This window comes from Manacus candei, unplaced genomic scaffold (genome assembly GCF_025592945.1).
Source record: "Manacus candei isolate 608988 ecotype Guabito, Panama unplaced genomic scaffold, ASM2559294v1 h1tg000046l, whole genome shotgun sequence".
Lineage (NCBI taxonomy): Eukaryota > Metazoa > Chordata > Aves > Passeriformes > Pipridae > Manacus > Manacus candei.
The window spans coordinates 11,269,903-11,341,991 of record NW_026138094.1 but is presented as its reverse complement, the minus strand read 5'-3'; the positions used below and the strand labels follow the sequence as shown (position 1 = coordinate 11,341,991).

Genomic DNA, 72,089 nt, shown 5'->3' with positions numbered 1-72,089 from the left:
TAGTTTGGACTTTTTGTTACATATATCAAAATGGACAAGGCTCCAGGCACAGGCTGTTGAGGGTGGCTAATTGGAAGATTTATCTAATAAATATCCTCACTTCAAGTTTTGTTAAGATGCAGGAAAGTTCTTAAGAATTGTAAATTCAGATCAGGATGCAGTCCAGAGTGGATACTTGCTAATAATGCTGGATAATAGAGATGCTGGAAGAATCTGAAAATAGCACAAGAAAAAAATTTAAAACTAGCTGGAAATTTTGCAGGCAAATTGGTGTTTTCAGATAGTGTCTTTATAAGAAATGCCAGTGGTGCATTTTCCAAACTTCCCAAAAGAAAGATTGAATTATGCAGATCAGCAATATAATGCCTAACACAGTTTTATTAATAATTCAATTAAATTTCATGTGTAAAAAAATCAAAGGATGAGAACAACCAAACCGCAGTTTTTCTGTCAAAGTCCTTCCCTTTTATTTCTGAGCCTATTCTGACTTTTACTAAGAGCCAGACTAAGGCTCATTCCTATTTTATCTAAAGTACCTTGACTGCAAAGTATTGGTAATATTTGTGCCCACAATAGAACTGGACATTCAGAGCTACTTAGAACTGAAAATCTAGGGGCAGCTGGTATGTAAAGGTTAGTCCCCAGCCCTCTGAAAATGTCTGCAAGGGCTCAATTCCCTCTACATTCATCCTGTACAAGGATTTGGAGTCAGGAGAAATACCTTCTATTTTTTTTTATCTTTCAACCAACTCACTTAGGTTTAATTTATACAGAAGTAGGTACAGCCTCCTTCAGCACCAGAGTGTTAGGGTGTTTTTAATGAATAACTTACAAGAAACAGTCACCTGCTAACAGGTCAGCCTCCCTTTTGTGTTTCATTCCAGTTTCATTAGTAAAGAAAAAAAACTCCTTTGATTGGATTAATGGAAATAGAACCACAGGGACTAAATTATAAAGTATCCAGTGGTTATTTCTAGTAGCTCCTACTTTCAACTGGGACCATGATTTTTATCATCTCAGGCTTAAAGCTTTGGTGTTTAAGTATGACTGTCTTGGACTGCAACCATGGAAAGGTTTTGCTTTAGCAGAAATCACATTTCATCTTTCTCTCTTCAGTGATGCAGCTAAACAGCCTCTAGTTTTAAGGGTATCACCCCTACTTGATCCCTGAGCCGCTGGGGTTTCTCTCAGCAGAAACTTCTGAGCAGACTCCCTTCGGTTTTTCACTTTTTTCTCCCCCACACATTTCTCCTCCTCATATCCCTGCACCACCACCTTCCACCGAGGGGCTATTTTTATTTATGTATTTATTTCTTTTCATTGAAACTGCAATATCTGGAGGTGTCTACAGGCAGGACGCAGAGCCATATGCTCAGCCTAACTTATATAAACAGCGTCCTGGGTGACAGCCTTTCCTAGCCCATCTGCAGCTGCCAGGGAATCCATTATTTTTCTGGTCCCTGGGGAGAAAAAGTTCTTGAGCATCATTACTCCTAGGCAAATGTAACTGACTCTACCATGCACCCTAATTTGCTTGCCATAATTATAGGTCGCTCACCCCCCTTTGCTATTTATAAACCCTTTTTATTTATTTTTTGTACTTATCAATAATGAATGGAGGCTAGTGAATCATGGGGCTGTAATATTTGAATATTATGAAAATGCTAATAACAAGGTATCATAGGCAGCAGCACCCAGGTCTTATCAGCTGGTCAGATGCTCTATTAAGCAGCCAGTGAGGAGTTCAAGCAAATTGGTTATGTTAATGTCCTGTAGTACTTGGGGAAGAGGAGGACTTAGCAATTAATTTTTTTTCCTTCTTCTTCCCAGGCTGCAAGTCGACAAGGCAGATTTATATTCCTTCTATTCTATGGGACCCCAGCTCAGAAGGGGGGCAAGGTGAAAATGCAAGAGGCTACCAAGAGCTTTCTGAGATCTAATTGAACGCTGGAACTGAAAAAAACGGTTGGAGGGCAAGGGGTTGAGCAAGGAATAAATAAATAAATATATAAATAAGCAAGCAAGCCCCAAAACAATGGGAATGCAGCATTCTTCCCCATTCATTCAGCTGACAGTGCTTTTGCAACTTAAACCTGTTTTATTAATTATGTTTGACATTTCCTTAATTAGTTTCATTTACATCCCATCAGCCCCTACCAGACGATTGCCCCATACATCATTTCACCAGAGGACTGAGATGCCTACAGAATTACAAAAACACCCCCCCACACTGCAATCCTCGGTAACTCATCACTGTATATTTCACAGATTTTGAGAATTAATCTTTTTACCTCCTATTTTTCTTTTAAAATATACAGACACTTCATCATTTTTAAAAAATTATTAAGAAATTTTCAAAGGAATGTGACGCAGGACTAAATTTTTAGTTTGCTTCCATGCATAAATTTTGCTTTGTTTTACAGTTCCTGTGCATCCTGACACTGACAAAATATGGACTTTACTGAAGGATCTCATTCCATGCACTCTGTCCTGGCTCCACGGAGCCCGGCTAGTCACCCCAGTGCTTTCCCCAGAGAGCTCTAGAAACTCACGATAGTTTTCTTTAATTTATAGACAGATTCCTGTTTCCCCCACAGTTGTTACACAGTTTTCCATCTATTGATTAATTTCTACAGAAGCCATGACAGACTTTTTACAACTCTAGTAAGAATGAAAGGATTTTTTTGTTGTTTTGTGCCATTGCTCAGAGTTCTCTCTGGCGTGTTTGTCCTACCTCTCCCTCCATCTCCTCCACGGTCTGTGCGCTGTCACTTTGCACATTGAGCAGCCAGAGACAGGGCATTTCAAAAGTACAGAATATTTTAGAATCAGCTCAGTGCATTGTTCACTGCTGTAAAGAACAGTGAAAACAGGAGAGACAGAGCCTTGTGCCTTGCAGCGGGGCTGCTCAGAGATCTCCAGGCTAAAGCAGGTCATGGTTTAGCACAAGGAGGATGGAGTGCTTTCAGTCTGGAGGCTGCACAGCCGAAATCACACTGTGCTGCCTCGCAAAATCGAGTCTCCTGTTGAAGCAGCGAGCCCTGCACGCCCGACCTGAGAGCCACCTGGCAGGAGGCTGGACCTGCTGCCCACTTGGGCTGTCAGATGTCTGGTGCAGAACCCGGCTCTTCTGTCCAGCACTCAGCACAGAGCGACTGACTGTTCCTAACTGGGGTAAAGTGACAACCTGTTTTTGCTAATCCCAGAACGTGCTACCAGGAGCTGTCATTTCAGAGTCATCACACTCTCTGTTGATATCAGTGAAGTTAATCATGCAGAAGGAAAAAGCTTGTATTAAAGCAGATAATTATTCCCCAGTTCCTTAATAACACATGCAAAGGAAAGTGATTCTTATTGTCTTGGAAAACTATGATATTTCAGCACATTTTCTGCTTAATATTGGCGCTCAGGCATCCTTTACACTTCCTAGATCAGGGTTGTTGCAATGTGCAGTGTCCAAGAGAGGTTTCTTTACTGTGGGCTGCTATACTTCATACTCAGCCCATACTCATTTTGTAATATTAAAAAATGGCACTGTCAGAGCTAACTGACAATAAGTAACCTGGTTATCTTGATTGATTTGAGAAGTTTATCCAATTAAAAAGACAGCTGAGGAGACGTTGTCTCTATCCAGCCACATACCCATCCTCGTAAGGGCTGTCCAGATCTCTGTGCAGCAGCACAATGTAGGGATCTGCCAGCTCAAGCCCTCACAATCCAAGTACCAGATGGACTTACAAGTCCCAATAAAAGAAATATTAATGTAACATATGGAAATACATTCACTAAAAGAAACAGACTCGAAGAAATATTGATGTCTTGCTTTCTCAGTGGGACTCATTTGCTGGGGCAAAGCCTGCTTCAGTCTCTTAACCACATTTCTCATCCCTTTTGGCTCTGGGAGCAGGTCATGTAAAGCCAGGCAGATATTTCTGAGCCTACAACAGGATCCAGATGTCACAGATGCTCCTGGTCCTCTGTCCTCTCCAACCTTCACTCAGCTGGATCTAGCCCAGGTTATAACCTACTGTCTCCTCAAATTAAGTTCGCCCAAAACTTTAAGCCTTCACTTTAATAACATTCTCCCAGCCCTCAGCCCTTGGAGGAGAGGCACAGGGGAGAAGATGGGGGAATAACGCTCTCATTTCACCTCAGAGGTTATTACATCTGCGCTTTGGGAACCAGCAGACATCGGGACTAGAGTTCCACAGTTGGACCAGACATAGAGAAAAAAGTCTTGCAATTTGTTCTGAAACTAGAGAGATTTCATCCTGTTTTGGAAGTCTTCCAGGTAAAAGCCATGTCTGGGACCCTCTCCAGATTTTCTGCAAAGCAATGGCTGTTTCATTTCCAGATCATTTCAATTCTCAAGATCAAAGGGACCCTGATTTTAAAAGCAGGAATTAAGTACTGGTGAAGAAGAAGGCAGTTTTAACTTTGCAGTAATCATGCACAGGGTTCACAGAGGAGTTCCATCAAAAAGTTTGGGGGGTGGTGGTTTTGTTTTGTTGTTTATTTCTTGCTTCATTCCTTTCCTTGTTCTCTCTTATCTTTGATCCAAGCATTTCCCCAAGACACTGCAAGAGCACGGGTGTGAGAGGAATACAAAGTAGATTGCAGGGAAAAGGTTGATAAGACCCATTCAATAGTTGCTGGTGTTTTTATTTCTCAAGCATGCAGCTCAGAAGCAGTTCAGAGGAAATTTGGAGAGATGAAGACAGGGGATGAAATACATATCCCTGCAGGACCGAAAACAGCCCTGGGTGTTGTTCTTTGGGCTGTTGCTTCACGCAGTGGTTCTTTTTGAGCGAGGTTGGCTGTTTTTTAATAATGTCCTCTTCTGTCGTTGATGCTCTTTCATGGCATGTTAACCTCAAAGGGTTTAGGTCATTTCCCAGCTTTCCTGTTTGGATTCCACTACAAACACATGAACACAAACCCCAAACCCTCCGGTTCAATTATACATAGTTAAAAACCTCTACTAAAATAGTTTGGTAGATTTATAAGCTGCTGCTGGGGCTTCAGATTTATCTGAAACAGCATCAAATGGCCAAAAAAAAAAAAAAATTTTTCTGTCACATGCTGTCATACATTGTCAGGGAACCTTGTGCTGTAGCTGCAGTGAAGTTGAATCTGATTAAAAGATCAGCAAACAAGGCAGGTTGAGGGGAATTTGATCTCATCATTGCTATGCCTGGAAATACCTGTCATCTTCTAGGTTGTCCTGCACCGTGACACTCTTTCTTATCCAGTTTGCCAATGGACATTCATGGTGACATTCTGTGCAAGCAAAAAAGGGGAAAATAAAAAAGAAAAAGAGGAATCTGAACCATTCCAATTTTATTTTCAAGTCCTGTATTTTTATTCCTCTGAGATCAAGTCTAAACATAAATACCAATTATCAGAGCTACAGACAAATGAATAATTTGGTGTAAAACAATCCTGCTTTATTCAAATGAGAGTAGAGGTGAAATTAGAGCTACGCAGGATATTATGTTAAAAAGCACACACACACAAAAAGAAAACAAAATGTCTAATTTTAACATAGTGTTGTTATCTGTGATTAATGATTTCCGTGGGTGTATAACTCTTATGCAAAAATGCCATGTAATCATGTACATATTTGATTAAATAGCTTAATTTGTGTTCATTTTAAAAAAATAAAATAAAGCCAAATAAGCTAGATAATGAGTGGGCGTGTTGTAGGAAAAGCAGATGGGATTTGAGGCACTAGCTGTGTTCAAAGGAAGCCACCAATTTCACTTCAAGAATATTTGCGTATGAAAGCTGATATTTTCTAGAAACATTCATGAGTAGAACACAGAGGGAAATTTTGCCAAATTCTGCTGTTTTTAATGAAGGCACGCAGGAAAAAAAAAGTTCAGCTGAGCCCAGTTAAATCCCACTCCATGGGAAGAGCATCTTTATTTATTTATTTTTCTATATTTACTGGGAATGTTTTTTTTCTCTGAGTCAATTATACCTAAAGCATCCTTTTGTTTACTTCTGAGCCTCTGACAACAACCTCCCCTTTCTTCGCCTTCACCTGTGGAATTAAATACTTATTTTTCATCACACAGTAAAAAAGACACCTCTCCAGACTGGAAATAATGGGATTCTTTTGTGGTAAAGCTGTGTAAATCACAGTGTCAAATGAATGGACAAAGCTTTAATGGGGCTAATAAACACGTCCCTCTGTATTGAGCAAGGGGACTTTTTATGAAAATGATCAAATAAAGTAATAAAAAAGAAGGGGCTTCCCCTCTGGGTTTATGAGCTCTCTTGTTACACATCATGTATGACACACTGACTGGCAGAATATATGATGGACTGTCATACATTGCAGAATGACTTCAATTAGGATGATAAGATGACAAGTTCCCATAGTTCATATCTGGGTTGGCTGTGGGTTTTTTTTTTCAACGGGGCTCTTACTTTGACCTCTTTCTTTCTAATGTTTGATATGAAATTTAAAGGGCTGGCTGAGGTCGTAGGAGACAAAATATGACTTATGTCAGGGGAGGGAGAGGAAGGCCGCTTGTTTCTTTGTTTGCCTTATATCCATGGGTAGGATCCTGTAATTCAGCATCTGACTCACTATTAAAAATAATTAATGCCAACAGTTCAACCCACACACACAACTCCAGAATAATAAACCAACAAGTACAGCCTGCTGCTCAAAACTGACTGCAAAAATCACACAACCTACAAGCAAATCCGGAGGCACATCAGACAAGGTGATGCATGATCCAGGATCCACGGGTGTCATTCATTCGCTTTATACCATCCAATCCTGCACGTGGGATCACATGGACAGACATACCTTTATTTCCACGGGAAAACAACTGAATTCAGGCCTGCAAAGACACGGTGGAAGAAGTAGACGGTCGACACAATTTGCACCTCTTGGACTGTCAAGCTAAAAACTCGGTTTGTCTCTCTCTGTTTGGTTGAGACAGGTAGGAAACTCTACCTAGAAGGAGGAGTTGTGTCCAAGATGGATGGTGAGGCAGTGCTGTCAGCACTTTAAACCTTAGAGAAAAAAAAAAGGCACAAATTAGGAAATACTTACAATTTACTCATGGTTTTGAGAGTCTGAAAAACTTCATGTGTAAAAAATAGACCCCAAACCCCCTGTGTTCAAGCCCTTCTTTTAGGGCTATTTTAGAGTTCTTTAAAGTTCCAGTGGTCACCAAGAGCAAATATTGCTCTTGCAAGACCTACATATAATACTACTGGGTCAGGATCAATCTCAGACTGTTTCTTCTGTGGCAGCTATAAAATAGACAGAATGAAGATGGAAAGCTATTCATCCTCTGCAGGGCTAAGCAGGCTCTGTGATATTGCTGATCCTGGAGAGCATCATCTGTCTGACCCCAGGAATGCTCTCTGGCTGGACAGCGTTGCCTCATCCACTCAGAACCCGACCCAGGCATTTTACATTGTCGCATGATTCGAAACAGTCCACCAACCTGGAAAAGGGGAAATGTTTTCCAATGGAAGATCAAATATTTTCCAGGTGGCCTATTCTGCAGATTCAGCGTTATTGCAAAGGATTTGCCTTCAAGTCAAAAAATTGCTTGTGTATGAGCCTCAAAGGCAAATCAGTAAGTGGAAGGAGCAGGATAATGGAGGCACTTATCGCTGAACAAAGTCACAAGTTTGATTTGCATAGATCCCGGCAGGAGTGACTCTGACTTTGAAGAATGGCACATGTCATGGTTTAGCCACAGAAAAGAATGTAACTCAAACACGATGAAAAAGAAAAGCCTCACTGGGTAGAAGCTGAATAGCAAAACTCACTTCATTTCTCCTTAACTCTGGTAAGCCACAAATATCAGTAGCTACCAGGAAGAATTTCCTGGGCATCTACTCCTTGGGATAAATTGAGGTCTGAATCTACACTAATGTGCCCCGAAGCTCCTGTTGGAGGAAAAAGAGAAAGAAGAAAAAGAGGAATAAAGGTGAAAAATTCAGCTGAGTTTAATCTGAACAGTGTATCCATCACCAAAAATGATACAAATCAGCTATTACTGGATCATGCAAAGGCAACTCCACTACCTGTGATCCTTCCTTCGCTTTCTAAACCTCTTTTCAGCCCAGCCTAATGAATTGTCAGAACTGTCAGACAGCTCCAAGGAATGACAAATGTCTATGATTTGCTGCTGCTACTTTGCTGAAAACACCTGATGTATATAGTCTTGAAATCCACTGTTTTGTATTAAAGGTAAGGGTAAGCTGAAGGAATTGGTGTACATGTAGAGTTATTTTCTTTCATTTTACATATATGTAGTTTAACAAGAAAAATATGATAAAAGAAAGTTCAGGTTGAATATTAAAGCACTCCTAAATCAGGAAATGTCAAAAAATGAAGCAGAAAATGCATCCTCAACTATGGCCCATTTTGACCATTTTACAATCCCATATTCAGTTATATTATTTCATATTACATATAATAACTGTATACGATCTGACATAAAACTTGCAATGAAATATCTCCATACTTACATGATGTTTTCTTAATCAGAATTATAGATAATAAAACACAAAGCATTCTAACTCCACAAAGAAATTGTTTGACAGACAATAAGATCAATCAAATAATTAATCTGACAAATATCAGAGTTTGAGTTATACAGGCTCCAAACATTTATTAACTTGCAGCCAGATTCTGTGAACATTTGTCATTGACTTAAATGGGTCTAAGATTTCACTTCTTGACGAGTGACAGGCCCTGATGGGTATTTAGTCATTTCTGCTATACCAGATTGGCACTGTACTTAATACATTTGCTAATTCTGTCATAGAACTTACTCTCTATAACATTCCCCTGCATCTTCCCTAAAGAAACTCTTGTGAAGCTGTCCCTTCAATAACACATACAGAAAAAACATAGTTTTGAAAAACAGACAGTACAAGTCTTGCCTAATTACTCACTTGTCCAGCACTGTAATGCACTTAGAAAAGGCTCCAATTGACTGGGAGGATAATTTTTGCTGCTTCATTGCTAGTTGGATGATATTTTCACAACAATCACATTGTTTGTATGACTTTATAGGAAAAAGAGAGAGACAAAACAATGGTACTACCCTTGAAGGTAATGGGCAGTGGGAGGCTGATCTGAGTAAGGTTGGGAGCATCAAAAATTGGGTTTCTCAGCTGAAAGACTGGATACAAAACACTGAGGTCATGGAAAGCTGAGCCAACTGTGTAGGAACTAAGCAGAGCTGATGATTCCTCTTACTGACACAGGGTGAAGTTTACTGTCATAGTGAGCTGCCTGGAGACTCAGTCCGGATTCAAAACACTGCTAAAAGTAGGAACCTTAATGAGAACCATGAGAACATTTTGTCATATTTATTGTAGGTCAACTTGTTTCCACATTGGGAAATATAAATGATACTATTTGTAGATCAAAAGACACTGCCAACTGTTCCTGTCCAAGTATGCAGTGATCTCCACGAATGGTAGAGCCAATGGTGACGCTTCAAAGATGGGAGATGAGGCTCATCTAGGTTTCAATATTTTATCAACTTCATTAATGGTTCAGACTGTCTGCAAGACAAGAGCATCCTCAAGTCTTATTTCCCAATGGATCAGGTCTACTCCAAAAAGAAAGTATTTGTCCAGACCTCGTGAGTCTAATTAAAGGGGGGTTGGGAGAAACAACAACAAAAAAGTTTATAAAATTTAGATTGATTAATAGACTCCCATGAAAGACTCCAAAATGGAAGGCCCCTGTTCTGTGTGTCTTACAATAAAACTCCACTGGCACACACTACCACAGTTGATACATCGGTGTGGCATATCTGCAGGTAATAAGACATTATCATCTCTCTGGATGTCATCACAATGGACACATTTGTCCTCAAACCGCTCCTGTGAGCCTTCCCGTTTTACAGACAGGGAATTGAGGCACAGAGAATGCAGCTCAGGACCTCCAAGCCATCAGTTTGCTGGCACTTATTGAAATCCAGAGCAATCAAACCTTTAAACAGGGGTCAAACACTGCAGAATTTAATCTAAAAGGCTTTGCTCTCAGTAGTCAGTTAGAATAAACCAGGGGGTGGAAAACAGGTCCCCACATACTAAGTGACTGGTTAAGTACTGGGATCCTGCATCCTCTCCCTTATGAGCAGATGTGGGTTTGCCTGAGTGAAGATACTGGGGTGCCATGCCCCGTGATGTCACGTTAAAGCACGTTGATGGGATTGTCTGAGGATCTCACAGGGCACCAGTGCTGGTGGATAACAAAGGGGGCCTGGTGTTCTCTCAGCAACCAGAGCTGGGCTCCCACAAGCAGCCTCAGCAAAGGGCAGGAGGAAGCTCTGAAATACTGCTGGTCCCACGGATGCACTGCAAATGAAGATGTGTGTATGCAGACAGGAGGAATAATGAGAAATATATGCCAAAGAGATTACTGGGTTCCTCCGTTAGATTAACTCTAGTTTGACAGTGGTTGGGCTTGAGAAATCCTCTATGATTTAAGAATAAGAATTCTGCTCTAAGTGGGCTAAAACTCGCTGCTATATCATCACTTGCTGTTGTCAAATAAATAATCATGCGAAATCAGCTGCAGAGAAAAGTCTCCTGTAGAAGAGAGTTCATGCATGACATATGATATATCTTTTCAAAGGGACAGATACATCTTTCTTACAGCCAGCATGCAGCTTCCTTCACTGCACCTTCCCTCCCATCCAAATCACCTCAAATAAATGTGAGTTCTGCTATGTTCACAGTAATTCCTTCATTTTTAAACACATAATGGAAATGTATAACTAGTCCTCATAAAAATTTATATCTCAATTCGTCCCTTTAATTTATAACAGGCCCTCCAGGCAGTTATTATTCAAACATTAATAAAATGCCTATGGATCACCAAAAGCATCAATTTTCACATTCACCTCCCCTCCTATTTGTACATATATAAAGCCAGATTAGAGTTAATGCCACTTCTGTGTCTAACAACAATTACGCCTTTAATAAGATAGGAACAAATGATATATTATCTTAATCATGTTAGGAATTTGAGTTCTTTCCATGAAACAAAGTTGAATTTTTTATGCCCTTTGTGACAATTGTTACTTAACAGCCTATATGTTTGGATATTGCAGTTTATGCAAATGTTCATGTTCTATAAATTTTAGATTTATCTTCATTTATCATTCCACATGTTCTAATATACAGACATTATGGTTTAGCGTCTGACTCTGCACACAATCTAAATATGATTAGGATACCTTTCATTTATTTATACTATAGAGAAAAAGGGTGGGGGTTGGGGGGAATAGATGTTGTGAAGGCAAGATCCTCAACTTCCATAAAACCATGTACTGTGCAGAGCTACAAAAGCCATCTAAGAATTTTTCTTTCACTCACTAACAGTTGAATTTCAAAGGATTTAAATTTATAGGGGAACTGTTCATTCTGTGCTCTAAAAGCAGTCACCAGTTCATTGTATATCACACTTTAACAACTCTTACTCAGGAGAGTGATTATGGCTAATATGAGATCTCCCATTGAGAGACAAGGAGACAACGTGCATGCACAACTGTTTTTGGATTGAAGCTCATTTAAGAGGAGCAATGATCATTAGGACCATAAAGATTTGTAGGAAAGAAAGCCTTGGGATCTTTCATTTTTCTGCTGGGAAATGTAAAGTGTCTTGAATTTGGAGAAGCGAGTAAGAAAAGTAGATGCTAGGTCATAGTTTGATTCTGCATAAATCACTACAGTTGTACTGACATCAAAGAAACAACAGCAAATTATGTAATTTGAGAAGAGGGACCTTTGCATGGGCATGAAAAAAATCCCCAAGAAAAACAACATTAAAAAAAAAAAGGCATCAACCCCCCCCCACAATGACAAAAAAACCACTCAAATCAGCTGAGTTCTAAAGGAGGTTAGATTTGCTTTTAGACATCACTCATAGGAAGTAGCAGTGATGTTTCAAATGGGTGCTGAGCTAAGGGGAAATTACCAGGAATGGAGATGTTGTTATGGTTTCTTTGCACAGGTAATCACAGTGAATGGGCAGGAATTCAGCTCCAGCACCTTGCCTTCATGATGGAAACTGTGTTGCAACCAGGCAGTAGCTGTCCAGGAAACGTGTCTCCTTCAGAGAGCTTGCAGCATTGATCTGGAGGATTTTATTACAGTGTCTTCCACCTCTGCCAGCGGGAGGTTCCCGTTCATTCACTGAGCTGTCCCTCCATTTCCCGTGCAATGAAGAAAACGCTGATGAAGGCTCAGGGAGGGACCAAAACTAAAGTGAACCCCATTAAGACAGGAGTTGCCTTCCTGTGTGTTTCATTATTAATACTGAGTTCAATTACTCTGATTTCTTCTGTTGATGAATTAGTAGCACCAGAATCAAGTCCCTGGCTGATACCCATTTGTCTTTGCTTATAAGTGCTAATGTGATCCTGTTCCTTTAAAATCAAACTCCTGCTTCAGTCACTTTACATCTTTGCAACGCTAACTGTCTTTTCACTAATTGGTTCTGTGTAAATGAAACAAGCTGAAAAACACTGTGGCACCAATAAATATTAATAAGTTATTGTTTGTTTTCTTTACCTTGCTTATGAATTCATACAAAGACAGTGCTAAGACATTAACTCCAGTCTATTAATTGCCACCTGATAATTGCCACCTGATACTTTTCTCCTGGATAATTAGGTACCCATTAGTTCTAATCAAGTAGTTACTTAATTATTGCAGTAATTAGTCTAATGGACTAGCAAATTGAAGCTTTATCACTTTTGGATACTTAATGTTCCTGACAGAGTACTTCACAAGTGTCAGGGTTCCTGATTCAGCAACCTGCCATCGATGAACCCCCTGCTGCCATCTCCACCCCACTCACGCTGCTCCCCAGCCACACACAACACAACTTGGATGTGTGAAGCCAGAGGAAACATAAATTTGAGCCCCTGTTCCTTCCCTTTCCCACCCCTGCCTATGCCTCCCCTCCTGTGCTCTTACTGCTCAGCTCGTTCCACGCCAAAAGAACTTTGTTGGGAAATTAAATAACGTCTTGGCATGGAGATCACATGCATTAGGCTGTACAGCAGCGTGAGTCAAAGAAAAGAGCTAATGTTGGCAGGTGTGGGAAGAAAAAAGCAACTGTGAGGGGAGAAATAATAAAGAGCGTTCATGAATACTCATATACAGCCCCACTTGGAAAGGAAAAGGGAGAGGAGCAAAGCAGACTGGTGGTAAATGAAGACATGGCTCCAAGGTCTGGGATTGCTAATAGGTCTCTCTTTCATCTCCAAACTGGAGGTGCAAATATAACAGCGATTTTTAGTGAATAAAAAATATGGGATGTCACTTTTTTTCTGCCCATGGTCTCAGTATCACAGAGTTGGTGGACAAGAGGCCATTTTCCTGCCCCATAGTTTTATAATTAATATTGTTCTTAATTCTGTCAGCCTCTCAATCCCACAGTTCTACAATATGCAACTGAAAAAGGCGTGTGCCCATCCTCACCCCTTGTACTCTGTCCATGTCCTAGACCAAATGCTGTCTTTGTGCACTGTGCTTGCTTTTGGATACTAATGTGTTTGAGGTGGATATAACACACATAGACATTTAGAAGCATTAAATGTGGATTTATCTCTCCCGTTGATCATCTGATGCATATTCTCTCCTGCTTCTTCATGTCAGATTTGTATCAGAAGTGATCATCAAGCCCTTTGGCAAGTGTCATCTGCCCCAGACGTTGCAATGTGTAACATGTAAGCTCACACTGTACTGGGAAGGGGAAAAAAAAATTGATCCTGACCAGAAATAAAGAGGCTAATTCCATTCAATAATGCTTGACAACTTGCTAATGATTAAACTACTTCACATATGTGGTAAGATTATGTATTCTGAAATAGATGTATTTATCTTACTTGATCAAATAATTCATCTTTCCATTGCTGCTTCCACTGGAGCACAGTTTCCAGTATCAGCCAGAGACACAGGCTGAATGTGCCTTGAGTGGGTCCTGCTGGAGGCTGCCAGGTTCCCAAACAGCCAGGTACCCGAGTTCACTTTTTATGGATGGCAAGGTACAGGCTGGTGGCACTGAGGAGAAATGACTGGTGCTCACCTGGGTTTTGACCTACTATGGAACTGGAACAAGGGCAAGTTGTAGGTCAGATGTCTCTTACGTGTCAAAAGCTGTATAATTTATAATTTAGGTTACCACACAGAGACCAAAGTCCCCTGGTCTACCATTTAATGCATACTCATAGACCAAATTAAGCCACACAACCCAGTATCCCTAAAAATCATGGAATTTAATTTTGTTGACCTATCCTCAGTATGTTCATATTATCAGAGCTGAGAAGGCAACAGTTTTCAGGGGAAAGAAGTAAATTAGTAACTTAATTCCTCCTAATTCTTCTTACTGCATGAAAAGCAGTGTCCTTTTTCAGGTACTTTGCATTCTTACCCAAAATATGACAGACTGTGACAAAGAGGTCACTGGCTTCTGAGTTTTCTGCCACAGCTCCACATGCATCCATCACAAACTGCTGTGGATGTCATTTCCTCTGAAGTTACTCTTGAGGTATCAGTCAATAAAGCCTTATGCTGCTACTGAAAAATCATACCAGAAAACTGCTTAAACACCTGTGTGGGGCCACTGAGCAATAACAATCCCATGCATTGAAAGTAAAATTAGGCAAAGCGTATTTGGACCATTAAGAAAACACATTGCTTGAAATTACAGTGCCCTAGGATGCCTAGATCTTGCTCCCGGTGCTGGCTCTGGAGGAAAGGGCTCCCAGCCCTGTTCAGTGTGGTAACTGTATTGACCAGAATTCAAGTTTCTCAGACCACTGTCTCTGTTGAAGAAATCTGGCAAAGTATTTGATGGTGAGAAACCGTAAAATTCTTGTCCATTAATAGCCAGAAATTGTAACTGATGCTAAAAAATAAGCAAAGCCACCCAAGGAAGGCAGAAAACCTCGGAAAATCGGTGGCTGCAGGATCCATCTGGGCTCCTGAGTTGTTTACCTACTGCAGACACACAAGACCATACATGTGTCCCTCAGCATGCAGCCAAGAGCAGGGAAACACCAACATCCTCATTCCCCCAAACCACTTGGACATTGTCCCACTGGAAACAAATTTAGTGCAGAGTTGCTTCTCCATGAGTGCGCCCCACATGCATGAGCTGGCACTTGGGGGACTGGGTAGGTTGGGGGACCCATCACAAGGGTCTCACCCATACTGTGGCTGCTCTGAGGCTAAAAAGAGACCATCTGTCTCCAGTACTATTGATCCAGCACAAGTACTAAATTCATTTTAAGGATGCTGAGAAACAGCGAGTAAACTACACGTGACAGATGTTACTCACATTGCTTAATGTACTACTTGAAGGTGTTCAGATGCTCTGGTGATGGGGGTGCAAATAAAACTAAGGCAGAATAGAGTGAAACAGGTTAAGAGAGGATTTTTAGTTTTAAAAAGCTTAAAAGGCTTTTTCAGCTTGTGGAGGAGTAAATATCATAGTATCCACAACATCGATTTTCCCTCTGGATCTGACTTTGAAGCACTTTCACAATTCTTCAGAAATGACACTGTAACAAGCAAATTAGGAGACAAACTGAGAATATCTTTCATGTTGAAAATACCAGGAAAAGCTGTCAATGATTACTGAGAGAGATGCAGAACTCATTAGGGCAAAATTGCTTGGAAAGCCTACGATGGTGTTTCATGCAAAAGAAAAGAGGAAGAACCCCAAAATAATAAAGAAGCTAAATCCTTTGCACCCTTTCCCCACTTCTCTCTATGCTCTTTGTAGCACTTCAGTTCACAGGCTCAGTTGCAATCAATTTTAGCTTGTAACAATTCAGCAGTTTAAGATCTCCATAACAGTTTAGACCACCGCTGTTCAATGGGCTGCACAGCTTTTGGAAAAGCCTGCAAGTCGTGCTGGGGAGGGGTGTTAGTGCAAAGGGAAGGAAGAATCAGGCAGGCAAGCTGCTTCCAATTTGTCTATCCAAAATCTAAGATCTTTTTTATGGGGTGTGGGTTATTATTGGTAAGATCTTAGTCTTTACCTCTCTGAATAGCTCTCTGAATGCTTATTTTATGCATTTTGTCATTTTCTTGCACACCTGGAATGAATGCCAGCCCACGGGATACAGAGGATAAGACAAGATCAAAGACAATCTTTCAGCTTTCTGCCACTGAATACAAGCAGGGTTGTTTCCCTGTATGGGAAAGTCAGTAGCAAAATATCTACAGGGCTACCACTATGTGGTTCCTCATGAGAACTCCTGGTGAACATCAAGTGCAAGACACCTTGCAGAAAGGTAATAGGAATTTTGCTAAATGAGCAAATGTCAGTGAGAGGTGGCTAAGCCACAGTCAGTCTGGATGTTGCTCCCATCTCCTGACAGCCATGAGCAGCCACATCCCGGGAAGAGTTTGTCACCCACAGAATTCAGTGGCAAAATGGCCCTCAAAAGGCAGTGGCTAGCAAGCAGAATCTGAGGAAAGAAGAGTGATAATTACCTTGGAAAGACACCCCAAGCCATGATTTCATCCTGCTGGCCATAACCAGACAAAAAGCTGGGAGCAGCAGCATGAGCAGCTACAGCATGAGCACAGCCACCCCAGTCTGAACCAGCCCCCCAGCCTGGGGGGTTGGCTGGCCACTCCTATGTCCTCTTAGAGCAGCAAATAACCTGCCTTCCTGCTGTCTGCTTTCCTTTTTGCATTTAGACCATCCTAGAGTAGTGTTGAGATGATCTGAGGGTACAAGTAGAGACAGAGAAATACAGATCACTCTGAAATTTGCATGTATGGATGGCTGAACCCCTGGATTTGGGGATCTTTGCTTTTTTGTTGTGCTTTGGGTTGGTTTTTTTTACAGGTTGTTCTCAGTTGCCAGTCAGGCGGGGCCATGGTGAAACCCAGCATCTTGCAGAGACATAAAATGGAAAACAGGCAACTCATCAGAAAAGTAGCAGCTGTTTTACACCATCACGAAACAAAATCATCATACACTAAAAACTAGATTTAGCAGTTTAAAAGAGCAACTAACGCAAAATTAGCTGGAGACAACAGCGTGGTTTTGTAACTGACAGTGCTTCTCTCAAACGCCCTAATTCATGTAAAAACAACTTAGGAAACATTAAACCGCTGATGCTTTCGGAAAGGGGAAGAGCATCCACTTTCAATGGCTGCTTAGGAAGAACATGCAGATTTATTACATCATCTTTTTTCCTTTTACAAATTTTAAATAAGCATTGTGTCAAAACTGCCACCTCTTAAATAACAATGATGCTATAGTCCTCCTGACAGAGGGAGATACCAGCTTTTATTGGCAAGCCATTTGTATTTATTGCAGGCTGCAAGCCAGTAAAAAGGTTGTACAAAACTTTAACAGTGAATGAGATGGAATAAGAAGGCCTTGAGCACTTTGGATCATCAAATACTTCAATAACTGGATATGGCTGTTCATACAACCATAAATTCATACACATAGGGAGGATATAAAGACACAATTGCCATACGAATGGACTTTCTGGTGCCTTCTGGAGACTCCCATGTATGTGCGATCTGTGCTAGATACAGGTGCAACACAAGCTTCCCTTTGGTCCAGCTGTATTTCCCACTGAGGATGAAAATTTCCCAGTGCTGTAGCTACATCTGCCCATAACCAACACAACTCCTGAGAGTCAGAAATTTGCCTGGTAAGAGATTCAGCTCATCATTTCACTACCAAAGGATATGTGGCTTGGCCGGAGGTCTGTCATCTTGTAACAGTGAAGGGGTGACTCCTGATTGCTTGGGACTAGATTTAATTTGTCCATACAATTACTAAGATAAGAACTTGGTTTATTTTTTCCATGAAGTAGCTGCCCTGCTCTGGCTGAGGTGCTTCCCTATCTCCCGTATTGTCAAGTCCCTTCATCTGTGTGATCTGACACTGCCTGTCTTAAGGGATTCTCCCACTAAGTTCCATCAAACTCCTGCCTGAGAAAGGAATTCAGGGCCAGATATAGAGTAAAAGAGGAATAAAGTTTAAGCTGAGGTCTGGCTATTTTTTCTGTGCAGGCAAGTTGTGGCCCTGAAGAAGTCTTTTGTTTCCTAAAAAATTATGAGGGTGGGAGCATAAAATATACCCTGTACTTCAAGGGTATTTTTATTTAGATCCTACTTTTCAAAAGACTATATATTTCAGTACGAGTCTAGTTGCAATCCAAAGTTTGAAAAGTTGCAGACTCTTACAGACAGTCTGATGGATCTAAATTTTTCAGCTAAACAACATCTATGCTCTTGACCTGAGACCTAGATTTCACATTTCAGGAATTAAATGAGCATCATTTTCTAAAAGACATTAGACCAAGGCTGGGCTATCCAAAGGATGGCTTCACAATTTAGATGAAGATGTTGTCATGTCAAGGAGACTTAAAACCTTTTCTCTGTTGAAAAGCCCAGCCTAGTTTGTTATACCACATTGTGGCTTGTTATGTGCAGGAGTGAAAGGAAAAGTGGAGGTTTTTCTCTTAGAGGATTATCTGCAGTAACAGGGCATAAGGCACAGTGACCCAGATGATCTGGCCTTGTCTTATATTAGTCTGTTCCCAATTTATCCTAAGACTGTGCCAAAAACCTGCCAAAATATAAGGGAAATATTTGTGACCCCTGCCAAACTGTGAAGCTTCTGTGACTGAGATACCTCAGATGCTTTGATTAGACAAAGGGAGTTGAGCCTGAAGAAAGGAGAGCGTGCAAGGAAAGGAAAGCTATTCCCTACCTGCAGCTGCAAATCTGGGGTGTGTATCTGAGTGCTCATCCTCCTTCCATGCAGGAATTTTGTTTTTCTCAGGAAGGTGTTCAGATTGCTTTAAAAAAAGATTTTTAAAACCAGAAAATTGTGATGGGGACAAGGAGATGAGATCCTTCTCCCTTAAAAGGCTGTATTCAACCTCAAGGAATTGGAGCCCTCAGCTTTCTTTTGCTGCAAACACAGAAATTCAGGTTGTAGCTAACAGGTGTGTCCCAAAGTGGGATCTTTTAGGATCTGGGCAGCCCCCTGCAGCCACCCAGATAGGCCACTGCTGCAGCCCTGGGGGGATGGAGAGAGAACCTCCCAGCAATCAAGGCACAGAGCCAGAGGAGAGATTGACTGATCTCGTTTCAGATCAGATGGATGGCTCTAAGTGACCTGCAAAGACGCTCCCTGAGCCCTGAGCCACAACATTCAGATCCAAGACACCACTAGCACTTCTGAAGTAGTTATTAGTGACTGAAGTAGCACTTGTCAACTGCGACTTCAGTTTCAAGTAATAGTTTAACAGCATCAGCTTGAAGAAAGGTTATACCTCAGTGTGTCTGGTGTGCTGCTGACACTTAAAGGAAATAATTGGTAGACTTAGAGCAGGGGCAGATGCCAGTGGTAGAACAGGAGAGGAGGTTGGATACTCGAAACAAAACTTCAACAATATCATGTGATACAAGAGCCAGGAATCCATCCTAAGCCCTGGCATAAGAAGGATGAGGAAGCTGTAACCTGACCCGTGGAAAGAGCTCTGTTCTCCCTACCGTGAACTGAGCTGCTGTGACTTCTAAAGACTTATCTACAGCTCAGTTTGCAGCCCTGTCCTAACAAGAGGACAAAAACATGTTGCCCCTTGCAATTGTTGGCCAGCTTTTTGGAAAGCACATGTAAAGCAATCTACAGCTGATTTTTGGCTTCGGGATAGCAAAACCCAAGAGAAAGTGTATGTGTGTGTATATGTGGAGAAGGCAGGAAATTGTCTGGAATGCAGTGCACAGTCTCCTTTTACCTGTACTTTGGCTGTGTGATGCTAAAATAGAGGAATTAGCATGCAAATCCAGCCATCCCCTGGCTGTCATCACCTTCCAATTAGCTGCATTTGATTTTGGTGGGCGCTGATGGATTGTGTCAGCAGGTGAGGTGGGATGTCTGAAAGGTGCTCTGGCTGCCACGGGCAGGTCAGGGCTGCGTGTGTGCATGTTTTTCCCCTGTGCTGGTTGCTGGAATGATGCTGGCCTGCCAAAATAAAAGCATTGCTGTCACTCACTGGCCAGAGGAAGTGATTCTGGTCTTGGTGACCCTACATTTCTGCAAACATTGGTGTAACAGCCATAGAATCATAGAATATCCTGAGCTGGAAGGGACTCACAAGCATCATCAACACCTATCTGATCCACCACAAAGCATGAGTGACTCAAAAGCATGGTTTGGAGCAGTTTTTCTGGTTATTGTCCTCTTCTGCTCCCCTACTGCCATTTCATAACCCTTTCCTAATTTATATTATTTATTACCAGCATGGCATGAGGCATCTCACAGTCCACATCATTGAGGTGGGGTACCTGCTGTGCTTGGTGCTGTAAAAATATAAAATCTTTTTCTTCTCCCAGGAAATGCACAAGTAAGACCAAGGGAAGAGGAACTGCCAAAAGAGCAGAAGAAATAGCATGAGAACATGCACCAGCATAAAACTCAGCTTCATCCAGGGAAGAAGAGTTTTGCAAACTTACCTCTTACTGTCATAAGGAGTCAGTGTGTCTGTTCTAGCCTGGCAGCCCAGGATGGTGGACAGGGCTCTGGCTCCTTGGCTGCCCCTATGACCTTCTCCTGACTGGGACCAGCAGCATTGCAGCAGACCAAGCTGAAGTAGTACAGTGTGTGAATGGGCAGAAGAGTGTCTTCAAAGTAAAGAACAGCTTGTATTTGTTGAAACAGAAGAACTCCCATGGACAAAGATCTTCCTTTCACTAAGGAAGCCAAGACAGCAACAACTTAGTAACACGAATAAGCCAGAGAAATTACATTTACTGAGCAATTCTGAAAAACAGGTGATCTAATTTGTGCAGGAAAAAAAAGGATGTTTCCACAGATAAAATGCAAATAATTCTAAGCCACTCTAAGAGTTTCAGTTGTGTGGAGGACCAGAAAAGTGAGCATCTTTTCTGTTTGTTATGAATAAAACCCAGAAAGACATAGACACATTCTGTATGTAATAAATTAAAGGGAGGTGAGCCAGTTGAAGAAATTACTTACATTAAAAAGTCTTAGTAACAAGATGGGCTCCAGGTCATGATAGAAAAAAAGAGAGAGACAAAGTGGCAAGATTTTATGGGGAGGAAATTTGGAATTCGTGATCAGCTTAAGATGACAGCTCACTGTGAGTGAGTAAATGTCAAAGGCCAAGCATGAAATTTTAGTTTTGGACCAAAAGAAACAAGTCCAGAGTAGACTTGTGAGTCATTGTCATGGCAGTGATGCTTGAGTTTGAATATGCAGACAAGGTTGCACAGAGAAAGGTATGGGAGCAGAAGTGGAAGAGATTAAGGATTTATAGTTGTGAAGCCAACAGAAAATTGAAGGGTGGGGAAATAATGAACAGCTTTCAGTCAACCAGAGCAGCATCTATAGAGGACTGAGATACAGGTGCTCAGAACAGGTTTCAAAAGGTAAGCAATAATGCCAAAAGTTGCTGATGGGTCAAGAGGCTGGGGCTGGCAAACTGCTGTCAAGTTTTGTCTGAGAAATACAGAAAGGTTTTGTTGAGAGCTATTTTAGAGAAGGTGGAGAAAGCATATTGAACAATCCTAGATAAGAAAGAGAGCGGGGTTTCCAGAGAAGCAAAGAAAGACAGAGTAAAAGGCTTTCAAATAGAATAGAGCACTGTAATTATGAGAGCTGGAAAACACAGAAAGGTTCAGTAGCATGAGAAAGAAAATGAGAGGGGAAACTAAAGATGAAGAGATGAAATTAAACTTCTGGGTTCTAAGGGTAAGAAAAGAATAAAAAATGTTTGTGGCTGTGATGGGAAAGGGGGAAAGAAAGGAAAAACAACCTGATTCAATTTTCTCTTCAGAAAAATCAACAAGAGCCTGTACAGTACTGTAAACAAAAAGGGGAAAGTTGAGGAAGAAGTAAAAAATGCATTTGGAAGAAGATGTAAGAGATGAGGACCAAGGGTTGGAAGAGAAGAGAGGGCATCACGAGCAGAGACAAGGTAAATGACTCAGGTGTGGAGGAGAAAGGGAAGCTGGAGTAGACCTGCTAACTGTACCAGTGGAGGGCCAGGATAGGAAAAACCCAGGGAGGGAGCAGAATTGATTCCAGATCCATCTTGATCTGCCAAAAGATAATTGAATTTATTCTAGAAGCGGGGAATAATGAGTGAAAAATTTAAGCTACTGTTAAAAACAATTTAACCATAACAAGAATATCAATGGTACTCCGAGCTGTACATCATCTGTTTCTGCTGGGTTTAAATATCTTAAAAGAGAAGCTTAAAGGAGTCCTGCCACCTTTGGCACCTACCCTAAATCAGGCCTGCAAATCCACCCTATGTCTTGCTCAGACTTAGAACTTCTGTACTTGAAATGTTAAACTCCTTATCTGGTAGGTGTGGACAGTCTTGTGCATCGCAGAGCCAGGAAGAAATTTGACATGAGTATTTCATAGGGAGGGGGAAAAACCCAACTCCTAAGAAATGTTGAGAGTGCGTGTATTTGTGGCAGAGGATACCAGCCAGACATGTCAGCTGAAGACTGAAAATGAAGTGCAGTACAGCAAACAGAGATTTCACAACTGAAAGAGGCACACTGACATTTATATTAGCTCTCTTTGACACGACTTGATGAGCTGGGCTTGGCTGGAGCGGAGCATCCACCATCCACCCACTTCTGCTCCAGCCCACCAGTCCCTCTGCCCTGTGCCTTTCTCACCATCCCAGGAAGAAAGAAAATCAAATCCATCCTGATGCTCTTTGCTGCAGGAAGGTCAGTTCCTGGGCCAAATGCACAGCTAATGAGTGGAGGCAGTGTTTTTACCTTGTTCTGATTGTGAGGGCACCTTGTGACAGACCACGGCCACCAATGCAAGTCAAGAGGGTTTGACAAGCTCCATCTAGAGAAGAAACATGGAAGGGTCAGGAGAAGTTCCCCTCCTCCAGGCTATTCTGCACTTCTGCACTGACCACAGTGACTTCTTTGACCTTGGTGGAGTTACCCTGATTTACCTGAAGGAAGTAGCAGAATCCAGCCCAATAAATTCCATCTGTTTTATGGCTTTGCGTATGAGAGAAAGGGAAGTTCAGACCCTCAGTCCCCAGGGCTACTTTGGGGGCTGACTGTCAAGGTGTGTTTTTTATTGTGTGTACTGCTTGTCTGATGATAGGAACTAAATTGAGAAGAGGCTCATTTCTCACAGGCCACTGAGCAACCAGAATGTGCTAACTGTCATACGTAGGAAGCACTCAGGTGTCGGGATTGTCAAGAGAGAAAGTGCAGTGCTTTTTATTAACTGCAAGAGCAATCAGCTCTGTCTGGGTCTGCTCAGTCTTGTGGAAACACATAGTTCACACTGGGCAATGCTCAGAGGCTTAACACAGGTATCAACACTGTGCCTTCGGTAATAACTTCACATCAGAGCTGTTGCATTACGGACTGTTGCATAGTCACAACTGTACTCGTGGTGCTTGGCAGTCTGATCCCTTGAAGGCATTTGCTAAGCCTGAACAGGCTGAAAATTGCACGGCTCCATTGCATATTTAAAATGGATTCTGTCTTGCCCTCCGAGGTCTTGCAAGGTTTATGCAAGGGCTGTGTGCACCCCTTTGCCTGGCATGGTGCCCTGCTCAGAGGCTGCCTGTGCTGCTTCAGCCTCAGGTCTGAGCAAACGCAGCTGCTCCAGAGTTTTGGAACAGAGCAATATAGCCAGGCAGCATGATACATGGCAGAGGGACCCTAAAAAGAAAGAGGGTGATAAAGATTCAAGGTCAGACCAGATGGGGCTATGAGAAATCAGGTGTAGTTAAAGATGTCCCTGCTTATTGCAGGAGGGTTGGATTAGATGACCCTAAATGTCCTTTCCAACCCAAAGCATTCTATGATTCTGTGAAGATTGTTTCAAGACCCTAATAGTCTTTTTTACCTCAAGTTAAGGACGGGTCTGTGGAGTCCTTCCCTGAAGGATGTGAAAATACCCTCAAATTTCAAGAGGGTTTAAATCTGATCTTGAATTGAATTTAGCTAACTTGATTTGAACTAAAATTGGTTTAAATTCAAACACAATTAAAAAAAAAATCAAATTACGCTTTTGAAAACTGTTTCTAGCAGCAGCATCACTGCCTTTTAATGGTGGTAAAATGGTCAGATGTGGTCCAGGTTTCATTTGCATTCTGACACCCTGTCACCGCTGGACTCTTGTGAGAGGAGCTGATGGACTTTCTTTTCTCAGCTGGTAAATCTCCAAACATGACCCAAAGCCACGAACACGAGTAGATCCCTGCATAGGAAAGAGGTCAAATATCCCTCAAATCCCTAAATTGCTTCTATGCTACCTAGAGCTTATCAGAAAGGGTATAAAAGGTTCAGTCTCTGTCAAGGAGTCCACACATATATAAGAGCTGCTACATCTCAAGAAGCACCAGAAGTGGGGAAAATCTCTAACCTGTTGCCTCAGCTGGGAGTTGTCTGCCTGAAGTGATGGGTCTATTACATTTCCCTACCATAAAATCAGCTCACAATTAAATATATATGTGTGGGCAAAGTTCCAATCTGTTTACTTCACCGCTCTACCCAGGGAAAGCCCTGAGAACAGCATTAAAGCAAGAGGCCAGCTGGGCCAACAGAAACGTTCACGGCTGGCTGCAGTGCAGCACTTAGTTGCAAACACAGTAAATAGCCCACTGCATCAGAGGGAGAGAAAAATGAAATACAAGAGGCACACTGCCACCTCTTCACGTGGTCAGGACTGCTGAATGTCCCTCTCTTGACTCCAGGGTGCAATTCTGCCTTGTGGTGCTGTACAAAAAGCACAGCCCCAGAGCCATACATGTGATCCCCTGTTTTCTCGGGGTGGGCTGCACATTTTGAGGACAAGCGAAGTGACACATCCTGTCACCAGAGCAGGGTGGGTCAGCTGTACAGCAGTCTGTGCCCTTAGCAGGTGCTTCAATGTCAAAGGTATTAAAGCTGGTTATTTTCAGCGCTGTGCCAAGTGCTGTGCAGGCTTGTTCCTCCCCTTCCCCCCATTCTAATTAAATTTATAGGCAGCAACTATGAGCTGGGCTAAGAGTGGAGCTGTCAAGTTAAGAGAGAAGCACCAGCAGTGCAAAACCCTCCAGCTGGAAAGACAGAGTTTCTGATGGTTGCTGTATTTTCTGGAAGTTATCTCTCCAGTCTCATCTCTCATGTATTTCCCAATATATCTCATCTTTCTCTCTGTCTCTCACATATCCAGGTGCATGCACACACACAGAGGCACGTGCCCACTCTCTGAGTTATGTGCTATAGTGCCTTGATTTGGTGGATTACCCCTGTCTTTACAGGAATATATACAATATAGCTAAGGGCTCTATCCTTCTGCCAGCTGCATCAGTGTAAGGCAGACTGCTCCTGCAGTGAATATGCCTGAGGTGATTTAACCCTAGATACAGGGACTTCTCGTTTTCAGTAGAGCTGGTGAGAACAGAAGGTTTGCAGCCCTAAACTGATGGTCCTACAACTGCGTGGTGCAAAGTTGTCCTAGGTTTGCACCTCATCCACCACCAGAAGGCTTGTTAGAACCACAAACCTGATCCCCAGAGTTTTCCAAAGAAAAACTCCCTCAAATATTCTGCTACCACTGCTATTCCTAAGATAGTTTTTCAAAAGTGTACAAAATCAGATGAAGAGGAGGGAAAGGATATATAGGAACTGAAGGATAAAAAATTTCTTTTTGGTAGAGCAGGGAACCTGCAAGAGGTGCTGAGTGTCCACAAAGGATGAGGGTGCTGAGGGAAGATGGACTTCTTTCAAAGTCAGGCATTAGGTTTTTTCCCTGTTACTATTTGCTCTGCTTTTGGCAAGAAAAAAAAAAAAAACAAACCAGAAACAAAAACCACTCCAAAACCTAAAATAAACAACCCAAAACTTCATGGCTGACAAGCTGGCATTGTTAGAAAATCTTTCTTTAGCTACCAGTGGTAGGGTGATGCAGAGAATCAAGTACATGTGATACCTTGGTTCCATATTTAAGTAAAATCAAAAAAGTAGGAATTGGGTGCAGTTTAGGTCTCCACATGAATGGCTTAAGTTTTAAGATGTTCTGAGACATAATCTGGACAATTTGCCATCCTTTTCTCGCCCACAGAGAGTATAATTAACACTGTAAAAAATGCAGTAGGCTCTGTGTACCCCTTCCTGATGCCAGGGGCCCATTTTAAGGTCAATGACTGAAATGCTCTGATGGTGTCAGACAAGCTTTTGCGTCTGTTGCTAGGATTTTACTCACCAAGGACTCTTAAGAAAATGTACATTCATTAGTTTAAAAGAAGATATAATCACCCATCCAAACTGCACCACAGTACTTTTGCTACTAACCTGGTTCACCTAAGTAGGTGGCAATGAGTGCATTTGCTAACTGGTGATCACCAAATTGATAAACTTTTTTCAACATAACTTTTAGGAAAAAAAGTAAAGTTAATAATGAGTTATCTTCTATTATAATTTTTATTATTAATTATTATTTTATTAACTTTAGTTGAGCCAATTTATTAGCGGGGGAGGGAGAAAAAGATGGAGAGAGCTTGTATTTCTTTGAACTCATACTGCAAAAGAGGGAAACAAATGAAAAAATTTCTGAATGTACTTATTATTTTAAAATCCACATTAATTATAAATCCACTTATTCTACGTAAAGGCAGAGGCTGCAGCCTGTTTGGGGGAGGGAATAGGGGGTCATGTATAAATTGTCTCCCAAGGACCCCACTGAAATTTCCATAGCATTCGCCATATGACACTGATGTGTGAAAATTGACATGAGGATTTGAAAATTGGGACCGAGGGAGACCAAGCATAAAATAACTTCAATTTTGCGCTCTCTCTGTCTCTCGGAGGAATAGTGCAGTGGACTGACCAACACAACACAAACAAGTGAAGGGGAGAGAAAAAAATATTCAGGGAGAAGGATAGGAGTTATTAAAGAGAAAACACACTCCTCACTCACAGAGAGAAAGGATGATCAATGGATTTAGTCACAGAGAAATTCAAGCAGAAAATTGCTGCTGTTTTTTATCTGAGGCAGAAAGTTTAACCAAACCAGAATTCTCTCAACTCACTCCAAGGCAAACAGTGAAGAAAACCACCATATTTTGAAACAGTGGGAGAACTCTGTGTGTGTGTCTGTGTGTGTCTGTGTGTGTGTCTGTGTGTGTGTCTGTGTGTGCATGTGTGTGTAAATTTCTGTGTGTGATTTTGCAGATGTTATGATGCCAAATAAATTTTAAGGTAGAGTCCTCACCTGCAGAAAAGAGCTACATTTTAGTCTAGCTCTATTCTTTCATTCTTTTGAATGTGGTTTTTCAGAACTAAATTTTAGTATTCTGGAGCCTCTTGCTAACACTTCCATGCATCCACAAAAACAACTTAGCTTTAGGACTGGCCTTTATCCCTCCCAATAAATAGATCCCTTTGCAAAAGGATCTATGGAAATAACATCACTGATCTATGGAAATAACAGTAAAGTTCCTCTCCTGAAGTATAACTGCTCTTCAAGAAATAGATACCTGTAATGTTCAATAGTTCATATCTTTGGTCAAAATGTATAACAGAGTTAGAAATTCACTTTGGACTCTCACCAGGACCATCCAACTCTGATGTGTTGCATTACAGACAGATACTGTACATGCAAGACCATGAAGGTTTTGCAAAACTCGATTTGCCATAAACTTGATCTTAAAATCCCACATCCAATCTTCTCTGCTTTATATGAATACTCAACACTCACCATCATCACGAGCATTGAAAGGAGTCCTGTTGGTACTGCTGCTGTTTCTTTTTTGGATCACAAATTGTTTACTGGTTTCTGTTATCCCAAAGACATCTGCAAGACAATGGAAGAGCATGTCTGTATATTTCTGCTACATATATAGATGGATATAAGACAGACAGACATACCCACAGACATAATTGTTTTACAACTATTTCTTCTCTAGTTGCTTCAAGTCCTAAGGTCATTCTCAGGCTGAGAGGACACACTGTGAAGTCCTGAACACTCAGCTGCCTCCCCAGCCTATTTTTCTCAGGCTTACTTACTTTATTTTATTTAGCTTTGTGGCACATAAGGTTCCTTGTGCTCGCTGATATGATGATCTACAAGACCAGTGTTCACATGCTATGGATCTCATTTATTACGAAGTGAAGTATATAATAATGAAAAATAGCTGCAGCTATTCCTCCTCTCTCCAGGGTATCTCAGCACCCTTATGGATGACCGCACACACCGGCAGCTCCATAGAAACAAATGGAGGGGAAATGGCAGCGCAGCGCTCGGAGCTGGAGGACTGAGTGCCTTTGGTCTGGAAGCACGCTTGATCCATAGCTTCTGTTGGAGGCACGTTAAGGAGAGTACTGAAAAAAAAAATATATTTTTTGAAACAGCATGACTAGATGTGGAGCAGATTGGCCTTGTAGGAGCCGGGGAGCAGGCGGAGAGGAGAATTCTCTGTTGTAACAGCCCCGTAGGAAGCATTTGTCAATAAACACCTTGAGGATTTTCAATAGAGTCCAAAGGAAAGTGCCCCACAATTCATAGTCTAACACAAGAGCTGCCCATCATTGACTCTTAATGCTCTACTGAGCATGAAAACAACAGCATGGAAACAATATGAAAAGGCCTCGCAGGTAATTTCACAGGGTAACAAGAAATGCCAGGCTTGTTGTAATTACTGGCACTGGCAACAACGGAGTTAGTTTAATTTAAATGCTGGGACCTTTAGGGCAGCTTCTGCGCTTCACACACAGACTGGATTTTGCAAATTTTGTGCTTTGACTCATCTGATGTAGTTACATAAAATTGGACAATTTGAATTGCACTCAAAATATGGTTTTGAACTTCTTTCCACAACTAGAAAAAAACAGGGCATTACATTAAAAAAAAAAAATAAAAAAAGAAATTGGAAATTTACCTGATGGTCACCTGATTCCAGCAGCTGAGGCTTTAAGGAATATCATGACAAAACTACAACACCAGAACAATAACAAGGATGATTATATTAATAAGGGTTTAATATCATGTAAACAGAAAATAGAATTCAAGGCCACAGTATCTGATGATTTCATTACTTTCTTTACAGCCTGTTGCAATACACTGGCCATGAGCCAGCATTGCCTTGAAATATAGTTCTGTAATGTGTGTCACAGAAGATGTCTTTTATTTAAATACTTAAATCTCTTTGTACTGTGCCTGAACATGGCAAGGTTGATGCCATCTCCCTTTCAATGAACTCACATCGTCTAGTTACTTCTCATTTACAAAACAGTATAATCAGATTATGGCCCAATACTTTTCTTAGCACCTTTAAATTACTCAAGAAATCATTCTAACAATCAATTCTTCATTCTAATAATAAAACTAATAAGTCTAATGTTTATATTTGCTGGTTTATATTTCAAATACTCTTTAAAGTACCCGGATTTCTCACCTTTAGAACTCTCTTAGTTTGTGTATGAACTTTTTGGTGTTGTTCCTCTAAAAGGCCCACTCGTTCCAATAAAAAGGTGATTTTAAAAAGAATTTATTTATTTATTTATTTATTTATTTATTTATTTATTTATTTATTTATAATCACAGCACAGATTGCATCAAATGTTTTAGAACATAAATATAAAACACTCCTGGCTGGTTTCATGCACTTGGGAGATAGTCATCTCCCTGTGAAGTTTGAGATGAAATATTCAAATAATAAGAAAATCAAAAGGATAGCACCTACCTCAAAAAGTTCTTTAGAAACCTGCTGGGGAGAGTTTGAGGAGGAAAAAAGAGGAGCGATATGCTGCCATTTTTGAGAAAGGATGGAAGAATCACCTTGATTACAACCATGGAGAAATGTTTTCAAGGTTACTTTCAACTCCAGAGCAATAGTAGCAAATAATTTGCAAGCTGTCCTGAAGGTTTTAACTAGAAAAGTGATATTCACAGAAGCAAAAAAGACAGTTATAGGCCATTGGGTGCAGTGTAATTGGCACTCAGCCCCAGCCACAGAGGTTGGAACTACATCCAAGCTTTCTCTGAGTTTGACACAGGGCATATATTGAAGTTGGAGGCAGTTTAGTGAAAGCTCATTTTCTTGGACTATATAGTTCTGTCAAAATGCAAGTGCTTCACAAACAGCTTCAGAAATAAAGATGGAAGAATAAAGTTCCCACAATTCTGAAATGTCCACTTTTAACAGTTTGGAAATAGAGTAACTTGAGGTTTGTGTTCAGTTTTTATGTATGCATGTTTTAAATACTTTATATAAAAAAAAAACCCCATAGTTTTAAATATACAAATATATAGTTTGATGTATATTGTTCATATATATGTGTGTAAATATATATGTATATATAAATACCTTTTCCTTTTGGAATTAAAATTTTCCTCTATTGGAATGTTTCCTTTATTGTAAAATTATTTCAAAAGCTGAAAAGCAAAATAAAACACCGTTTGTAAAATGGATAATCTAAAACTTCAACTATCTTAGAAGGGAAAGCAGATTAACCTCAAATTATTTTTTCAAGTGCTGATCTTCAATGGATTAATCAGACTTTTCCATTTGTAAGCAGAAAGTGAAGGAAGAAGCTATCTGACTAATCTTAAGGTAGATGTCATGAGTAAAATCAACTCAGTGTATAGAAGAAACAGCCCTTCTTGGTTTGTAGGCATCACATTTTTTACAGACAGACAAGGCTTCTTAAGGACATTCTTGATATCTTAATGCCTCAATCTTGTTCAGTGTCATTTCTGAATGAGACCATTGTTGAGGCAACAGTGAGTTGCATAGCTCCATCAACCTTCTTTAATTTGCTTGGAGATTATGGGAAAACCTCTATAAATCAGTTTTATGACCTCATGAAAAACTTACAGTTGTATGGCATCACTTGCATGAATTATGAGATAGCCACAAAAAGGACCAAAGATGTCAAGGACACCAAAGTGAAGCTTTATGTACCCTGGGACATGGCAGTGCATTTCTCAAATCTACACTTGGTAGAGGTACCAAAGACAGACATGGAAGCTAAAACTGTCTGTGTCACTTAAACATGAAAACAGGACTTAGAACAGCTGGGAAGGAATTGTTAAAATAATCTTGATGAGGGTCATTAGTCTGTAAATGTAACAATTTAATTCTTCATTAGCATTAAAAAGAAAAGGCAGAATGTACACAGAAAAGATATACTTAATGAGAAAAAGAATGCAGGTCAAATACTCTTTTTTAATTCAAATAAACTTTTTTTTTAAGTTTATATAATATCTTTTGTTAGAGACTTCATACAGCCTGAATATGCTGCAGTTGCAGCCACATAGTCAGTATTTTCACCTAGACCTCCAGTTGCTCTTTCCTGGAGTTCCTTCTGCTTTAACATTACATCCCACTGTTTTTCTCTTATTTGTCAAAACCTAATCCAAGAATCACTGAGCTTTATGTTGTTTCATGGCACTGTAAACTTAAAGCAAAGTCTGAATTTTGCAAATTGAGATGAGCACCTGGAGGTCAGGTTCTTTGCAGAGTTAGAGATAGCCATACATATCCTGACTATTAGTTTTGTGCTTCCATCAACACTGAGACACTTCATAACATCAAACTGATTTTGACACTGCTTCTTTTTGGAGGAAAACTGGAAGGTTCTGACTGTACTAAAGAACTCATGCCAACTTTTTCAGGGGACACAACAATATTTAACTTATCATTTTAATTTTCTATCATATAATAGATAATTATTAAGAAAATATATAAACTCCAGCAAAATATTCTGTTTTTGTCAAAACATTTCTTTCTTTTATTGACACGAAATAAATCTTATGATGTTTCCTGGCATTAGTACTGAATGTTTCCATTGTCACTCCATCCAGAACAGAGCCAGGCTCCCAAATCTCAGCCTCCCTATGTTGAATAAAATGTTTCTTCTCCGCCAACAGCAGTAATGATCAGCCTAAACATAGCTATTCTGGGAGTTCCTAGGATAGAGGAGGCAGAGGGTCCTGGGCTCAGCCAGAGTGAGCCTCTGCCAGGCTGATGTCCTCTGACCTCCCCTCTGTCCCCTGTAGTCTTGTGAGCAGGGAGGGGGTACAAAAGCAGCTCTGTAGCCCCTGTGGAGGGAGGATGTTGGTGCTGTGTTGGCCGAGCTGCATCAGTGTCCTGCAGCCACTGAAGGTGGGTCTGACACAATCTGCTCTCCCCCCTTTCGATTCCCACCTTCTCCTCTGCCTGTCCTCACTGCAGATTTCCCTGGGACTGCTCTTATTCCTTAGACTTGAGCAGACTTTTAGTGCAGGAGAGAAGCCCATTGAATACAAGATATCTGGGCCCAGTGTTGTAAACTAAATGATCCTATTTTCTATCTTAACAGGGCTTGATGTCTGTCTTTGGAACAGAATGCTGAGAAAAATAGATAGACTTTGCCTTCCTCCCATTCCCAGGTCTGCTCAGCTTGATGTTCCTACTGATTCTCTCACTCAGGCCCTGCTGTTGTAGTTTCTTCTCTCATTTTTCCCTTCTGCCATTATTCCAGGTGGTTACTCATCCCATTTCACTCCCCCCAGAGTGTCACCAGGCTGCTGCCATAAGCTCTTCTCTTTTCTCTCCTGTTGTGTTCAGTCTTTCTCTTTTTTAACTTTTAATCTCAGCCCTCAGTGAGGTGTGCTGAACAGTCATGATGGAGCTTTCAGGATGTTAGAAAGTAAACTGCTGGAAGGGGTCAGCAAGAGCAGAAACCAATAAAGCACAAGAGGGAGGTTTGATATGTACGAACAAAGCAATTGGTAATGATGTGAAATAGTTGGGTCAAACAAGGGCTGTGCACGAATGAAACGATTCACCTCCAAACACCTGAAAAGTTTACCTAACCTGCTTTTCCTTGACAGGAGTTAGTCTGTTGCTCTGAACCACTGCTAACAGCTTTATACCCTGCTTTATTTGCACATCTCAACACACACATGAGCGTCTGCCCATCAGCAGCAGGGTGGGTTCCTTTTTCAAAAGAAACTCCTTAAATCCTATAAGCCTCCCGCTTCCTTTTCTCTCCCATTCATTGCTGCTTATTACCTGAAAGGTGTGATTTAAGACTAAGTTTCCAATATCCTCTTTTAGCACTAGTAAAGCCATTGAATTCGAATGGCCCCTGATGTATGAGACTGTTCAGTGTAAAGGTGGCCTTGTGGAGCTCCTACTTAGTCAGGCAGCAATCAGACACTGCAGCTCCCACCAGAGAGGGTAAAATTCCCAATCTGCCATGCAGGGAAGGCTTGCTTAGAAAAAGAAGATGCTTTTTTTTTAGACAGATTTCACATCTGAATCCCCCAAACTGACCCAGAAGAAAAGAGAGATTAAAAAAAAAAAAAAAAAAAAAAGAAGGAAAAAGAAAAAAGAGAAGAATTAACTATCAGTTCAGATTAAACCATTTTCACGCTTTGGAAAAATCAACATTTTGTAAAATAGACAGTGAAAACCAGTAGCAATATTAGACATTTTGGACATAGTATTTTAGCAACTGTCTCCTTTCCTTTCCTCCCTTTGGAGATGGTGGCAGTGCAAGAGGGAACATATTTTTCCTCCTTTGACACTTGCAAGCCAAGGCCCTCTTCTGTTTTTGCTCTTAGTGGAGCTGTGGGCAAATATTTTCATGAAATTTCCTTAGAAAGTAAGGAATTCCCTGTTGGTTCGTGCTGCCTCTGTGTCATTGCTGACCTCCTCTAAGGAAGAGTTGTGGTATTTCCATGATGGCTGAGGTACCTTGACCTGAATGGAAAAAAATCCTAGAGCCCTGCTCAGATGGCAAATTCGACAGGACTTTTCCCTTCTCTGGGAAGGCAGCCAGCCTGCCAGCTGCAGCCTGGGCCACCTCTTAGTGGATCTGTAGGACCCTTTCTTAGACCTCAGTGGGGGCAGACTTTATTAAAAGGAGAATTACAATATTAATAGGAAAATTATTTTGCTGCTAATGACAAAAAACTCAGTTTCTTCATACTTGGAAGCAGTTATATACCCAACTATGCCAATCTCAACATTATCTCGGACGGGTACTTGTTCCCAAGAGGCCCTTAGGGGAGTGACCTTATGTCCCTCTACCTTTGATAAAGCACTGCCTGCATGCATATAAATCAATTATCACCATCAGCTTATGCTAATTTTGAATTTAGATGGCATGCTGGAAATAAACACGGGTGTTTATGCCTGTCTAGAAAAAAGACACCACAATAACAAGCCTCCCTCCTCCCCACTGTATACACACAAATACACCCACATGGAATGCACACACACATCAGGATCCAGCAAGCCCCTGACTTCAAGGAGCCTTCATTTAGCTGCTTGTGCTCTCTCTATTTTCTAGGGCAATTTGGACAAACAGAGCAGCCAAAATAACACCGAGCAACACATAAACATCCCTTGTCAGCCATTTGCTCTCTGTTTTGCTGCTGTGTCATTCCCATTCCTGCTCTTGTTGTTCTGGTATTATTTTCTTTAATTTAGGGTACTCTGAGGGTTCTGGTGTTACCAGACTGGGAAGGAAAAGACATTTTGAAGTGGAAAGCATTACTCTATCCTTGAATACATCTTCCTTTTGTTATAGCCCAACTATCCACAAGAAATAGCACATGACAGCCTCCCCACCCAACCAGACAACACGACTTACTGGTGTCAATGGTCAAGAGCCATATGCTGAAGCGTTGGGTCCAGACAACAGCAGGGCATGCAGCTGGGAACATATCCAGGAGGGACATCAAGCCTCAAGACACAGCACGATCAAAGGAGTCCCAACAGCCTCTGTGATCAAACCAAATGAAAATTTCCCTCACTGGCAGTCAGGTGGTGGCCAAGGCACAGCAAGCAGACACCCAAGGAGCTTTAAGGCTACAAGCTCATCAGCAAAAGCTCCTTGTGCTTCCTTCTGGAAGACTTCTCCTTGCCCAGGCTCTGTCTGTGTCTGGACAATGAGTGGAGTATGAAGGTGCTATTTGGAGAGCAAAACACTTCAGTATATGACATGTTTTAGTGTAAGACATGCGGAACTGAATGCTGAGAATCTATTCTCTGCCATTGACATATCTTCATGATAAACATATTCATGAACTAGAGGTAATTTTTATCTCTGATTAAAGCTGTAAGCAGGCACAACTCTTTCCCAGTTGACAGCTCTGGGCAAGGAATGGATATGGCAGAACTGTCTAAAATACAAGTCAAGTTAATTTCCTTGGATCCTGAAATTCTCATCAACATGGGCATTTTCTGACGATCTGATTTACTTACCAGCAGTGCCCAGCCTTCTATGCCAAGGCAAAGAAAAACAGAGGACATATGTTGAAAAATTTGTGACATGGTCCCCTAATCAAGCGCTGGCTCCATCCTGTATCCTGTTATAAATTGTAATCTACATTGTGTCTACTATACACATGTCATTATTCTTTCCTCCACTCTGCCTGATTGCATTTAAATACTTTTTTTTAAAGTCATTATTGGTTCTACTCTATTTATATGTTGCTTGGTTTGGTGGTTATCTCCTTTTCTTTTCAGCAGAGGGACCCAAGGTTACTTTTATTCTTCATATCTGAAGAGCCAATTAACTTCCAGCATCCCCCAATGCCATCCCAATAAATAGAGGCTGATCTAGCCATATTTCCTTCTACAGGGAGACCAGGATGTTCAGGCAGTTCTGAATCCAATCTTACCACTACTCCATGGCTGAAATATTCAGAGGATGGTCTCAGCTGAAACACTGACCACTCACCTGATTACTGTGTGTGCTGTTTTCCTTGTTGTTCTGTACACTCAGACTCTGTATCACTTTCACTGACAGCCCAAAGGCACCCCATTCCTGAGTGGTATTAGATGAGAATATCCATTGTTGGATGGGGAAAACGGATTTATTTTCAGTGATATTTTAGTTATTTTCAATATTTTTACCATAGACTCTTATCTTTTCCCCTCATGCAGTCTCCTTACTTCCTGCTTATAAATCCACAAAATGCCCTTAAAATTATTCATCTTTCATTTAAAACTGCTGGGGGCTAGACTGGCCCCTGTGGGGTCTGGGGTGAGGAATTAAAACACTGTAGCAGCTTTCATGGGAACAGCTGTCCTAAAAAGAGAGTGACACGCAGGCACATCCTGGACACAGCCCCTCCATAAATAACATAACTCCAGCCCTCCTAAATATCCTCAGTATTTCTCACTAGGAGTTTTAGGGAGACATTATATTCATTTAAGACTGTACAGTCAGGCAGTTTCCTTGCTGCTTGGGAGCAGAGGAGCAGCGCCAGCATCAGCCACACACAGGCAGGTGGTTGCTTAGGGTGGCAAACTGATCGAGGAGCAGCATTTATGGTGGTCTCTGCCTTTATACCTCTGTGCTTTGTCCTACTTTTGCTGAACTGTCACCTTTCAGTGTGGTGGAAGGCGAGACCGTGCAGGTGGTTGCATTCCCCAGGACAGGCAGAGTGATGTGACTGGAAGTTGGCCGAGTCCCACCGTTGCTTTACGCCATCCCAGCTGGTAGCACTACATCATCCCTGCAGAGCTGGGCAGGTGCCTCGGCGCTGGCAGAGGGGGAGGGCAGGGATCAAGCATGGTTCAAGGTCAGGAACACAAGCAGCAATGCAAGGGGGAAATGCATCACAGGCAGTGGGGAGCTGGCCCTGTGCTCTGGGTGTAGCTCAGAGAGGATGCTGTGAATGTGGGACTACCCAGCTACAGTCACAAAAATGGACCTTTCTCTCTTTGAGAAACAGGAGGGAAATGAGGTGTCCTTCGGACAGCAAAGTGCAGTTCTGATTAGACTTTACAGAGAGGAGAGTGCTGAACAGGAAGGCAAAGAGGTTTGAGATGGGTGACTGCAAAAAAAACAAGTAATGAAGGATAAAGTGCGAAATCTTGCTGGCCAATGGCAAGAAAACCCTCCATTTGTGAATCTAATAGGCGTGTGACACACACATGGTGGTAGTAGTTGAGCCGTCCCATCTGGCACTACTGATTAATCAAGAGCCTCTAAACCGAGGAAACCTCTGAAAATATCCATCGACAAGAGCTGAGAGTGTGAGAGAAAGTAAGACAACTCCAACTGTGTCGGCAGAGGCTGTGCTTGATGCTAACAGGTGGTGACGAACACTGCGTGATTTAGAGCTCAGAGGGGAATAGGAATCTGAAAGATCAAGTATCATTCCAAAACACAGGCAGACTTTGGGACCCGAACATTGGGGCTTGAGGTCTTCCAGGACAGAGCTGAACATGAAATCAGGGAGAGGAAATGGAGAAATCAGCTCCAGTTCAGCATTCCCTGCATTCAGGACCTCCTAATTATAAATAGCTTAAAAAGAAATTATTAGCTCACCTGATATGCCAACCTTTTTGTGAAAGCAGAACAATACAAAGCAAAGCCTGGTTTTGTTCAGATCTTAGAGCAGTGTTCAGACTCTGTTTCTATCAGTAGCACCTTGCATCCTTTACACAGTAAGTTTCAGTGACACCCAGACCTGTACCCTATACAAATGCTGATTGGCAGGATGAAGACTGGCAAAAGTAGAATCTACAAGTGATTTATGAATGCAATTCAGTGGCTCTGGCCAATATGCTTTATAAACAGCCTGGTTTGTTGAATTGCCTTACACATCATTTCTGAGAAAATACACGTAGGTCTCAGATGCTCTGCACGCAGCAAGAACTCCACAAGGCACCAAGGAAGTGAAGGAGAAGGGGTGGAGTAAATGAAACAGAAGCTCTGGAGAAGAGAAAATTAATTTCCCCAAAGTTGCAGGACTGAATCTGGGCAATGGAAGAAGCTCACTGGCTTGGCAAGCCTAGGTGTTGCCATAAGAAAGGACTTTGGGACTCCCTTAGCATTGTCCCCAATATCCTTAGCAGTTATACACCCTGTTCTTCTCCTCAAGCAGAAAACTATCTTCACAACAGTTTATCCCTCTTACAATCAGTATTAGCAGTAATATTAACCAGCCAAGGCTCTGCTATCGAACCCAAATTAAATGTGATCTGAATTTGGGCTGATGAAGGTCTAGTGGGGGAACTGTATAGAGCGGACAAGAATTTGTTTTCTTTTTCTATTGTGTCAGAGTGAACCCTCTGAAAAGAGGACGGTGCAGCTTTAATAATAAAAGAAAAAAAATGAAAGAAGGAAAGAAAGAAAAAAAGAAAGAAAGGTGCCTCAGTTGTCTCGGCAGCTGATCAACAAAGGAGCAGTCGTGAGCTGTAACCTCTTGGAGCTGCAGTCTGGAACATGACACATGTCAGGCTATGATAAATGGTGCGGAGTGTGTGCAATTTCAAGCGCAATGCCCTTGAGATGCTCAGGACCCCGATCGCAAATGTTATTGTTAAATTAAACCTTAAAGGAAGGATTGGGAAGGGGAGGGGTGGGTTTGTGCGTGTGCGTGCGTGTGCGCGTGCGCGTGTTTGTGTGCGTGTGTGTGTGTGTGTCTGTATTTATTTATATATATGTATATAAAAATATATGGATGTAGGAAACGCACAGAAGCGAAGGGGGAAATGGCAAGGTGAGGAGAGAAAAACTTGATATTTCTTTTAATTGAATTGTGCATCTTCTAGGTCTGGCTGAGCTGTGGGAGAACTTCAGGCAGGGTTTTTCTACCCTACAGGCGTTTTAGTATTTTTACTCCATCACAATTTGATAGCTGGAGATCAGCTAAAGTAGGCAAGTGCAAGATTGGAAAATAAGTAAGTAAGTAAGTAAATAAATAAATAAATAAATAAATACATGCCACAGATGTGCAGTTTCTCTAGCTCAAGTGCTCTGTGTCCAGGTATCTTTCAATCCAAACGAATGAAGTTTCAGAGAGTACTGAGTAGTGATTTTGGGGAGCTGCCAGTCTGAGGGCTGGTTTGTTAGTTGGGCTGTTGTTTGATGATGTGTGCTTGTTCTTTCTGAGACAAATACTTATGCTTAAAAGCTGCTCTGGGAAAGAGGTGACGTTCACATCCACCACACACTGTCAGGAGCACCGTGAGGAGCACAGGGACTCAACTTTGCAGGTCCTCCAGGCAGATTTCATCCCCAGCCTGCAAGAACAGCTCCGACGTGCAGTGCATTGCTTCTGCGATGTCAGTGTCCTACATTTTCCTGTAGTTTAAGGATTGGAGTGGGGACAGAGGCAGTGAACACGTATTTTAGACAAGCAATTGCAATATAATGAGTGGTCAAGGGGTATGGAACAGAGAAGAAAGTAGAATGAGTAAGAAATAAACAACCTCTCCTGTATGCTGAATAACCTTTTGCCAGCAGAGGTGGTAAGGAGAGCTCCATAAGCCTTACCTGTGGCTTTTGCCTCAGGTGGGTGGTGTAGAGAGCAGGGACTGGATCTCCTGAGCGTCCAGGTCTTTCCTTGCTGCCTCTAACAAGGTCAGAACCAACATGCTCTGACCTTGAGGTTGTCTTTTGTCACTCTGGATCTGGACTTTATTCTGTTCCTCTCTCCTCTTCCGTCCATTGCCTCTTTTATGTCTTCCATCTTTACCATGTGCAGAGGAGTCTCCAGTTTTAACTCACTCAGATTCCTCAGAAGTCCTCTCTTTGCTTTCTCCCTTTCCATCCTCCCTCCCCCACCCCATCCATGCTAAGTGCAATTAGTGTAGGCAGTGCAGGAAACACAGTGGAGAATGGAGCTGTGCAAATGAGGGGGAGGACATGGAGTGGGTGAGGTACGGGGTGGGGGGAGCTGGAAAGTGTTCAAGGGGAAATGCTTGCATGGCTCGCATAATTGAAGGGAAGAAAGAAGCAAATGAACAACATAAACCCTCCAGTGGAAAAGGACATGGGAAAAGCCTTTAAATCATGATGAAAAGTAAATTCAAACAAACGGTAAAAGGTAACAAAGGACTAGCAATGACTCATTAAGCAAGATGCATTGTTTGTTCTAATTTTTACCAGGTACAAGGTAAACCCACTGGTTGGGAATGACCAACATAAGAGATCTCTATGACCTTTTTAAAATACTTAGGACAAGGAAAACAGGTAGCAGAGATCTGACTCCACCAGCAGTAATCATCTGCTTATTACTCCTGGTTGCCTCCACAGTGACTCATTGTCCATTAAAGCCTTCAGAGTGTCATGACAGCATTAAAACCAGGGCTCAGATTTGGGAAATATAACAAATTTAAAGAACATACCAGATACCAATGTACTAAGATTATTATTTTTAGAAGGCATCTTACGAACATCCTACAGCTTGTTTTGTACTTTTTGGCTACTGTTGCCTAGAGTCCAGGAAAAGTCAAGTCCTTTTTCGGTTCTTTGGAACATTTTCCCCATGTTTCTTGTTATTAAAGAAAATAAACATTAGACAAAAGCAGACTTTATTGTATCTATAAATAATTCAATGCAGATGGATTCATGGAAAATACCAGCAAGCAGAGTTTCAGAGAGAAAGAGAGGGAATGTTCTAAGGTTAGATGGTGAGGAAACAGAAAGAGCAAAGCAGTAAGAAATTGCAAGATGTATTGAGAAGAATAGACAGAAACAAAAAGGTAACTAATGAAGGGTAACTGAACATAAAGGTACCTTGGAAAGACAACCCAATCACTTTGAAAAGTTCATATCCTTTTAGTTATGGTCATGAGTGCTTCCTGCCGCCAAGGAAAAGAAGGCATTCGCTATGTGTCTTGGGAGGATTCCAGAGACTTGTGTTTAATCATCTCTCATACTGATGTGTCAGCTCTCCTAATTTTTCGGTTTGGGGACGATGGGCAGTTGCTGCTAATGTTAAGACGATTATTTAACATTGTATCCCTCCATTATGACCTTTCACAGGATCCTGTGGGCTTAGAAGCCCATGTGGTTCTTGTGCATGAATGCCGGGAACAAAAGTTCTATCAGTTGATAAAACTTATTGATATTCAATGTTCTGTCTCATCCCAGGAAAACACCCCTTTCATTATAACATGGAATGTTGTATGAAATGAACATTGAGAAGAACTTGTCCCACAGGTAGGACAAGCTGATGAAGAAATGTGATGGGAAGGAAGAAGGACATTTACAGGAGGAACGGAGCAGCTTTGCTTGATCACAAACAGTCATTTCAAAGCCATCAATTTTGCTGATGTTGCACTAGAAAAACCTTCCTGGAGGTTTTCCTTCTGCCAGGCAAAGTGGAATAAAAGCCAATTAGGAACTGAGCTGGAATCATTGAAGCAAACAGAAAGCAAAAAAACATGGTACATGGAATTCTTCCCTACACCATGTAAGACATGTAAGGCCTGTTTGTCCAGTCACTACTTGGACAGGGATTGTATTCTTGTAAAGTATGTTGGCTTTTGTTTCTGTGCATAGCCAAAAGGCAACGGATACTGAAGTGGAAGGCAGAGGAGCTGTAAAACAGGTCTGTGACAACAGCTGAATCTGTCTCACCTCCCTAAGACTGCTTTTGGGAAAGGTGCTGGAATACTGAGCTATCTCTGCGAACACAAAGCATCAGGAGAGGGAGACAGTAAGGTTTCAAGGGAAGAGAACCACCCACCCAGAGGTGGGAAGAAAGGTTTACTTCAGACACTAGAGAAACAGAAGAAGAACACAGGGAGAAATCTTCTTCTTACCATTCTGCTGCTTTGCCACACGCTGAGGGAGCAGCACATTGTTCTCCAGTTGAACAATGCCCAGTTCCCACCACATGCAATGGGAAAAGAATGGGAGCTTTGCTTTCCTTTGCTTTATTATCAACTTGTGCAGTGCAGAGATAACTGCACAGGCTGCTCGGTCCCCGAAAAGCAAAGATGAATTTTGATCAAAATTGGATTACAGGGCATTTCATTTCTACTTAAGAATGGTTTTGAATTGGTTTCCCATTTGCTCAATATACAAAAAAATAACAAAATAAAACCTGTCAAGACTGAATAATGCTGCTGAAAGGAAAAAATAAAGCTCAAAAATTTGCCGAAAAATAATTGGACTGAAACAGCTCCAAGTCAGATTAGCTTTAAATCTTCTTAAGAATGATGAAGGTTCTTGCAACCAAAGGCAAGTTGTTTCATTAGGCTGATTCTGCATATTTAATTCTCAGTCTGCCAACTTAATGCAATATTTTTTGGTTATCAGGGGCCATTTTTTCTTGATATATAATAATGACATTGCATTTGGTTTAAAAGTAGAAGTCCACAATCAAGGCAATCACAGACTATTAAATGCTCAGTCAAGTCCCAATCAAATTGTGTTCAACTGGGTTAAAGGGAGACAGTCATTTCTGCCAATCCCAAAATACAGTCCAGCCCTCCAGCCCATCCTGTGGCCAAAGGAATAGCACTCTCTTGACTTTAGCAGACTCTGTGATGGAAAATATTTCTGTCCAAAACAAAATTGGCCTGTAATCTGGGTGAGCTATTCAGAGCAAAGAGTGGCAAATTTAGCCTTTTTTCCTGTTCACAAATCATCCATGTACGGACTTTTTTGTTTTAATGCCTTTGCATGTGTTTGTCTGACAAATACTATATATAGAAATATCTCAGCAGCCTGGCAACATTGATTATATCTTGTATTATCTACAATAGACTGGTCCTTTAGGTTATGATGCAATTTAGCCATAGAGCAATATGTTAAAATACCAGTGTAAAATGTACTAAATCAGATCCTCATGAATTTTAAAGCCTGGAGTCTGAAGCTCTTCCTCAATCTGTTTACCAAATCAGTGTGACTGCTCTCAAATTAAAGTGCAGTGCCCCATAACCAAGATGAGACTTATGAGCCATCATAAACCTAGTTTTCACTTGTAAATGGTAGCTGACTCAGCTGTAACCTGAAAGTAGATTTTGGGACCACAGTATTAACATTTCCAAAAGTTTCCAACCATTGTGAACATCTAGACTCCTTCAAAATCATCCAGCATGCTGGATGTGGGTTCTGAGTTGAGTGAAGTATTTGTCCTCAATAAATATCTATTGAGAGCAACAGAAATGTCCCCTTTGTTTTAAAATGTTGTTTTACAACACATGCTTATAAATGTGTGTGTTTGTGAAGGGATTAATTGAAAAATAAGGTTATAATACTGAAAAGAAGAAAATCTACATTTTTGCCAAATGATGTAGAAATGTTGTGCATTAAGGTCAGATACTGAGGCAAATTCCATTTACAGGATTGAGGGCTCAGTGTGATGACACAGAGACCTTTATCAACATTCGCTACCCAGATCCTAATTTTGTCAAAAAAATGCTGCTTAAGGACCTCAGGTTTCACCTCTTTCTGGAGGAGATAATGTACATCTGACTTATAGTTCAACCAAAAACTTCATCTCCCATTCATCTGAGTCCCTGTTCATACCCACAACAGCTCACTCCTCTTTTTTCTGGTGCCAAAAATACAGAGATAGGGCTGTAAATGTCTCCCATAGTTCACAGGTTGCCCAAGGAAGCTGTGAATGCCTCATTCCTGAAAGTGTTTAAGTCCAGGTTGGATGGGGCTCTGAGAAACATGATTTAGCAGAAGGTGTCCCTGCCCATGATAAAGGGGTTGGACCGGATGATCTTTGAAGGTCCCTTTGAACCCTAACCTCTCTCCATGAGATGACTGAATCTATACATTCCATATGCCCTGAGTGAACATTCAGGAAATTTCTATAATGACACAAAACCTTATTTATTACCTGTGAGAGATCTGATCCTCAAGCATGTGGCGGCAAAAAGAAAGTATTGCATGGGTCATGTTGAGTCTTCTCAATGTTTGCTGATATTTCTCTCCAGAAAGAAAAAACTTTTCTTGCTGATGTGCCAGTCTCTTGAAGAAAAAAAAAAAAGACAAAGATTCCCCTTCTGCCGACATTCCCTTCCGAGTCTGGGAACCTCTATTGTCTTTTCTCTGGTAATAAATGATAATAATTAAAGGCAAATACACAATAATTAGTCACACTAGGTTTATCCATCTGGCATACCTGTATCTCATCACTGTGTCTTTGAAACAGATGACAAGCACCATATTGCACAACATCCTGCTAATGGGACTGAGCAGGGAAAAAGAAGGTAAAAGGGTTACCACAAAAAATTAAAAAAAAAAAAAAAGAAAAGAAGAGAAAGTAAAAGAAAAAAAAAGGTCAGCAACAGGACTAACAACATTATAGAACATTATAAAAACTAGTGGTGGCTGACTGTCAAGATATAAACCACTTACTGGCAGATGTGCTTTCGAGTGGAGGTTAGAAAAACATGGAAATATGCAGCCCTCTGCTTAAACTACCTTTTCCTTAAAATACCTGTACCTGACATACCTAGTGTTGAAATAAGGATCTTTTCCTGGAAGACAGTAGCTGGGCATGCAGAGGTATGAGGAAAACAAGCCATTTTAAGATATTTTCCAGGCTAACTGAAAAGTTTAGGTTTCATTCTGAGGATAACATGTTGTGGACCAAATAATCAGCTATTTTGGTCCCTCTTCCCTAGTTTGATTGATGCACACCAGGAGTCTCTCCATCGCTATCACGGCTGCCCGAGAAAAGGCAGACAAAAATTAATACAGCAAAGAATTTTCAACAAATATTTACTCCTTTTAAAAAATGATCATACAAGTCTGGCATTTGATTTCTGGGAACTTGTGAGAAGCAGAGATTTACTTGTATAAATAATCACAGGGAGCCAATTTCAGTCACATGTATTCAGATTTCGATTAAACCTCCACAAGTGCTTCAACTCCCTCTCAAACAGACAGCAGAACCTGGCAGGCACTGAGAGCTGATTGTCTGGCTATAATGATTTTTGGGTTGTAGTGCAGTCATGCCCAAGACACCAGGCATGGAGCTGGGCCCTGCTATGTTACCTAGCTGCATAAAAACAAGGAAAGCAAACAAAGGCAGGGCCTGACCAAAAGCCTCTACAACCTTGATGCCAGATGAGTATCAAACAGAAAAGTGATTTTCTTCTTCCCTAGGTCTAATCTACCTGAGCCTTGCATAGCTGATAGTTGGAAGCTACCAGTTGGCACTCTCTAAAGCAATAAAATAATACAAATTAGTATTTTTTAAAAAATAGTCTATAATACATTCTGAGGTAAAAAAATATCATTAGTAATTTATACCCACCTAAGCCTCAAGGCAAAATCTTTCTTCAGAATATCAGTCTGCCCATCAAGCTGCTCTGTCACCTACACTCTGTGAATATTTGTATGTGGGGTTTAAGGAACATCTCAGCTCTGTCTTTGCAATGAAGATAGATGTTCTGTAGGTGTTACTGAGCTCAAACTCATCACAAGTCATAGGGTGGCTGATGTGGTTTTCTGCTGGACATCCCAGTCTCAGGAAGAGAATAATCACGACCTTGGCCAAGCTTACCTGCATCCAAGCAGTGCATCCATGTGTTTGTAGAAGTGTTAATGGCAAATTGGTTCATTTTCATGCAGTTCTTGTGCATTAGGAACTCTGACCATATAGAAAGACAAAGAAAATAATGGTAAATGCATTTTGAGTGAAGAGAGGTTTAACAGGTGCTCTCTAGCACCTCCTACTGAACTCCACCCCTGACCACGTTAGCATAGGGAATGCATCATTAACTGTGTTGGGAGAACAGATATTTTTTTTTTATACACCTGGAGCTTACTTTGCAAGAGTTTGCATCCCAGGACTTCAGCCCTGCTAAGCTCACTGGTGTACCTCACACACAATAAGCTGCAATGCTCTTTCATTAGCCTACAAATGCAAAAATTTGCATTACTCTGCAAATGAATTGTCTCCCTCAGTCTGGGAAGCACCATGAGACTCTGGGATGGGGAACTTATATAAAACAGGAGTTGGTCATTAATTCTTCCTAGGTAAATTAACTGGGGACAAGCTTTTCAAAATACTTCCTGTACATACTTTCTATACAAAGAGACCTTCTCTTGTTTGTTTCTCTCTTCCTCTGGACAGTCCCTAGTGATGATTTTCACAGCTCTTATGGAAGCAGCTCATTGTTCTGCAGAGACTTAATTAAAGTGTACTTCCATGTGAAATTAGGCTATTGTATTTATTTAATCTTTATGGTAATTGCTGTAGAAGGGCTGTGACTGTCTGCATCCTACTCTCACACCCACATCTCTCCCCACCCCATCCCACGGTCACCACTCCCTGAAGGAAATGGCAAGTTGTTCTGCCCTGGTTGAACCCCTCATCTACTCAAGTGATGCATTTGAACTTTAACCCACAGACAGCAATATTTGCTCACCATGCCAGCATCTTTCAGAGACTTAAGGTGTGCTGGAAGAGCTCTAGAGAGAGAAATGTGTGTTTTGTTTTTTTTCTTCTCACAAGCATTAGCTGATACTGCATTGACTTCTTACAATTGTATTGACTTATTAGCAGAGCTCATGTGGTATTTCACGCTTTCTGTGCCAGTTCATAGGTCTTTCCCAGTCTGGATTTCAGATTGAAACTGTGCACTCCATTTCCATGAGAAAGTTTTTTCTTAAAATTAAAAATTAAACGTTTATGAGTCCAGTTTAATCACCCGAAATGTTAAAGACAAAATGTCAATGAACACATAATTGCCAGGTATCACTTATGTCCAAATATTATCCAAGCAAAGAGTAAAATAAAGCTCTGGCACTTAATTACTCTTGTGGGGGTAGGAGGAATGGCTACAATTTGTTTCCAGAACATATCCACAGTGAGATGAGTCTGTTTTCTAGAGAGATGTTCATAAATTGAAAACAACATCAGGTTTCATTGACTCCACTGTGCCTGGAAACAGACGAGTAGAGTTACAGTGAGGAATAAAAATCAAATAAATGTAATTAAAGCCTCCAAATGGTCTGATGCCAATGTGATTGGCATTTAATATTTTGTCCTCGAAGACCGAGCTCCCAAAAAGCATTTGTCCTGAGATGCACCAGCAGACAGGCGCTCTGCCTCTCTCTGAGACCATACCTAAAGTTCAAGTCTGACTCAAGAGAGCTCAGTCACAGCACAGGAAGAGGAAAATTGAGGTTTCTGGCTCATCACTGTAAGGATGGAATTGCATTTTCTGACATAGTCTAACATCCTGTCTTAATTACTGTTGCTTCAATCCTCTCACATACAGAGGCTTCATATTTAACATAATTTTTCAGATTGGTTGAATAGAACACAAGAATTGGGCATTTCATAAATCAGTTGTCTGAAGGACAGATTATAATCCAAAGCACTTCCAGAAATTATCTTGTCTGTCTTCTGCCAGGTCTATATTTTATGCAATCAATAACCCACACTTTCTTTCCATAAGAACTGACTATTCTCTTTCATACTGTCCCACAGGGCTCTGTGCTGGCCCTTGTGCTTGTGAAACTCTGAATTGGCTTCCTCTTCTAAATCAGCATGAGGAGTGAATTATTATTGCAACATCACATCACTATCGCTCAGATTCACTTTGATTTATCTGCAGGCTGATCCCAACAGCCCAGCTCTGCTTTCTTGCTGGGCTGATGTGTTGATGCAGCTATTGTTTCAAATCTGGTGGTGGGGAGACCATAGCTGTGCTCTTTCTTTGCAGTTTGCCTTCCTGGATGGTGGGCTGCGTAGCTCCACACTGACATAAGGGACACGTCCACCACTTTGGAAGGAGATAGGAGAAACCCTTCACTAGGCAAAAATGGAATAATTCATCTCCACTGCACTGCAAAAGCTTTAACCTAATCCTTTGGGCACAGAGAATTGCTTCAACTCTATGTTTTATAGCCATTCAAAACTTTTTTAGTGTTAACTCTGGCTATTCCTCATATGATTCTAACTCTGGCTATTCCTCTTCTCCATGTAACTGTCTGTTTGGCTGTATAGATCCCACTAAAGTCTGACTCTGGCAAAATCTTCTCACAAAATTAACTTTTTTGCACTCTAATACCTGATTTAATACATGTTATTCTGTTTCAGCTTTTGTCACAACTACCAGAAGGTAAAAAATGATGCTGCAAAACCTCTGAAGAGGCATAGTAATCAAAGGACAATGTTTGTAAGCTCTAGATGAGCTCTCATAGGTGCTTTGTTTGCATGTTAAAGAAGACATATTCCAGTCTGAGAGGGCTTTCCATCTTAGGAAAACACCAGACTTAGTAGGCACCCAGAATAATCAAAGATGCTAGAAAAATAAGTAATCTTCCATTTTGCTTGGTTTTTTTCCCTGGACCAGGCTCAGTTTCTAGGTAAAGGGAATTTGAGGGATTGTCTGTGGGACTTCAGTTTGACTTGGTTTTGCTCCATAGGTGTAGCCCCAGCTATCTGAAATCTGTCCCTACGCATTCCCCCTTGTGCAGGTCTAGGAAACTGGGGCATGAGCTCAGCATCTCAAATAAGCTTCCAGTTTCACCTACAGCCCCTTCTGAGTGTATCCCCTTAGATTCCTATCCCATTTTGAATTTCTTCTTTAGAACAACACCTCCCCTCCTCAGAGAATTGCTCCTTTATTGAGCTTATTTTTGGACTCCAAAGGTGCTGTCAGGAAAGGCAGAAATGACAGTTCTCTTTGATGCAAATCAGGTAATACGACTGCACTTGCTGTCGTGTTGTACCTACAGGAGTGCTGGGATTGCATCTGAGGGGATGTTTGATCTTCCATGACTATCTCTTACAGTCCCCTTTTCTGTATGGTTTATATACACCCTACATGTGTCCAGGTAGTGCTGCACCAAGGATTGATCTCAGAGTGTGGTTGTTTTTGAACTGGCCAGTATTGTCCTTCAGGCCCTGAAAAATGCACGGGGCCACACCTTACAGGGCCTAAAGGAAAGAAACAAGGAAAAACAAAACAAAAAGCCCAGCGACTATGAACGGGCAGAAACTTCAGCTCCATTATCACTCCCCTTCATCTGCTCAAAAACTCTCGCTGCAGGGGTTGTCATGGTGATGCAGGTTTGACCTCTCACTTTTTACTCTTCCAGAAGCTAAAAAGGTAAAAATGAGCCATTCTGTCTCGAATGAAAATCAACCTCCCTCAGTCAAAGGACGCTGAATTGCTTTTTCCCTTTGTCAAACCCAAACGTTTCCATAGGCGACACAGAAATAAATAAATAAATAATGAATACTGGACACTGAGGAGCATCCATGGGTTTGGTGGGATGCAGCAGTGGCCATGGTGGATGGGGCCCAGCAGTAGTGGTCCATTCCCAAGTTTCCTAGAAGTCACAAGGCACCGCATCCCACATTTCCACATTTCCCCTGTCTCTGTGGCCAGCTCCTTACTCAGCCACTTCAGCGTGGGGTTTGTGTTTGTGGCAGCTCTAGGGCAGAAAAATCAAACTATTGATTGAGCTGTGTGGCAGCCTCATAAGGCATTATTAGCAGCCTGCTATAAGCAGGGCCAGAAAGGGTAAAATCATTTGTTTTTATTAATATTCTGGAGAGTTGGGCCTCAGCAAACCTGCTGTTTGGCCTCGTTGGCAGCAAAGCGATCGCACCATCTCCTTGTCCCTGGATGAAGCTGGTGATGCATGTGGAGGTCCTTGTGTTTGTATGAGAGGGTGGCCAAATGTATTGGGATAGAGCCCTTGTCTGAACTATGAGCCAAAGTAATCTCCTTCTGTCTATTACTATTGAATCTAAGTCCTCTGCTTTGATAACCAAATCCTTCCCTACTTGCTGATTTCCCCCTTCCAGTCTCTCCTCCCAGCACTCGCACACAGTGCCAGGGTAGCTTGACATGTGAAACCAGTATGACTTCAAATCAAATATTCAGGTTAACAACAAGCTGGCCTTGAATGAAAGATTTGAGGAACCTCAGATGAAAATTCCCCGATGCTCCATCAAATCTCTTTGTGCAAGAGAGTCTCCACCAGTTCTACCTTAAGTGAGAGCTACTGAATTTACTTGAGAGAATCAAAACAACCTGAGGTATATATATAAATACACACATGCACACACGTATATATATATTTTGCATGTGTATGTGTATTTATATATGTCATATATATAAAGTGCCAGCCTTAAAATCCTACTAAACTGCAATTGAAGACCAGAGTCATCTAAAGTTCAAATTTTTCCCATGACTTTGGTATGAAAGTTTCTGAGAACAAGTGGTTTTGGATTGTGCGCCACTGCAGAAAGTCCTCACAGCACCAACAGGAGTTCAGCTCCTCTCCAAACACCAGTATCCTCAAACCAAGGACCATCTTTCTGGGGATTCTTCAATTGCAAGTCCTTGCTTCCACTTTTATCGCCTTACAGATGAGTCTTTAGTGAAACAGGTTCAACAGACAGGTCTGGCAGTCCTTCCTCCCACCCTTTGTGCATTCACCAACCTCCAGACACACTCTGATGCCTGAGCTGTCTCCCCCAAACGTTTTGTGTGTGAACACTGGAGGTGTTTCAGCAGAATGAACGCACTTTTGCCTCCCACATGTTTCAGAAGCAGAGCTGTGCTGAACAGCAAGTTCCTCTGGGCCCAAGACTACTTCTCAGATCACAGACTACTTCACATAACCACACTGACCTTCCTTTTGCTCCTTTGCAAATCAATACTCATTGAGGCACTAGGAGCTCCTTGTCCACTATCTCAATTAGTAACTTCAAGCTTTTTGAGAGCTGAAGAACAGGGGCAATGCCTGCCATGACCTACCTTTCTCCTTTGCCAGCCTCTCTGGTGCACACAGACCTTCTTGCCTCGTCACACACAGCAGCAGCCTGGAATGTCCTTGTCACAGGTCTCATGCTGCACCCTTTTGCTCATTTCTGGAAATAGCCACAGATTTTCCTTTTGAAACCTTAACCTCCTTCAAGTCCAGCAGTGACCATGACTACGAGAGTCACCACAACCTCCTAATTCATTCAGAAGAGTCATATCATGAAAGAACACAGTAGATTGCTTCTTGCCCTCAGCTAGAAGACCACTGATGCCCTGAATTATGAAGACAGACAGTATTAGTGCCAATACTTCAAGAGTATCTTGTGGAAGGGCATTCCACAGGTTAATTACACCTATAAAGCTTTTTCTTTACAACATTAGAACCCAGTGAGTGTGATTTGCCTCTATAAAAGATGGTTGTCATGTTCCATGCAAGCTATTTCTCTAGTACAAACAGGCATTTTCTAAGATTAAGCTTTACAGGGGAAAAAGAAATATTTTCTCAGACATACCCTTTTGTCTTAATTTCAGCTATACTAGAAGCAAATCCACTTCTATTTAGACTTACTTTGGGGATCAGGGGTGAGAGGGATTGTAGTATATAGTGCCCTAATCCCATTGTTTTCATATTGTAATTCTCTGGAAATAAGATAGCGATGGGATATTAGGAAGGTGCTAACTTCTGTATATTTATGTTCATAAGTTAAGCCTTGAAATGCAAATTAAAAAGAACTTACCACCACCACTTTTTCTCTCTCTCTGTTATCCTGCATTTTCCACAGCCTGAAAGATGTAAGTCATTAGATAAATGCCTGCCAGTGGAATGCTGTGGCTGCAATGTAAACTATGAAGACAAAATCCATTAAAAAAAGAATAATAGCACATCCCCCAGAGAAAAGTTCTGCTTTTCACATCTAAATGTACTAGTTATCAGCTGTTCCTGTTCACAGGACATTAAAATGCAAGCTGTTTTCTAAGCCCTGGTTCAGGTCTAACTGGACTCAAGCTTGGAGCTAAAATAGAACATTTTTTTCCAAGTGGTGTAATGTAAAACTGTCATCTAAACATCTCTCCTCCTTACTAGGTCTCTCTATGGTTTTCTCCAGATAATCCTACTTTTTCTTTATAGCATCATCATTTATGTCTTTGTTTATTAGCGGAATGAACTTGTCAGTAATTTTCTTCCCACCAGCCAACCCTTTTCCCAGCTCCCTACATGCTCATCTCTCCAGCCTGGATCAGACACAATGGGGAGTGCTCCTGCCAAAAGCATTTCAACATCAGCTGTTCAGCCTGCTGCAGGGTGAGGAGGTCACCCCTGGATACTTGTCAGTGGCCTCCTGAGCCCAGAGGTCAAGCTGGGACCAGAGAAGAGTGACCAGGGTTGCAGTGGTCATGGCCAGTGGCTCTGGACTCCAGAAGCGGCACTGTGAGATGGAAGGGAGCTTGCAGGGAAGAGGTGTCTGATGGCATTCCCAGCACAGACAGATTCCATGTGGAATTCCATGCTGAGCTGGTCTGTAAGGTGCTGCCACAGCGCTGGAAGTGGCTTTAACACCAAAACCCCTGAGATATGAGGATGGTTCTCGAATTCCAGGACTCATCTTCTGATTCCACCACTCTAATTGACCAGTTTAACCCATACACCACCTGGACACGTCCTGCAGATGCTCTATCCTTCAAATGGACAAAGTTTATTTCCTCCTGATATTTTGCTTTTATAACTCACAGCTTCTGCTTTCAAGGCTGCGAGGATGGTTGAGTCTGACTTTCAGTTCTGCCAGAGATTTCCTTCTTTGATTTTTAGATAAACCACTTAGGTTCTGGCCAGCTGGGGAAATTAGTGACTAATAAACTCTTGCATAAAGTTGGAGCAGATCAGCTGCACAGCACAGCACCCTGTGAATCGGCTCCTCTCCGACGAGGGGATTCACCGTGTGAGTGACTCACTGTGGGTTAAGAAGTTGCTGATCCATAGTAACTGTTTGTCCATGGCAAACGTGAGATAATTTAAGGGAGTTTAAGCATTTTTCTTTGCCAGTCCACACGATGAGTTCGTGCAGGGTGGTTAGTACACAGTAAATTCACACCGTAATTTACTGTGTACTAATTTCCCCAAGCTTTTAATTTCACAGTGTCTCAGTTTCCTCATCTGTAAAACAGAGATAATAAATACTTTCCTTTCTGGCAGGAGTGCTCCAGATCCTTCTGCAGTAAACATAAAAGCAAACATTTTAAAATAGTTACTTACAGAAACTTAATTTTTGGTGTAAACAGTTATTTGTGTCTGATCTTATACTACAACAGCATGAGACTAGAGGTGTAAGCAAATAAAATTTGTAAAGTAAACAACTACTAATGTTAAAAACAACTAGGATGCTGACCACAATATTATTTATATGCAGCTGCAATTGCAAACATATTTTAAAGCTTTCTGTTTCAATCCACCTGTGATTCCTTACAAAGGGAATAAAACTAAAATGATGCATTTGCCATAAAGATGCACTAGACTGTTTTCTTTAAAAAGAAGCAACACATGTCAGGAAGGCCTAAACCTTGTGTTTCTCAAGAGGCCCTAAACTTCTTTTTGAGCGAGTGATGCATGATCAGACCCAGAAAACAGTGTGGTTTTTATTTCAGATTTTTCTAGACTGTAATAGCCCAAGGGTATGTGCTATAAACTGGAGGAGTTGGAGGAGACCCATTTTTAAGAGGAATATGGTAAGGTTTCTGTTTCTGATTGGAATGTTTGTTTTAAACTTTTCTTTTACGGGAACATTTCAAAACCAGTCGCAGTTTCAATGATGACTAAATTCACATCGTAATCCCAGTCCTTAGGAATTGTCCTATTCTTTCTGGTACAGCTGAGACTTCAAGAAAGGAAAATTTGCCTTTAAAAACTATCTTTCATGCTGAAATTATGATTATAGTATTAAAACCTAAAGACTGTGGAGGTCAGGAACCAAAAGGGAAAATCAGGAACTTTTTTCATTAGCATCCATATACTAGAATTTCAGATTAACATATAAAAAAGAAACACTTGAAACTTGTGTATGTGGATATGAGACCTCCCCCCCCCCCCTTAACTGCTGAAGAAAACTTTTAGATCTGCTCCTGCTCTACTAACAAAGCAGTTTAAATTGAAAAGCTTTCAGTTTCTTCCTTTTCTAATTCTTCAGGTATTTCTAAGCGATATTTCACGCAGGCAAAGAACAGCTAAATCCAATCAGCGGTTGCCTCCTTGAGCGAGTTCCACCGCGGTGCAACTCAGCTCCGCTCCGTACCGTGGAACTCAACTGCCATCCACTGGAGGAGAGAGGCAGCGGCAGGGGCTCTTCTCGACTACAGAATTCACAGCAAAAATAAAAGGAAAGTATGAACTCGGGGCGTACTTTGCTTATTTTATCTGTTCTCTTGCATCTCCCTGACACGAAGCACGACTGAAGTTAATAACTCTGAGAAAATACAACTGCCAAGAAAACACTTTTCAGAGTCTTGGCCAAGCGACTGCAGTAGTGACTGTCTTAAACCACTGTCTTTAAATCCAATAATTCTTAATAGCCATATGAAGAGAAAGAAACGGATAGGAGAGAAGCAAAACTATTGTTTTAAGATAAGAACAATGTTTAATCCAGTTTAGGACAAGTTAGGATCCTTAGAGCCCAGCTTTTTACACTAGAAAGCACACAGTAATCTCCTTTAATGTGCTTATGTAAAGGTTAATTCCTTAAAATATCACTGATTAAATAAAAAACAATTACAATAAAAGTCTCTAAGTGTTGACTGCAATAGCCCTAGCAGCAGAAAACAGGCTGGCTGCAGCCAGAGATCTTGTCCATCTGCCCGACATTTTGATGCCTCAGCTGACTTGAATTAGGAGAGAATAACTTGGAAGATTTTTGAGTGCATCCAGCCCCAAGTTAAGAAAGTCCTCTGAAGCAGTGACTTATATTGCTTAAGCCCATGCAGGGAGCTCCCAGTTATGCTCTTGATGGCTTTATTAGAAACACAGTGGTGGATCTGTGCGATATAAAAACCATCCAGGGGAGAGCTTCAACACCTGATCCCCCCCTTTGCAAGGAACAGAAATATTTGGGGGGGGGTGGAGAATAGCTGAGAGCTCTTCACCATTCCTGGTACCTCCCATCACCGTGCCCTTTCCCCCCAAAGACGTTCGCCTCCCATGCAACACATGTTGGAGTGAACTTTTACTCCTCAGAAAATGGGACGACACACTTTCCCGTGCAGGCGGGTGAGGACGTTTCCCTCTGATTCCTGCGGCTCAGTGCTGAAGGATGTCGTGTTCCACGAGCTTTGAGATCTCCGGTGCCCTGAGACTGAGCTTTTTGTTTCTGGTGAGGCCCTTGACAGCTGAGATGGGTGGCTCTGGTTTGATTGTCGCTCTCCATCACGCGTAGGGAAAGCAGGGCTGAAAAGTTGGGTAGAAATATCCTTCACTGCCTTCCCTTCTGCAGGAGCCTGACTTGTGCTTGCCTCGTGTTCTGCAAATGCTGCAGTCCTTGCGTAGACAAAATCCTACCAACTCGGAGGTTTAGTTTGCCTGGCTAAAAACTGCAGGATTTGACCTCTGGAAGCTCATGCTAAGTCCTCGCAGCTCTGATTTTGAGTTTAAGCTTTGGCCTGGAATAACAATGACTGTGAGGGAAGCAATAGGTTACGAGCTGGGTTAAATGATACCTGCTTCTTGCCAGAAAGACTAACTGTATTCAAGAAACTTCTGTCCTCATTTTCCTTTAAATAAATATATAAAGATGTTCAAACTTCCCATCCGAGCTGCAATAATGAAAATCATGTGCACATTAATTTGTACGGGGGTCAGTGAGTCTCCCCAGCTCAACGGTTTTCAAACAGAGTGCGTAGTAAGCCCATAAAACATTTATTTTTCATAATTTATGAAGCATTACATATTGTGAGTCCACAATGCCAGCTGACGTAATATGTGATAAATTTGAAATAACAAAACATTTCTCATGTATTTTCCTCCCGATGTGACAATGTGGGACATAAATTTAAAAGAAAGTTGCCTTAGAAGACAAAAGCAAGGCAAAAGAAAAGAACGCTCTTAAATCAATAAATACTTATATTCCACCAATCACTTATTGAGCCATTCCCCACTCAAGGCTGCGGCTCTCAGCTTTTTTGGAAGCCTCTTGCTAACCCTGCTTCAAAGCTGGAATGAAAGGCTACTGGGGTGGGTCACTGGTGCCCCCCACGAGCCGCAGGGCTGGTGGCGGTGCCGGCAGCTGCCGGTGTGAGATCCCTGCCCGCTGCCTGTCCCTCCAGAGCCAGCCAAGAGCCACCCAGCGTGGGCTGCCGGCACAGCTGCTCTCTGTCCTGTGCTGGGAAAATCCTGCCGAGGGTTGATGACAGGCAGTGGGGCACAAAATCAATATCGTGTAAAGGTAATTTTCCTCCGTAACAATTATCATCCCCTGTATTCCCAGGAAGAGTAGCAGTGGCAGGCTTTGCACTTTTGAAGATAACTTTCTAGTGCTAATTTAGCAGGCATGCAAATATGTAATTGCAAGATTATAATACAGAGCACAGAGCATTGCAGAAAACACTTAAAACTCACCTACGCGGCTCTGAAAGCCAGCTGATAAATTCTCATATTACAGGAAACACCTTACAGGCTGAAGGTTGAGACTCTCAGCATCTGTAAAATTGCCAAGTGACTCCTACCAAGCAGCGAGTACCTGGTGCTCAGCACTATTTGGTTTCATTTTGTCTTGTTTTGTTCAATTCAGTGCACCAAAGCAATATCTGCTTCAAAAAAACACTGCAGTCCAAGGAAGGGAAAAAATGTGGAAGTTATTTGAATGCATGATGTAGAACAGGAGTGAAGGGCAGAAAAGGGTAAAGCGGTTCAGGGACTTTTTCTGGTGTCAGTACTCTGGTTTATAAATAAACACAAAAATATTTAAAGATTGTGAAAAGCGTGCCTTGCAATGAAAGAATGAACTTCCATTTTAATTTCAGCTTTTGTATTTGTGGAGCTTGATTAAACTTTACACCAGAAGCCCAAATGTGGGGGGAAAAAAATAAAAATCCGTGCAAACAATACCCACCAGGAATGATGTGAAGTTCAGCATGTTGGAAGTCAGTTTTCCCAGGAAAAGACAGCACATCCACCGCAGCCAGGCGTGCAGGGACATCTACTGGTAGAGCAGCCCGAGCTGGCCTTGATGACTACAAAAAGTCCAGTTTTTCACAAAAAAACCCATCAGTTTTAGTGACAGCAGAAGGTTTTGGCTGATCTAGTAAGAGGAATGTGTACAGAAAAGGGAGAAAAAGACACCGGCTGGTCCCAAGGGTAAAATTAAGCTTCTACACAACATATCCCAGGGTGGGGTGTCCTTAGCTAAGCAACCTCGGCTGCAAAAACATGCTTATGGAGGCACTGGTGGGGATGCTGAGCACACAGTCAATCTCACCCTTTCCAACATTTTTCCTGCACCACTCTCCTGCTGGTTTGGCCCTGTGCATGAAGGAAGCAAGCCTCAGGTGCAGACCCAGCCTCACCACAGAGTTCTCCTGCATAAGCCTTGGGGACAGCAATGAAATTTGGCTGTCCTTCCCTCCCTCTCCCCCAGCAGCAGAAACCTCAGACAACCAGACAGAACATTCCCAGAAGTAAAGGCTCCTTGCCTCCTCCCTGCCCTTTGATAAAACCACAGGAGACAAAGCATATTTAATCCCTTCTGGAAATATATGTACACCAAACTGATTAGATAGAGCAGGAACCAGCCTGACCCCAACATTTGAAACACTGCCTACCCTTCTCGAGACAGGATGAGGATCACAAGCCAGGCAGCCTTACTGTAAAAAGCTACTCAGAAGTGTTTGTTTTTCTCATCTCCAAATCAAGACAAATTTCTCAACTCCTTGTAGGAGTCCTGGTTTTATAACTCATAAATGGAAATAACTGTCTTTCTCCCCACCCCCACCCATGGTGTCTTCTCCACATACTGTTTTCTGCCCTCAGGGTATCTGTTCTATACTTCCAAAAAAAATCCATCTGGTTAATTTACTGTAACACACTTACCAGAACTGTAAGATTATAGGAAAAAAAAAACATTCGAAAAGGACCTCTGGAGGTTTCTAGGTCAACCTCCTGCTTCTTGGAGTTTCATTAACATCAACACCAGACCAAATTGGGGATGCTTTTGTGTAGGTGATCCCTGATAGTCACCAAGGAGAGAAATCCCACCACTTCCCTGAATGACATGCCCCAGTGCTGTACTGCACCTCAGGTAAAGAAGTTTAATTCTAGTTTTAGACATAAGACATTAAAGTAATCTTGAAGTGAAACAGTCATCCTTAGTAGCTGAACACGGTTCAGTAGTATTCTAAGTCCAGCTTGTATCTGGATTTCAAAACCATCCACTGGATCATTTACATTTTAGTTTCAGTTCAAGCCATCTTTCCCTCCAGCATTCACCCTCACAAAGACCACAGCTGGGCTAAATCCAGACTTCTAGCACAGCTCCACCAAGCAGTGGGGGAGTAAAAAAGGTTGAGAGGGGTTGACAGATAGGCAGGAGAGCTGGGAAGCAAGGGAACACAGTGATGTACATAACCAATGAGGTATAGTCCTAAATACCATGGACATTTGCTACCTAAAAGTTCCATTTCATCTAAATATACTCACATTTCCTTTGATAACACAGGGCTTTCAGCATTTTTTGGCTCTTCCCAAAAGCAGCTGCTGATACACAGTTAAGTGTTTCTTTAGAAGTAAAGCACCTCCAAAATCTTTCACTCAGCTGACATTATGAAGATCAGAAAACAATATATACAATTGTATTCCTTACAGTTCTACCAGTACTTCATTTAAAGCATTTCACCTGCTTTTATTTTTTTCCTTTCTTTTTTTTTCCCCACTCATTACACAACATCTAAAAGATAAGAGAGGGAAATCATTTTGTTACTTTAAATACTTATCTCAAGCTCTCATTTTGAATACATCGAATACATGCACTGTGCTAAAAAATGCACAAGGGAAAAAATCCCAAGGATATAGCTAAGAGATTGTGAGAAGAAAAAAACAGAAAACAACAACAGCAGATCATAGAAGAAAAAGTGTCTAAAAAATGAGAAACAACAAAAAAAGGGACAGAGCTATAGCATGGTAGAAGAAAAAATAAATACACCACATAATTTATTGCAGGGAGAGTTCTGAAGAAAATGTCTTGTGAAATAAATATAATGCTCATGAGGACAAGAGATCTCATTCATATCCAATCTGTCTTGTGTAAAGAACTAGGCAATAATGTTCAAGTAAGTGAGTCACTGCAAGATCTCCCAGTTCGGCTGAAGATTGCTCAATAGAAATAATAACAAGCCTCAGAAAAAAGACAGTGTAAGTACAGGTGGGAAAGGGATACAAACTCAGAGCAATAAGCACATACAAAATATCGAGATTGCTGCACAAAGTAAAGGCATGATATGTGTCCTTCTCTATCTTACAGACTACTTTTCCTTCCGTGCCGCTCTGTGACAGTGAAGGTCTGCTGGAGTGCCCAGGCTGACAGCTTCCCTCTGCCCAGGCTTGAGACAGCACAGATGTAAGCAAGTTTGATAAAGGGTGATTTATTTATGGATCCAGAGTCAGGGCTTTCTCAGTGAAGGGCCTTCAACTCTCTAGTCTTTTACGTCCTCATAGCAAGCTATGGATGTCTAAGTCCCAAGAAACACCAAGTGCCCTTTGATGCCACCAGCAATATGTTGGCAGAGGATCTGATGAAGATCAAGGAGGCAGTAGCTCAAGATTTTGGTAAATGAGAATAACATATATCTGCCATGAATTAGCTACATTAACCTGGGGGATAGTCTTTAGTCTGTCTCCACGCAGTCTTCCATAGGCAGGCTGAGGGTGTTTGAAGTTGTGGCCCATCAGGGCCGAGGCGACCCTTGCAGTGTAAACAGCTGTTGGCACATCAGGAGAGCTCTGGACTGATGCATCCTTGGGAGAGACCAGCTTGGGCAGCACGAGAACAGCATCTCACAGCCCTGGGACTGCCCAAGCGTGGCATGCTGACACAGTGACCTGCAGAAGGTGGTGAGGACCGGCCCACATCAGGAACAAAGGGCACAGCAATCCCACCCACCTGCAAACTGGCCCTGACTGATAGGCATGGGGTCAGATCCAGCTGGCCCACACACTGGGGCTCTCACAGGCCCAACATAAGGTGTCTGGGCCCTTTGTACACTCAGAGGAGGAAAAACAGGCATTTCAGTGACTGATTCATTGTGCTCTAAAGTCAGAGCCTCGTGGGAATGCTTCAAAATGCACAAGTCCATTTCCTAACAAAATGCAGCAAAACTTGATTTTATTTACTTTTTTCCTTAGCTGCTTTTCTCCTTGCAGGTCCCTCAAAAATGTTTAAGAGAGAAAAAAAAAAAAAAGAAGGTATTAGATACTTGATGTAAACCTGCTTTGGTAGCTGTGAGGTGGGAAAGCAGAGTGGATTAATGGGATGGTAGAAGTATCCACAGATGACTGCAACTGAATAGAAGTCTTTCCAGTCCAGGATTACAGGTCCAGAGAAGGAATCTCCTTGTGACTGCTGCTTTATCTGCTACAAATGTTTGCATAGGCAGGCTAAAATGCATTAAGAAGACTGTTTTGTCTGTTCTTGCTTCCATATTTTCCTCAGTTGCTGGAGGTGAGGCAGCAAGGAGACAGTGGCAAAACTAATGTGAAAACCAGCTGTGGGGAGAGGGCAGGGAGGATGTGGAGGATGAGACAGGACCAAGAGGGACAGGGTATCACTGACATCTGCAGTGAAACCATCCTCACTCTGGGCAAAGGAAAACCACCACTGAAGCACATGTCCCAACTCTGCCTGCTGGGTGGTCCAGCATGTCCAGGAGCTCCCAGTAGGAGCCTGAGTTGCAAAGTTAAATACTAAAAATTTCTGCTAGCCCAAACCATTCAGAGAGAAAAAGGCTATCGACTCACATTCGGAAAAATGTCCTCTCGTCTACACAGCTCTACATTTTACAGTCTATATTTGGAGTTTTGGCTACTGTGATTTTTCAGAGTATGAGATGTGGGTGGGTATTTTTGTACAAGATAATGTATATCTAAAATGATACAGACTGTTGCTAGAGCCAGAAAGATGTTACAATGTCAGAATTGTGAGGAGAACAAAATATGCATTTTAAAGACTAAGAAATAGAGAACAACAACACCATCTAAGTGACCTGAACGAGGTTAGACCATGAGTCACTCACAGAGGCAGGCAGGGAACTTGCTTCTGTGCTCCAAGTCAGAAGCACTTGGAATTCACTAGCTATAAAAAACCTCAGCAAAATGGGTCCTGGGGGGTAAAAAAAAAAAAAAAAAAAAAAAAAAGGAATGGGAAAATTTACCATGATCTATAGATGCAAACACTACAGTGGATTAAACGGACACACTGATGTTTCTGAAGCACGTGCTAGCAAGGGAATACATTTGCAGCTGTGCGTCGGCAAACACAGAACTACACAAGCACTGGACTTTTTAAGTGCAATTAATGGATCATTTTTCATTCCATAACTCTGTAAGGTCTCCCATCCCACTCTCCAGCCTTAACAAATGTTTTCTTGTCAGGGGATACTTTGCTGTGCTCTGCACACAAACTTTGCCTGGTCTTATTCTTATAAATTCCAAATCTGAGGGGATATAGAGTTAGTGTGTATTTTAACATCTCAGCTGAAGTCAATGTAACTGTGAAAGCCTACATAACAATTAAGGAATTACCTCAAGACATTAAACTTATCAGCCTGACTCTTGATATCATGGAATTAAATGAAAGAGAGAATAAGCATTTGTAAGGTCTTGTTATAAAAGAATATTCCAACACCACCTTACACAAGTGACGTGAATGCAGACTGAACAATCAAAAAACACAGCAGAAAAGGGAAAAAATAGCGTTCATTTTTAACATCCTGATTTTTTCAGCCCGACTTCATGCTTTTAGAGAGTTCTGTCATGACAATACAAACAGTAGCTCATTTCTCAATCAAATTCCACCCACATCAGTGTGTCACACTTGTGCCTGATGAGCAGGAAAGGGGTAGTGGTGGGGTGCTACATATCCAGGGGCATGTAGACACACAGAAATACAGATACTCCAAGTCCCTTTTTAACCTTTTTAGTGACTGCTCTTGTCCTAGATGTAGGGCTGGACCAGCAGCAAAGCAGGTTACCAAATTCTTCATTCCAACACCACAATCTTTTGAAATTTCAGAGGGAAAGATTTATACCTCACATATTAAATTATGCTTCCTGATATGTCTCTGAAATAAATTCAGTAACTGTGATGATTTCTGTCTTGACAGTAGGTAAATTCAGGTTGACTGACCTGATCTGCCCCCAGCCACCCTTTGTGACTGCTGGGACTGAGCTCTGAGTCCCTCTCCCCTCGCACAGCCACTGCACTACTCTTTTCCAGGGCATAATTGCCACATCAGTAACGATGAGAAGATTTTATTTGACTGAAAGACTGCTCTAAGTGCCCAGCTTGCAGGTTACGTCTCACCTGCAGGAACTTCAGGGCTATACAGACATTCGATTTCATGATTCATTTAAAGCGATACGAAATGTTGCTTTGAAGCCCCCCCTCCCTTCCCTCTTCACATCCGATGACTGCACAGTGAGTGGAATTATACTCAGCATGTCACACTCCACTGGACAGAGATGGTTTGTAAAAGCTGATAAGCCTCGTTAGGGTTTGCAACTTTGTATGAACTTCAGTGATAAATACTGTGCTCGTGAAATGCCAAATAGTGCCGGAATGTTGGCGTGAGCACGACAGAGATTACAGCTAATGTGGGAGCGCGTAGGTACACTGTGCACTGAATTACAGTCATGATATGCATCCACTTTCTGTGAGAAATGTTAGGTTTTGAGCCAGGGGTATTTCCTGTAGCACAGTACACAGGGATCCAATAGGGTTAATAGCTCGGATTGAAATTAATGAAGTGGGAATGATGTGATGAGGATCCCGCACGGCTACGGAAGGAAGCGACAATATTTGCCAATATTTGTTCCTGGCTCTTACTCATGGGTTACCTGCTCTGGTGAAACCATGAGCTTATGGACACACCCAGCCAATGGTTAATGACTAGAAAGACTCCTTTTCCCTTGATTTTAACAAAGAAATGACAATACCAGTGAATAGCAAACTTTCAAATTGTCTTCCTTTCTTTTTTTTTTTTTCTAAACGATCAAAAGAAATTTCAGAATGATGTCCCGAACTCAGATGAAAGTGAAGTTTGATGTTCTGAAGTGCTAAACTTGTCTGCTTTGACCTGCACAATTGGGATGAAGGAGAAATTTGCCTGTAGTAATTAACATGACAAATAACTGTGAATGGGAACTTGCTGTTCTGAATGACAGCGTTGTCTTCTGCTTCAGGGTGAGAAACCCAGGGCCAGGGTCCTGGGGATCTATCCCTTGCTTCTATCTGACTTTTAACAGGTATGAAAATCTCTGTTTCTCACCTGATGGAGACAGGAATGGAGGCTGATCTCCTGCAAGAGCACAGCACCTTCGGATGCATCCTCCTACATCCTACAAGATATTGCAGGGGGGGAAGAGCTGATTGCCCAGAAAAAGAATAATCACCGGTAGCTAGATTAAAGGTATTTCATGAGCACTGCCTTTCATGCTGACAGTTCTGCTATAATCATTCCCAGCATACTACTCTGCCTCTGTTGGTATTCATCTGTTGCCAATTGCCTTGTAGTTACTTTGTGAGTATGTTAGTTGGGGACTCTTCTTTTGTTCTTTGTTTTTACAGCCCTCGAACACAAGAGATCCTATGACCAGGATCCTGAATGCTTTGAGGTACCCAAGAAATAATTTTTAGCATTCCAATACCCAAACTATGCTTTGCAGTATCAGGAATCCTGTATAGCAAGAAGATGACTGATATTAGCTGATTGCTACTGAGTGTCTTTCAGGGAGGTTTTGCCTTGTTTTCTAGTGGGTTGAGTTTTGTTGGTTTTGGTTTGGGTTTTTTCTAAATACGGTTTGGAAATGCATTTCATTTTATCTCCTACTTGATATTAGATGACTCCAGCAGAGAATGCTAAAACTTTCCAAGCCTATTTCTATAGAAATAGACTGAACTGGGTTAAGATGTATTATCAGTGCGTAGGGGGACTAGTACTTCTGTTTATGCTACATCCATTCTGTTGAAAGCATTTGTATCTTCAGACATATCATTTTGGCTTTGCTCACCATATCAGCATTACCTACAGGAGATACCCCTCACGAATGGATCAATCCCCACCCCACTCATTTTTCCTTTCTGCTGGCTCGTGCCCGGTGGAAAGTGAGCAGCTCCTGAAATCCTGCCCCAGGTTGCTGGTAGCAGCAGCATCTGCAGAGCAGTGTGGGAGGAGAGCAGAATCCTCCTTACCCTTCCCCAATTAAAACTTCATCACCAGCACCGAGATAACAATGCAAGAGAAAAACACTGAATGCTGTTCTTACTGGTAACCGACATGACCTCGGAGCTCAAAAAACCCAGTGCCCTGTTCTTCTCCCGCTATTCCCCTACAGCCTCACCCACGGCGCCCATCAAACAATCAGTCACAGACCCCATCTGTCAACACGGGGTCTGCAGTTCATGGAATCTGCCCGACCGTGGTGTTCTATTACTGAGGCTCTCTGTAAACAGAGGTGCTTTGAATGACTTGTCGTCTCTTACAAATTGCACGGGGAGAATGAAGGCTACAGGACTGAGTGACATAATTGTAAGACAAAAATTACAAAGGCTCTTCTTTCACTTACCCTGGCAGTCTTAGAACTGAGCTAGACTTTCACACGCAGCGCCAGAGTCGATCAAAGCTGACTTGTAAAGTTTTTTCCTTGCTTTTTTTTTGCTAGGCATCCTTGATGCTAAGTAAATTTGCATCAGGGTTGCTTTGTGCATCACAGTCCTGTATATTGTGATGGCCAAGTGTTCCCCCTTCAGTGGAAGTTACTGATCCTGATATTTAGTGTGAAACCCGACAAAATACAAACTCTTAAGGTTATATTTTGTGGTTTGTTTTTATTTTGTGTTTACATCTTCTCACTTACATGTCCTCCACCCCTGTCTTCATCTCATCCTTTAAATGAAATTCACAGTACCTTGAGGCTCACATGCCTGAAGATCTTGGGAAGATCTCTGCTCTCATATTCAGTCTAACCAGTCACATCCTCTTGGAGAAGCTCTTCTGTATCTCAGTCCTGTCCCTGGGAAGCAAAGGTCACAGTTAGACTAAGTGTCCAGATGTCAGAACAAAGGGATCACATTTGTTTAATGGATTATGGAGTCCAGAGAGATATTTGGGATCTAGTGATACTTCCAGTGGGTCATGTGTTGCATGTATTTATCATGTTTTCCATCTAAGCAACATAGAGTCTAGCTAAATGCCATTGTGAGGGGTGGCTTATAGCTGTGTGCAATAAATAATAAAAGAAAGCAGAAATCAGTTACATTACCAAGAAATTACAATGGCTTCATGGGTGCTTTTTGTGTCCACATGTGTAAGGTCATAAAAACTTTTTTTGCTTGCATGAAAAAGATACGAGACTTTTGTAAAGTAGAAATCAGCACCACCAAAGCCTTAATTATATAATGAAACATTCTCAAAGCCCTCACATTAGCTCAGTGGAAAAGCCATTACCTAGCAACAGTTACTAACAAATCACAGGAAAAGTAATGGAGATTATATGCTACATCACTCTACAAAGTCAAAATTGGTAGCAGGACGTGCTTGCCCTTTCATTTCATGTGGAAAAATCCATTGTTTACAGGTGTGAGGGTGTAAGGGATGCACTTCAGGGGAAAATGGGCCTGTTTTTCCTTCATTAAAAAGTAGTCTTTGAAAGAAGCCCGAAGATAGAGAGAGACACGTTAGCATGCCCAGAGATAGAAAACTACAACACAGGCATTAGAAAAATTACCTCTGTTATTTTTTTCTCCTCAAAGAAATTGCTCTGCATATGTCATTCATTCTCAAGTGCTTAATTAGAAGGATTAACCTGTTTTTTAGTGCTGACAGGCTTGAGCTCCCCAGCACCAATGTCCTGTGTGAGACTCAGACAAGTTACTCCCATCAAGGTGTTCAGCAGTACCTTGATCACCAAGATTTGCTGGATGTTACCTCTGTATTTTGTTTCCATTCTGGTTCTGTGCACCACAGTGGCAAAAACTCTTAGAACCTGCAGTAGAAATACATTGGTATTTATGAAACAGAGTTATTAGAACCAGCTCCATATTGCAAATGCAGCTAGCAAAGAGAGAGATGGGTTTTATTCCGAATTATGCTTTGTTAACAAGTTGTTAACTAAGTTCTCACTCCAGAATATTTAGAGCCAGCTAAATAATATGTGTCAAATCATTGATCTGACAAGTTTCACAACTTTTTTTTTTCCACTTTAAATTTCAAATATCTATTCAAAAAATAGCATGTTCAGTTTTTTCGCTCAGTTTTAATTACTGGCGACAGCAGGGGAGGGAGAAAGAACAAAGCTGAATGCACAGATCCCAGAGGGAGTTTGCCATCTCTGACCATTAGTGGAAAAGAGAAAAAACAGGATCTTTTCACTTGGAAACTGAGCCCACTTAGCATGGAGGTCCTGGGAAGAGAGAAATGTGGAGTCCTCCCAGTGGAAGGATCCTCCTTTGCCATTGCTTTGCTGATCATTCCTGTAATCTGGCTACTGTGACAGAAAACCTGGAACAACAGGATTGTTTGACTGAGGCAGAAGTTCTGCAAGGGTGCAATGTTTGCTGAGTGGGAATTATGCAGCTGGCACTGGGGACAAAGTGAAAAGTTACAGCACAGAGCTCTGCTCATTATACAGAAAACTGTTCAGAGACAGGTGGCTTCAAAGGACTGTGATTCTTAGAGATGAAACTTTGACTTTTCTGTGTGTGTGTGTGTATACAGGCATACTTGCACACATTGATGATTTGTCTTAAAAAGCAATGAAAGTGTTTCTGGTTTCCCTTGGCAATGCTCAGGCAGTCAGCTGTGGCTCAGAGCAGGCACATGTGAAGAGAGACCCCCCATCTTCCCTCATCTCACTCATCAGTCCAGGACTGATGATGATGTTAAAAGTAACATCCATGAGACTGCATTCAAGATTACACCTTGGGAGTCCTTCCACATCACAGAGGGAGTAGCGGGATTTCTCTGTGGACCTGAGAAATAAAGATGTATTTTCTAGGTGAAATATCTTAATCTGGCTTGCTTAATACAACTGAAAGCCCCATGGTGAGCACAGACATTCAGCAGGTCCAGTTAGAGTGAAGTTTAGGTAAGGCCCTAATTTATTATCAGTGAAGACTTGTGCTCTGTGACAATCTTCTTTCCCACTTTTGGAGATCTCAGACCAAACAGGGCTGCTGTGAATATGATGCTTCTCAGTGCCTGTTCAAGTAGCACAACTGGATTCCCATCAGCACCAGTAATTATCAGGTATACACGAAAGAGCCAATCAAGCACCCAAAAGGACAGGCTGCCCTCTGCTCCCCCCGGGTGCAGCTGGCTCCTTATTTCAAGCATAATCTTAAATTACAAGGAAAAAGGATTTGCTGCAGAAGCAATGTTGTTTGGTATCAAAAAAGATTCCTCCTTCCTTCTTCCACCTCCCCCCATCTGCTTTTCATGTTTTATACAAAACTTGCTGCTCTGAACACTCCTGGATTTTCTTCCCTTCTAATAATAAAGAAGCGAATCTGATGTCTCCCACTGATGGCTTTCTAACCTTCAAAAGCATGTGTTTATCATGAGTTTCAGCTATCCAAAATAGTTTTGACCTGAGGTTACCATGCAGGCTCAGCCTGCTTCGAAGCAGGTTAAATGGATGATAAGCAAACATTTCATTACAGACCCTCAGTTGTTGTAAGGATGTGCAAATCCCTGAGAAAGATTTTCAGCATATCCTCCCCAGCAGTGTGGTGCTTTGGACCTGGGAGGTTCACTCAATCAGAGCCCTGCTGTCACTTTGCAAATATCTCCGCTGACTGTGCCCTGCATCATCACTTTGTGAGGCCCTGGGTGAGCCGCCGGACTGGGGAGAGATTCTTCCCACCTGATGCACTCTCTGGGAAGAGATTTTTAAGTATTAATTGAAAACACTCCTTTTTTTTGCTACCCTGTCCCTTCTCTGGTTTCTGTCTGAGCAGAGGAGTGTGGAGAGGTGCTGATGGAGGGTTGGGTGGCCCTGTGGGAGATCAGTCTTCCTCCCAGCCCCTACCTGCTGCATCAGGAGTGTCTCAGAGCCACATGCATCCAGCAGTTTCAAATCTCCTACCAGATACACCTCAATATTACTTTGAGCAGCACTATGCCAAGTCCACCAACCTAGTACTGGGTATTTGTGATGAGTGAAAATGGTCCAATGTGGACATTACACAGCCTCACCCCACCACAAGGCAAACTGCCACTGCTGAGAAAGCAATGCTCATTTTGCATCTTCCTTACAATAAAAACACAGAGATGACAGCCCTAGTGACTACACACATCCTAATCCCAGATAGACACATCTACAAATCACCATATACTTTGTCTCTCTCAGCTCTGTCTCTTTCCTAATTTAATTCACACAACAGCAGCCCTTTATAGGTCACCATTTGCATTAATCCCGAGCAGGATTTCCAGCCCCAGCCAAGGATCATGCCCCATTTTCTTTATTCCCACTTCTCTTCTACACCCACCCAGCAGAAATACTTTTAGCACAAGGGCCTGAGCTGATTAATGATAGAGAAAGGTGAAGCCTGAGAGAGAACTTACTGTGTAGACCTGAGATGGGCACCTCCAGTGACTCTGGTTCCAGCAGCGCAGGGGATGGACGAAAGCAGGACGCTGTGTGCTTGGTCCATGTGCTCCAGGTTCATTATTCAGCCACTGGATTGTTGCTCTAAGTCTTGGATAAGTGCATGTAGAACATTACATTACTGTTGGTGAAGCTCCCCAAGTCCCTAATTCCAGCCTAATTGCACCAAGGCAATCAGTGCCTCTGCTCTGAAACTGCACAAGTGACAGCTGTGTTAACTTGCCTAGTTTTGTTGGTCATCAACAGCTACTGGCCTCCATAATTATCCTTCTCCAGTCCAAGTCATTCCTGGTGTTGGGCTATACATAGCAGTGTTCAATATGGCCATTTATGTCTACGGTATCACTGGGATTAGCATGGATTTACCTATTTTTTAAAAGAAAAGTGTGCAGGAATACGTCTAATTATGCTTTGCTAAGTATGAAATGTCCTTCTATTTAGCAGATGCTTGGGCCCTATTTTGACCTAACACTGAGTGTTTCAAATAAACTGCCAGCAGCCCCGTCAAACTGTTGTGGGTAATTTGGAGTATGAAATGTGTTAAATTATTCAAAGAGCTGAATAAGCATAAACAGGCAGTACAACAGGAGAGATATGCATACCCAGCGATGCTGGTGTGACATTTAATACATCATATTAGCACTCCTGTTAGTACAAAGAGCTGGATGCCTAGCACAGCAGCCTGCAAATTCACAGACAGAGCACAGCTTAGCTGCATTTTGTTCCCCATATAGCCTTCCCCCAACTGTTTTCCACTGCAAAACTAGGTACTGCTTGCCTATAACCAAAGGTGAAAGTTGGGAAGCAAAATTTGATTCCTCCCCGAAATGCAAAGTGCATGAGGTCTGTCTCACCTTTGCTTCATGCTGGCATCAATCATCCTGCTGATAGCAAGTGTCTGATTAAAGCAGGGGTGTAAAACAAATCAGAATCAGGCTCAAAAACTGTCTGATACTGGAAAGTGAACCCTGAGACAGACTCTGCTTAGTAATAGAGTTAACGTGGCAGAGAACACACACAGGATCATAACACATGTCTAGCTCAGAAATACATATAAAACCCCATGTCCTAGTAAAAGCTGACACTAATTCAAGACAAAACCCTGCATTTTAGCTACTGTGGAAACAGTCCATTATTTCTTATCCTTCAAAACAAAGAGTGTTTTCAGGTTATGGAGTATTTCTGAGTTCTCAAGAGATTACACTTCAGGGGATGAATGAGATGCTTCTGTAGTCAGGGTTTCGTGATGGTGAGTGGGAAGGGGGAGGTGATTTTACTTTGAAAGCTTTTTCCCATTCTCAGAAAAGAAAAAAAAAACAACAACCTGTACTGTAGAGAAGTTTGGGGATGGCAACCCAATCTTTATTGCTTGGTTTGTCAATGAAAATAAAAATAAAACTTAAAAAAAATCCATACAGCTAACTCATAACAAATAAATGGAATGATCTCTCCTGAGAGCAGACGGAAGCCCTAGTGATGGAGGTAAAGTAGCCTGGACAAAGCACTCATGGATGTGAAAATACTGTCAGCAGCATGCCTGGATCAGCAAGGGATGGACTAGCTGACCTAAAAGGCTTTTCCTTGTATTTTAATTTTCCCCCTTTTTGTTTTTTTTTTCTTTTCCCTCCCTACGGTTTTAAGTAGGGGGCTTTAGGGAAGCAGAGTTCCTTTGTGCCAGGGGAAGTTTGATTTTAAGTGGTTCTGAAGCTAGTTTTCTGGCTATCATAGAGTCACCAGTTTTGTCCCATTTGGTATAGGTTAAAAAGTGATTTTCTTTTAACGTTCTCTTAGAAGGCAAGAAGAGGCGTTGGTACATATTTTTCACATTCCTTCAGGATAAATACATTAGAGGGTGTCTCTTGGTTCTCCTTTTACTTGCTTCCAAACTCCATTTAGTAATAACATGGGATTGATGAGTCTAAATTCATGAAAAATGTTTACTAGCTTTGTTATCACAAGTACTTAGTGATGCTAAGAGGAGCATAACTCAGTTTTCAGATGAAGGGGAACTTGTAATATAGGCACTTGGAAAAACTCCATTTGAATTCACAGTCTGAGCCAATTTGTGTTCCTTTTGGAGAGGACTATAGAAAAAATATTAAATGTCAACTTGCCAAAAACATAACCTCTGCCTATAAACACAATGGAGTCAGACAAACATTGTGCGGGAAAATGTCAATTCAAATTCAAATCTTAATATAAATTTGGGGTTTGCAAATATTTTAAGACATATAAGTTGGCTATTTCCCTAGGAAAATGTATCAATTATTTAGCAGTGTTTGTGGGAAGCCAGCTTAAATTCATAACAAGACTATCAGTTCAAGAAACATGAATCTAAACATCAAGTTCATTTAGTCAGGGAACAAAAACAAATCACCCAATCTCTTGATCCAAATTGAACCAAATAGCCAACATCCAGAACAACCTACAGAAATTATGTGAGAACCATTAAAAATTATGAGTTGATACAAAGAGCTTTTTGCCACCTCATAAATATCTCAAAAACAGAAAAGGAAAAAAAAAAAGCCTCTAATCTCCATTTCCCCTATTGCTTACACCAGTCTTTCTGATTTAGGGAGTATCACTTTGAGCCAGCTCCTCTTCCTCATAAGGCAGCTGGGACGAGGAAAATGTAGGCTGAGTCTATATTTGTATATCTGTTTGGATTAGAAATGTACTTTTATCTCCCAGTCACCCCCACAGTCTGCACTGTGGTGCATGTTACACAAGGTCAGATAAAAATAACAAAACTTGAGCCCGAACTGTTGAAGGAAATTCATTTTATGGGACCATAGCAGAGGAAGTTGAAAACAAATCATCCCCCAAATATGTATAGCACAGAAATCAGGCCTGCAGCATCAACTAGTGCCCTCTGTGGAGTAGCTCATAAGGTGCTACAAGACTTACTGATATAGATACCATCATGCTGTAGGGCAAAATAGTTTAGGGAAAGACTGGGAAAGGCAGTGAGACCATTGAGGACAAGTGGACATAGCTTGGGAGCCAAAGTGAACTCAAAGGTTCATCCACTTCCCAGCACCTCAGCAATAAAAATAAATCCTATTAACTTCCATCACAATTGAATTCTCATTCAACTCTGCCACAGTAGCCAACTCTTATTAGAGAGAGGGCACGTCAAGAGCATACACTTGATCTCTGCTCCGAACTCTACATGGCACCAGTCAACGTGGTCAGGCAGTGAGAGACTCAACAGGCTTGTGAGATTCTGGAAATTAGTTCAAAGCAGTTGGAGAACTCTTTTATGAGTCTAGCTGGCTGCGCACAGGAGCTGAGTCCCTTCTTGCTGACTTTATATGCAACCAATACATGGCATAAAGCACACTGTATTTATTAAAAAAATAAGTAAGTGAAGATTAGTTCCTTTTAAGCATTTTAAACTACTAAACCAGATCAGCAAATAAAAGCTAAAGCCAACAAACTTGTAGAATTTCTTCAACAGAGAAAAATAACTTTAATGATCATCACTATGGTTTAAATCAGAAGAATTGGAAGGGTGAGGAGAGATTGCTTTGAAGTGCCTTCATCCTCCTGCTGCTACATTTCTTTACTGATGCTCATTCTCACAAGTCCAACTATTTTGTGAGTCACCTGGAACTGGTTTCAAATGTTAAATATTACAATCTAGAAGTCTTATTGCATCTAGCCTCACTGCAGCTTTCTTAGTTCTCCTTACTGAGTCCTACAGATCTTCAGGACTTGGTTTTGGC

At 41.6% G+C, this 72,089-nt stretch overlaps 1 long non-coding RNA gene across 1 annotated transcript; it reads right to left on the bottom strand.

The window, feature by feature from the left end:
* Positions 1-43,625: 43,625 nt before the first annotated feature.
* LOC127475192 (uncharacterized) lies at positions 43,626-51,331 on the bottom strand. Its single transcript, XR_007906127.1, has 3 exons — positions 51,248-51,331; positions 45,281-45,367; positions 43,626-43,737 (listed from the first exon to the last, which is right to left on the bottom strand). It is a non-coding gene; the product is annotated as an uncharacterized LOC127475192 (long non-coding RNA).
* Between the last annotated feature and the right edge of the window lie 20,758 nt (positions 51,332-72,089).